The sequence below is a fragment of the Sarcophilus harrisii genome, chromosome 2 (assembly GCF_902635505.1).
Source record: "Sarcophilus harrisii chromosome 2, mSarHar1.11, whole genome shotgun sequence".
Taxonomy (NCBI): Eukaryota; Metazoa; Chordata; class Mammalia; order Dasyuromorphia; family Dasyuridae; genus Sarcophilus; species Sarcophilus harrisii.
This window is the reverse complement of record NC_045427.1, coordinates 578,470,975-578,543,063: the sequence shown is the minus strand read 5'-3', so window position 1 is coordinate 578,543,063 and position 72,089 is coordinate 578,470,975.

Below are 72,089 nucleotides of genomic sequence, written 5' to 3'. Positions count from 1 at the left end.
ATTGAAGAAACTATAGGTTCTCTGGTTTATTTGGTATGTAAGAAAAAACTTTATTTGATAATACATTCATGTCAGAAGTTTTATTAGGTTTGCAGAATTTGCATTAGGCTCATTAATTTAGAGTGGGAGTAAGTGTATGTGTTAACATGAAGTTTAGTGATTCAAAGCAGTTATAAAAATGAGACATCAACATTTTGAATAAAGATGATATTGCCCAACTCCTATCTTCCTGGGGTTTTGAGTGTTGCTGGCAAGACTATAAGAACTGCCCCTGTGCTCAGAAAAATAACAATAACTCTGCAGTATGAAAACAACAAACCCAAACCCTAATAACTTTTTGGCCATCCTCACAAATTGGTCATCATCTACTATTTTTTAATCTTCATCCAGTAATTATATAATCTGATAAATTATCTTTTTCTATGGTTCTGGCAAAGGGTCGAAAAATACTTGTCTCATGTCATAGAGGTCATACATAAGTATAGGTTAGACTAACTGGCCACTTTTCATTCTTGAAATTTTGTGAGTCTCCATAACTTTTATGTTCATGTCTGCAATTATACCATTCATGTTCTTTTTCAGTCTTTAGAAAATTTTATCTCTTGATGTCTTAAAAGATCAACCCTGAATCCTACAAAATTTTGCTACATACACAATAGTCAATGACAAGAGTAACCTAAGTGTCTGATAAATCCAAAGACTCCAGCTTTGGGGATGATAACTTAGGATTTGACAAAAACTGTTGAGAAAACTAGAAAACAATAAGGCACAAACTAGGTTTGGACCAAGTCCTCATAACCATACGCAAGAGATGGTCCAAATGGGTGCATTATTTAAACATAAAGGGGGATACCATATGCAAATTAGTGGAGCAAGGAGTGTTCTACCCATTAAACTTATAAGAAAGGGAAAAATTTTTAATCAAACGAGACAGAGGGAATCATGAAATTCAAAATAGTAATTTTCATTATATTAAATTAAAACTATTTTAATATAGTTTTTGTATAGGTTATATATTTATATAAGTGTATAACTTTTGTATAAGTTATTCAAAAACAATTCCCTTTCAATAAAGATTAGAAAAGAAGCAAAAAGCTTAGAAACATTTTTATAGCAAATGTCTCTGATAAAAGTCCAATTTTACAAATATATAGAGAACTGAGCCAAAATTATAATAATACAAGATCATTCCCCAATAGATAAATGGTCAAAGGATATGGAAAACAGTTGTCAAATGAAAAAATCAAAGCTATCTATAGGCATATGAAGATATGTTCTAAATCACTTTTGATTAGATATATGCAAATTCAAAAACTCTTAGATACAACTTCACACTTATCAGACTGGCCATATGACAAAAAAGGAAAGTGATAAATGTTGGAGAGAATGTGAGAAAGTTTGGCCACCAATAGTGAAGTTGTGAACTGATCCAGCTGTCTTGAGAACAATTTGGACTATGCACAAGGCCTATCAAACTATGCATACCCTTCGACCCAGAAATACCACCTCTAGGTCTATATCCTAAAGAGATCATAAAAACGGGGAAAGGACCTACATGTGCAAAAATATGTGTAGCAGGCCTTTTGTGGTAGAAAAATATTAGAAATTGAGGGTATGCCTATTAATTGGGGAATGACTACATAAGCTGTGGTATATGAATGTAATAAAAAACTCTTGTGCAATAAGAAATGATGAATAGGCAGATTTCAGAAAAACCTGGAAAAATTTGTACAAACTGACACAAAGTAAAATGAGAAGGACTAGAAAAATATTGTATATAGTATCAACAACTTTGTGTGATAATCAATTTTAATTGACTCAGCTCTTCTCAGAAATACAGGGATCCAAAACAAGCATAAATGACTTGCAAAGGAAAATGCTATCCATAATTAGATAAAGAAATGATGGACTCAATGCAGAGTGCATATTCTTTTTCCTGCTTCTTATTCTTTCTCATTTTTTTTCCTTTTAGATCAATTTCTTCTTTCACAATTATGACTAATTTGGAAATATGTCTTGCATGTATCAACGTGATCAAACTATCTATCTTTTTCAGAAGAGGGAGAAAAAAAAAACCTTCCCATCCCATAACTTCACATCTCTCCCTTTTCTGTGATATCCTATATTTGTTTACACCTTGAAACCTTGAAAAATGCCATGTTTCTGTATAGAATTTCTTTTTATCCAACTCATGGTGAAACATTTAATTTAGGTTACAGCAGTATAAATAAAAATACGATAATATTTATAGATTTTGACTATTAGAGCCTGAAAAACATAATTTAAGTACCTCCTTTTATAATTTTTCTTTTTTTTGGAATACAGACATTTCATGCTTATTAACTTCATGATGACTTAGCTACGTAGGGCCTTAGCTTTAGCTCAAATTTCCCTTTTCTGAACTCAGAATTACTCACTAACCAGAAATAAAGATATATTAAATTCCCAAATCAGAATTAGACTAAGATACAGTAGGCTTTTTGAGTAGTGAAGCTGGGATTTTCTAAATATCACAGTCATGATTTGCTGGTTTATATAATTCAATTACCTCTGGGACACAGAGAAATACTTGATGAGAGTTGAAGTTCCATGAGTTTTAAAGGACTCACTTGGATTGTTATCTCATGAATAATGAGGAACAGGATTCTGGGGTGAAAGCTTGGTATCTGAATATAGACCAATGCTCAGGAAATTAGAGACACCCCAAGAGGTTCTTTGAGTACATATCTAGACTGAAGTAGTGAGACCACTTAAATTCTCTTTATCAGCCTACTGCCTCTGTGTCTTCAAATATCCAAGATGAGAACGAAACTGAGATCAGTAAAAGGACTTTAGATGTTTAATCCTAATGTTAAGATTCTGCACTAATCAGGAAACAATCTTGTTTGATATTTTTTTTATTAAAAACTATTATAAACTCTTCAATAGTACAGAATGATGAAACTCTTCAATAGTACAGAATGATGCTCCAAGTTTCTAAGACCAGCCATCCCCCTTTGATACTGAGGAATGCATTAACAGATTTAGCTGGAATACTTGGGTGTTTCAGGAAAATTTCTCTCCTATTGTCCTTCAAAGTTTTCCAATAGTTCTAGGGTAAGGAAAAGTCTTGGAATAAGGAGAAATCATACTTAGGTATTCAAATGAAGGGAAGAGTTGGAAAAATAACTGATCTTCCCATATTCAGAGATAGATTATGTGTAGAGGGATGAGTGTCTTATTTTCAGTTTCCATTTTGGGACCCACCTTTCCAAACAGTATGATCTGTTAGTTACACTCTGAATATACAACTAGGCAGTCATCTCACCTGAAAGACTAGTGCCATTTCTCTCCACAATGTGCTCTACTCTTTATACTTTATACTTCTGAATTTAGAAGTAAAACCACTCACAGCCCAATCGACTGATTGGACTAATTCCAAATTAACAAAATGTAAACCAAATAGCCACAATGTAAAGCCAAATAACCAAGATCGAGGTTAGAAGAATTTGCTAATTTTCCTTTTTTAACTTAGTTATTAAGTAGTGTTCAGTGCTTGTACTACAAAATTACTAGATTATGTATGTTTATAAGTGCTGTATCTTTTTCTTATGTATTGGTGCAGAGGGGTGCAATGTGAATCAAATGAGTAAATACAACTATATCTGTAAAGGCAGAGCTTTTTTATATAAATATGACAATCTATTAGCAATAAGAGCATTAGATATATTAAATAATGTTTTTATAATAAAAAATTAAGTAGCAAAGTGACAGAATATAGTGCATCATCTCCAGAGTGAGGAGGACTTAAATGTGTGATCCTGGGCAAATCACTTAACACTAATTGCTTTCCCAGCCTCCCCACTCATCTTTCCTGGCCACTGAAATAAAAAAAAAAGAAAGAAAGAAAAAACGAAAATCTGGACTATAGAAAACATTAATTACATATAAAGCTGTTTTTTCTAAAAAGGGGGAGAAAACATAAATTATAGTAAGTCTAACTTTAAAATTCATAGGAAACAATTATAAAGAAATTGTTTAAAAAAATAGTGAATATCTAGAAAACAAGGAACAGGATTGCAAAAAAAAAAAAAAAGCAAAAATGGGTCATACAAGACTAACTTTTATTTCCTTTTGTTGGCAGGGTTATTAAGCTGATATGGGTCATATTCTAGTTATGGTTTACTTAGATTTAATCAAAGTATTTGATGAATTTTCTTATGTGATTCTTGTGAAAAAGGTAGAAAATCAAGAGAATTAAGGGCTAGACAATAGAACAATTAAATTCAGAACAAGTTGAAAAGCTTGACTCAGAGTACTTGTTACTGCTTCAAAGTCAGCTTTGAAGCAGGCCTTCAGTGGAGTGCCCCAGGGAACTAACTGTGAGTGATTCAGTGTTGCTTAACATTTTTCTCAATGACTTGGGTAAAGGTTTAAATGACAAATCATCAAATGTGCAGATGATATAAAAGTAAGAGGGTTAGCTAACCAAAAAAATATCTTCTATTTCTTTTACTTCTTCCCACACAAGCTACTCTAGAATTTTTGTACACAGTGTCTCAGAATGACTGGATCTTGAAGCTGAAAGGGGGAATTTAGGAGTCATCTAGTCTAATCTGTACCTGAACTAGAATCTGATCTATATTATTGCTGACAAATAGTTGGCCAGATACTTCTGGAAGACCATCAGTGGAGAAACCCATTCCATCTCTGAATATCTACAATTCTGAAAACATGTCAAGTGTTAATCTCTTTTTTTCTGAGCTTCTACCCTCTCTACCTACTTTTGCCTTCTGAACCCAAGTAGGACAAGTATAATCCTTTTCTATATGATAATGTTTCAGATGTTATGCTGTAGAAACTGAGGCATGATAGAGACTAGAGAGTTTTTAATGTTTTATTTAAAAGGGAGAGATTTACTGGGACCAAATGGATACAAGGTTTGGTTCCAAGGTTGAAAGAGACTATCATCTCCAAGAATCCAGCATCCAGCATCCAGCAGAAAATGTGGATTCTCAATGACATATTTATACACAGTAGTTAAACAAAGGCAGGGGAGTGGAATCCAAACTCTGGTGATTGGGAATCTCCAGCCAGGAACCATCAATCTTGTTCTGACAGGTTGGGAAGTAGGACCATAAATTCTAACAAACTGGGAGGTAAGAAAGTGTCTGGCTAGAGACAGAAAGTCTGGACTGCCCCTTTTTGAGTTTACACATTGACAATTTATAACCTCTGAGTTATATACAGTCTTAATGAACGGGGGGGGCGGGGGGGGAGGTTTGCAACTAAGGGGATTGAGGCAGAACAATTAAGGAAACTGAGGCAGACAATTAGGGGATCTGAGTCAGAACCAATTTAGGGAAACTGAGTCAGGACAATAAAAGGGAACTGTGGCACACAGACACCCAAAAAATAACTGTTGCATCCCACCTTAAATTGCTTTTTTGGGTTAAACATTTCTAATTTCTTTAGCCATTCCACAAATGATTTACATCTCTTGCATCATCCCATTCACCATCCTTTGGATTTCTTCCAGCTTGACACAGTCTATCCTAAAATGTGGAATCAAACACAATTTTCCCAGTGAGATCTCTCAATAAATATGTGTTCTTTATAAACAGAAGTGGGCTCTCAATAAATATTCTTGACTTAATGATGAACTCTAAGCAAGAAAGGTAGTTATTAGATTCACAAGCATAAGCAAATATTGAGTAGAATTTATTATAGTGATTGGTGGAGTTAGGCGCTTGGACATTTTAGATACTAAATTACAGCACTAGATAATAAGGGAAGTATCACATACTATATTGACTCATTCTTATATTATAACACCAAAAGACTGATTTCCATCTATTTAAGGCAATCAGCCATCAGTTAAAAAGTACTACAAGTTTGAATATAGCCTTTAATAGTAATTGAGCTTGGATTGGCATAGGTCATTTGGAACATGGGTATTTGGAAAGCAGAGTATATTGTAGGGGGTGACTATTTAGTTCAGATAAGCTAGAGGGGAGCCACAGCTATGCAGTGTGAGAATCTTTAATGAGGATTATTGATAAACATGTCCAAGTTCGTATGTAATACACTGAAGAGAGCAACTTTCAGTATTTATTTTGCTAAAATTCACAGTTCAAAATTTTGAAATTGAACAATATATAAATCTCTATTATTCTATATGGTATGATAGGATAGAATGCATTTTATTCCATTCATTAAAGGATTTTTGGAGTGAGGGAGGAAAACAGAGATGTTATTCTTCTAAATATCCCAAACTCACCCTCCATATTGATACCAAATTGGTATTCATAAAACAGAGATTTGACTATGTCACTTTACTATTAAAAATCTTGAAAGTTTCCCTATTACAGCAAAATAAAATACAAAATCTTTAGCTTGATATTTAAAGACTTCCATAATATAGTTCCTAGCTGCCTTTCTACTCATGTTACTCCTTTTTATGTATCTTATGTTTCAGTTAAACTGACCTGCTAGTTGTTATCCATACATGCTAATCCATCTCTTGCCTCCACTTTGGTACTCATGGCAACTCATGTGTGAAACTCTTTCCTCCATATTTCTGCCTTGATGGTTTCCATCAAAGCACAGCTTAAATGCTACCTCTTATAGAACTCCTTCCTCAATATCTCTAATTGTTAGTGCTATCTCCCTCTTGAAATCATCTTCTATTACTTTCTATTTAATTTATTTTTACTTACTTGTGTGCCTATTATATTGTCCATTCTCCCATTCCCCAACAAAATAATATCCCTAAATGTAGGACTATTGTTTTAGTCTTTGTATCTCCATGTACCTAGCATAGTACCTGAATACACTAGTTGCTAAATTAATATTTGTTGAATTGAACTTACAAATGATATAAGATAATTAAAATTTATGAATGTTTTTACTGATAAAAATTAAGAGAAAATGAGACCCATCTATAGATCAGCAATGACTTCTAGGTAATACCACTAGTGGCTATAAGATCATTTCTTTTTGGCCGAAACAATATCCTAAGCATCTTAGATTTCCCGATATCTAATTAGTTCATGGGTTAATGGCTTAGCCTATTGACATCATTTTATCTCCAAGCACTTTCTGATACTTGGCTAACAGACCACCAAGGGCAATTGGTTATAGCGGGATTCATTTGGCTAAATAGATTCAGACATTTTAATGCGTATCTTTATGGAATATCGTTCTCCTGTTATGACTAAATAAATTCCCTTTTGTTAATCTTAAGGATAAAGAAAGGCCTGCCCTCAAGGAGCTCATAGTATATAGTAGGAGGCACAACTTGCAAACAACTTTGGACAAACAACCCATATATATGTATGTATGTGTGCACACACACACCTTTCTCCACCCTACCCTCCCACTCAATATATCCAGTGATTTCCATATCTATCTCTCTATCTCTCTATCTGAATGTCTCTGTGTGTGAGACAGAGAGAGATAGAAAGATGGAGACATGGTCAGGCTTGTGCTTTTGCAACGTGGATAGAGAATAGACCGGAGCTGGGAGATACTTGTGGCTGGCAGATCAATCAGTAGGGGACTATGGTAGCCCAAGAACCAGAGCCTGCATTGAGATAATGACAGTGTTAGATATGAGAAGAGGGTCCATGTGATAGATGATATGAAGCAATAGTGGATATGGGAGATGAGAGGAAGCAAGGAGTCAAGGAGGCCCCCTAACTTGTGAGCCTGGGTAACTGGGAGGATGGCGCTTTTCCTGATGGTAATAGGAAAATTTGGAAGAGGAAAGAGTTTGTAGGGAAAGATGAGTGCCTGAGGAGTTTAAGATATCTATTGAACATCCAGTTCAAGATAATAATAGGCAGTTGGAGGTATAATCCTGCAGGTCAACAGAAGGCTAGGGGCTAGATAGCAGGGAGTTATGATTTCAAGTTTGGGGTGCATTGACGATAGTGTCCCTCACTCCTCTTTAGAAGTGGACAAAGAGGGTTATTTACTGACCTTCTGTGTCTGACAGCATTCTCTGAATGCTCTCTTGGACACAAAGGATAAAGAGTAGAATTGGGTTAAGGAGAGTTAAGCATTCTGATTCTTAGTCTCTGAGTTCTACCTCCTACTTTGCCTAAAGAGTATATAGGTTTTCCCTAAAGATATGGGGAAAGTAAGAAGTTGTTCAAACATTTATTATCTATTAATATAATAGATTAATAAATAGTTGCCTTCTAATCTTCCCTACAATAATCAACCAAAGAATTTTAAAATATATATAAAAAGGTCCAGACCTTAATCATGTAAATTTTTTTGAGCCTCAATACTGTACCATTAAAAACATGCATATGTGTATATATGATTGAATATATAGATATATACACATCTCATATATGTATACATTACCTACATATATGTCTTTTATTTTTAGATCATCCTACATCTCCTACTATATTCTTTCCCCTCATGTCTTCCTTGACAGCTATCCCTTAAAATAAAGAAGAAAAACAAAATAAATAAAAAAGTGCAACAAAATTAACCAAGACATCAAAAATTTGATATGATGCAGTGTCCTACAATCATAATACCCCTATCTCTGCAAATGTGGTATTTTCTCCTCTCCCTTCTTTAGGATTAAACTTAGTCATTATGATTTCTCCATATTCAGGTTATATTTCTGTTGTTATTTTCATTTACATAGCTGTAATCACTATTCATATTGTTTCTCTGGATTTTTCTCAATTCACTTTTTATCTCTTGTAATAAACCTTTCCTTACTCTATATTTATCATTTTTTCTTATAGGACAGTAACTATTCCATTCATAAACCACAACTTGTTTTGATCCCATGTGATGAACATTCACTCTGTTTCCAATCCTTTCACATTAGACATAGTCTTGCTATAATTATTTTGGTGTCTGTGGATCCTTTTTTGTTGTTACTGATCTCCTTGGGGGTATATTCCTCCAGTGGAATCTGTGGAACAAAAGGTATGGACTTTGTAGTTACATACTTTTTAAAATAATAAGTTTTTGTTGCTATTCTATCTCAAGTATTCTTCCCCTTTCCCTCTCAGAAGTTAAATCCCATATAACAAATAATATTTTTTGGATAGGAAAAAAAATCAGCACAATAAATTGATACAATGTAAAAGTCCAAAAACATGGGCAATGAGTAATTCCTGTGGATTTTCCACTTCCATGAAGTAGTTTTGAGACATCTTCTCATATTTCCTCATTTGAGTTCTGCTTTAACTTTAAAATTTTGTCCTTGTAGTCACTCTCAAGAAATGTTTTAAAATTACTTTCCAGGAGACCACTGAATACTAACTAGATGTAGGACCTGGAGGAAATCATTTAATCTCTCTGGGTCTCAGTTATATCATCTATAAAATGAAAGGATTAGACTAGGTAATCTCTAAAGTTCTTTATAGTTCTGATATTCTATCACCTTCTGGTTCTTAATGAACACGTACTTATTGGGAGCTGAAATTAATGTGAAAACACAGGATTTGGGGCACAAGACCTAAGTTTGAGTCAGATTTTGGCAATAAATTTGCAAATTTAATCACGTAATAATCTCTTGAAGCTTTACTTTCCTTACCTGGGGAAAGAAGAAGAAGAAGAAGAAGAAGGAGGAGGAGGAGGAGGAGGAGGAGGAGGAGGAGGAGGAGAAGGAGGAGGAGGAGGAGAAGGAAGAAGGAGGAGAAGATAAAGATGAAGAAGAGGAGGAGGAAAAGGGGAAGGAAGAAGAGGAGGAAGAAAAATTAGGAGGAGGAAGAAGAGAAAGAGAGGAGGAGGAAGAGGAAATGGAGGAGGAGGAGGAAGAAGAGAAAGGGAGAAGGGGAAGGAGCATGATGAGGAGGAAGAGAAGGGGAAGAGGGGAAAGGAGAAGAAAAGGAGCAGGAAAAGTAAGGGGAGAAGGAGGAGGAAGAAGAGGGAGGAGAAGAGAAGGAAGAAGGGGTGAAAAGTAAAAGGAACAGGAGAAAGGGGAGTTACCTAACTACATTCTTAAAGATCTACTCACTTTTTTTTCCTGACTATATTCAAATTGTGAAAATCACTTTTGTATTCTTGAAACTGATTATCCCTGTTGAGGTAACAAGGAGAAGAATACAATAGTTATCAAGAATCAGTTATCAAGTGGTTGCTTTGTGCTGTATTCTAAATTTGGGGGATAGATGAAAAAGCAAAAGAATAGAGCCTGCCTTCCAGTTTATGTTCTAAGGAATTGTGTTAATTCAGAGTGAAGGTAAATAGGTAGGGGACCTAAGGTGGGGAAAAGGGGGATCGGATGGTGGTGGGAAGGAGAAAGGGAAAGATTTTTTTGTTACTTTCTACGCCTTTTATGATCACTAGAAGCTACCATGATTTTTGAATTTATTTCCTGAGGTATCATGCTTTCCTGGGTTCAGGGATTTTTTTTGTACTTATTCCCTAATTACTCTTTCCCCTTTCTTCTGTCTCTTCCATTGGACCTAAATGTCCTGGTTTGGTATATAGTCTCTCTTTCCCTTCTACTTTCAGTCTCCACATGTCACCACCACTAAACTATAAAAATATGTAGTCTAGGGTCTATTTACTTGGGAAAGAAGACCAAAACAAATTCAGAAGTAATAAGCCAGGGCAAGGATTTGTATAAAATAAATACATTTAGTCCTGGACTAGGTACCTTCTAACTAAATTTATTAAGTCTACCATAGCATCCTGAATCCCTTGAATCCAGAGTTCTTTTGCCCTGTCCTCCAGATGGCATTTTATGTATAGAAGGCCCCTATGTCAAGTTTGGGAGTGGTGTACTTGGGCTCTCTGAATCTAACCCATTAATCCAGTTTATAATCCCATGGGCTACTCTCAGCCAATCAAGGATCAATAAAGATAGCATGGCGAAATAAACTCCATTTTGCTTTTCCATCCACATGTGCATATAAACATTTTGTTAACCAGATTGATATGTCCTTCCCATCTACCCAAATTTGGGAAAAAGAACTATGATATATGACTAAAATTTATCTCATCACCTCAAAAATAGAATGTCACACCTGCCTCAAAGTCTGCAGACACTTCCCTCACAAGTTTGTTGTGAGGAAAAGACTTTGCAAACTGTGAAGTGAAATGTAAATGTGAACTGCACTTGTTATTACTGAACACCTACCTCACGCTTAGTGATGGGCTCTAGGAATGATAATGAGTAGTATGTGATATATGTGGACCCTGCCAAAAAACCAACCAGTTGTATTCAATTTTATATATATATAGATAGATAGATAGGTACGTATTTGAAAATTTTTAAATAATTATGTATATTCAAAATATATAATTTATATATATATATATATATTTAAATTATATATAACATACATATTCCAAATATATTCAATATATAATTGTATATCTGTGAAGAGTTATATATAATTTTTTGGGAGGAAGACTACATACAATTTGCCACATCTCACTAGTCCTTTAAAGCCTGTTTGAAGGCATCACTGACTATATATTGGACGTTTTTAATTGGATGATTTGGACATTTCATACTTCATTATCTTTCTCCCTAACTCATTCCTCTTCTAAAATTTCCTATTTCTGTTAAAAGCATCATTGTTCTCAAAGCAGATGTCATCTTTGATTCCTTATTCTCCTTCCCCCCACACATCCAATCAGTGAACAATTTTTGTCTTTCTGCCTATGTAACACAACTGTTTTTCTTTTTTTTTTTTCAGAAAAGTGTAAGATAATATTGTCAGCTCTGGGGACAGAATATGGGGGTGGGAATATTGAGGAAAGATGAAAACATTTAGAGCAGTCTTTGGGGTAAAATAGAATAGCAAATTAAATGAGAAGGTAGAAGGATTTGCTTTCTGCCAGGAGTGACTAGTTGGGATTGGTGTTCAGTTGTTTTAGTCATGTTCAATGGTCCATTTGTTTGATTTTTTTGGTAAAGATACTAGAGTGGGTTTGCCATTTCTTTCTCCAGTTCACTTTATAGATGAGGAAACTGAGTTCAACAGGATTAAGTGACTAGCTCAGGGTCACATAATTAGTAAGTATCTGAAATCAGACTTGACTCAGGAAGATGAGTCTTTCTGATATCAGTCCAGGCACTCTCTACACTGCACCACCTGTTTATGTAACCCAGATTTATGGTGAACCCAATCAACATTGTTTTATGATGTTCTCAAGTTCCATTCAGCAGCACATGAATAATAAGTAACAAAGGAAACAGGTGATAGAAATAATCTAAGGTTTAAATTTGAAGTGTTATGATAGGTGGTAAAACTGGGGGAGGGGAGAATTGGAATGTAGAGAACAATTTAGAATTGATTTACCAAAGGGCTCAAGCATGGAGGGAATATAGTATAGGAAACACAGGAATACTAGCTTGGGAAATGACAAGGGTGGAGTATTTGGAGGCCACAGGAAGGATGAACAACTGGGGTAGAACTTACGAGGCACAGGTAACAATAAATGGTTATGATTAGATAAAGGAATTTCAGAGTTCATGGATATAGATCTTATGGGTGATGGCAAAGTCAAGCTTATGACGATCTTTGTGTGTAGCTGAGTAGATTAGAGAAGTAGGTCATGAGAAATGAGTAGATTGAAAAACCAGGAGGTTAAGGTATTTGAGAGAATATCAATATCTATCTTCCAATGTATGTGGGTATGTATCTATATATCAATCATGTTTTAAAGTCCCCTAGTATGAGGACAAGAGTTGGATGGAGAGAAAGCCTTTGAACCAGGCTTTGAACTCATTAAGGAAGGGAGAATGCCATGGAGGTTCATAGATAACAATCATAGAATCTGAGTTGAATGACAAATTGGAATAAATATCATAAATCTCATAAACCTTGAGGAGAGATTGCTATGTAATAGTGGCAGAGGAAATATGTGTAAGTTATAAAGACTTATTCACCAGATCAATGAGTTGAAAGATATGAATGAAAGTGCAAGAATTACTTGAAAGGTTTATCCAGATTCATTGTCATCAAGAGGAAAACATCTCCGTGACAGTCAAATGAAAGAAGAAACAAGAAAGAGAAATTTTAAAGATGAAAACAGTAAGAATTCTAGTGAGCACAATGGAAGGAATGAGTAGATTTGGGTTAAGGCATTAGAGTTGGAGGAGAGATTGAAAGGAGTGTGAATAAAGGAATGGGTTGTTGGGTTTGGGTAATGGGATACATATGAGTATGCACCATTATGTACCATTAAAGTCATTTATAAACTACAAGCTATTTAGATTTTTTTTCTGGTGATTGAACAATGACTCAAGAAGGCAGTCAGTGGAGGAAAAAGACATCACTTAAACAACTGGTGCTAAGAAAGATTTTAGCCTTATTTATCTTTATAAAATGATAAATGAAGTCAGGAGGTGCTGGGGGAAAGAGAGAACAAAACAAAGAGAGTGAGTGAGAAAGACAGAGACAGAGACAAAGTCAGAAAAACAAAGAAATGGAGATGGAGACAGAGATATTGACAGAGACAGAGACAGAGATAGACAGAGGCAAAGAGACAGAGGCAGAGGCAGAGACAATGCAACCATATGGGGTAAGGTTTGATAAATCCTTGGCTGCCATGATGCTTAACAAATTCATTTTGGCATCTAGCACAGTACCCGGGCACATAGTAAGTGCTATATATATATATGTTAATAATTAGTTAACAATTGAAAATGAGTATTAGTTGTAGTAATTTTGCCCCAAACTTAAGCATATACTTTCTTACATGGAATATACAAAGAAACTAGAATAGATATGCTTAGTTCTCCCTTAGAGGATTTTTAGGTGACCCTAATTTGAAACCTAACCTGAGTATAGAGATCAAAGCCTTCAGCAACATGCTTTAATTTTTAAAATCCCTTTTGAATTTACTTAAATGCTGAAAATAGTGTCTGCCTCCTTAACTTTGGAGACCAGATCCTAGATCTAAAACAGATTTTTAAAATTTTTCCTTTAAAGATTATCATATATCCTGGATTCCTCTCCTTTTGGTTGTCTCATTGTTCCATGTGGCACATCACCTGATGACCAGGATTTATCACTAAAGATCAGAGTGATATGGTGATATGGCTCTGGAGAGATTTATGATACAATGGAGAAAGCACCAGATCCATAATCAGAAGATGTGAGTTTAAATCCTGTGTCTGACATTTACTAGCTGTGTTACTTTAGGCAAATCACTTTTCTTCTCTGGACCTCAGTTTCCTCATCTGCCAGAAGAGAAGATTGGAATCTAACTACCTCAGAGGTCCTTTACAACTCAAAGACCCATCAGTAAACAAGCATTTATTGCCTATTATGTAAACATAAAGCAAAGTCCAAAGATAAAGATATAATCCCTGCTGGGCTGGAGTTTATAGTCTAATAGGGGAAGCACAACATACACATGTAGATGTTGACAAGAGATTGAACAAGATAATCTGTCAAATAAGAGGCATGGCCCCTTGGGGAGGCAGTATCTGGGATGACATCAGATTTATTTCAAATTCAACAAATACTTATATGGTTTAGATCCAAAGATAGAATAGTCCTGGATTTCAAAGAATTCACTCTACTAAAGGGCGACAGATGAATATGTTTTGTGTGGTATAGAAACAACTGAATTTACTTTTCCATTTTCTATTTTGCTATTGCTAGCTAGCAATAAAAATGAATTAGAGATGGTTTTAAGACTTGGGGAAATTTGTATGAAATGATACAGAGTGAAGTGAGTAGAATTAGGAGAATGATTTATGCTATAAGATCAATACTGTAAAAACAAACAATTCTGACCTAAGAACGCTGATCAATGATATGATCAACTGTGACTCTAGAGAGCTTGATAAAGAAAAATGTTGCCCATCTCAGGACAGAGAAATAGGGAGATGATGGGCAAAATTTGCAAAATAAGAATCACATATTTTGGATGTGGTCAATGCAGAAATATGTTTGCTATACTACACTTATATGATACAAGGGTCCTTCTTTTCTTACTTTCTCCCTTCTTCTCTCTCTCCTTGTTTCCCCTACCCTCCTTCCTTTGTTTATTCCTTCTTCCTTCCTTCCTCTCATTTCTTCTTCATTTCTTTCTCTTTTTTTGTAGTTGAGGAAAGATGAGATAAAAAACAATTAAATGCTTAATGACTGGAAAAAATTGAGAATCAAATTTTCAAATGAATGAAAATAGGCAGCTATCAGATGGTGTTCTTGCTATCACATTGTGGTTGTACCTGGTAGTGTTTGATCATTCTGGCGCCATCCATTTCTCCACCACCATGAGTTTGCAAGCTGGCCCTCTTCCTCAATGGAACTTCCTTGGGGCCCCAACATTGTTTCTCATAGCTCTGATCCTGACATGGCAGATGGAAAAAGTGAATTTAGCTAGCCCACTAGATGCAAAAGGTACATTCTTCCTGTTAAAAATGGAAGCACTAGGGTCCTTTTTTTCTCAAGGATTGTCTGTGTCTTCCTTGACTCAGTTTTTGGCAATACATTTGTTGTGCTGCCAAAATGATGAAATTTGGCTCAATTGCTATGTCACTTTCCTTAAGAATACACTCAGTTCCAAGATCCTTGGTTGTTTTAACACATTATTAGATGTGGGTCAGAGGCACCAAACACTTACCTGGACAAGTGCATTCATATTCATGATTGATTTATGGGGGAGGGAATGTTGCCAAAAAAAAAAAAAAAAAAAAAAAAAAGAACAAATGTAATTATGTTGCCTGGGAGAATCATTCCTTATTCTTTTCAAAAAGCCATGGAGTCTCCAATATTATGCAACACTTCATACTTTAAGCTGAAGAGCTAATCTGTGGATGGTATGCTTCCCAAGGCCCAAAGCCCGGGGTCATTGGAATGCATCTTTCTACTTCCTAAAGTAATTGTTGATTTCTTTTTTTCCATCTGCTCAACTGTATTCAAGCTTGACAGGAAAAAAATCATCATACTCCTCTAAGAGAGTTCTAAAGACAAGACATTGACTCTGAAATAACCTCTAGATGTTACACAGAATATAAATATCCTACATTTCTGGAAGCTAGAGAGGAGGAGGGAAGCCCTTTGATATTCTAGCAAGCCAGGTTATGTACTTATTTGCCAGCCTCCTACTCTTTACTCTGAATGTATTCATGAATGCATGCATGCAATCCAAGCAGCCATAAAGTAATTGTTGGCTGAACTCAGAACTGCTGGTGGTAGTTAGAGTCAGAATACTGGGGGTTAAATTCTATCTGTATTTCTTGGGAGCTCTGTAATCCAGGTCAAATTGTCTTACATTTTTAGCTCTTATTTTCTCACCCATAAAATAAGAAGATTGGACTAGATGAATCCCAAGTCCTATTCTAGGCTTAATGTTTTAAGATTCTATAGGTTCTTTGAATCTATAAGAGTCATTTACACAGAATGCTTGGGCAGGTAGAAGGCACGGAGTGATGGGCCTGGAATCAGGAAGACTCATCTTCCAGAGTTTCAAATATGGCCTCAGACATTTAATAGCTTTGTGATTCTGGGAAAGCCATTTAACACTTTTGCCTCAGTTTCCCCATCTATAAAATGAGCTCAAAAAGGAAATGGCAAACCATTCTAATATCTTTTCCTCCCCCCGCAAATGGGATCATGACCATTCAGAGTTGACTGCAAAACATTAAAAAACAAGTACTAGTGCTGGGCTTAGAGTCAGCAAAGTCTGGGCTCAGATACTCCCATGTGCTTTGTACAACTTTCTACTACTCATCTTTCTACTGTGTCTGTCACTGTAGACATGCTGCCATCTGTGTTGCTTAAGGGAGTTTCCATATATATATACATATGATTTTATGTAACAATAGTAAGTCCCCAGGCTTTCTCTAAGATAATTCTGTCAGTCAAATTGATAGGGACTGGATCTATGATTTCAACGGTAGGGGAACTCAGTCGTGAAAAATCCTTTTGAACCAGTATTGGTTGATGCTATTTCTGCAACTTAGTCTTTATTTTTTTAAATTAAAACTTTTTATTTACAAAACATATGCATGGGTAATTTTTCAACATTCACCTTTGCAAAGCTTTCTGTTCCAAATTATCCCCTCTTCCCCTCCACCCCCTGCCATAGATGGCAGGTAGTTCAGTACATGTTAAATATATTAAGATATATGTAAAATCCAATATATTTATACATATTTATACAGTTATCTTGCTGCACAAGAAAAATCAGATCAAGAAGGAAAAAAATTGAGAAAGAAAACAAAATTCAAGCAAAAAAACAGCAGAAAGAGTAAGAATGCTAGTTGTGGTCCATACTCAGCTCCCATGGTTTTCTCTTTGGGTTTAGATGACTCTCTTCATCACTGAACAATTGGAACTGGTTTGAATCATCTCATTGTTGAAGAGAGCTGCATCTATAAGAATTGATCACTGTGTAGTCTTGTGCAACTTAGTCTTTGTAAAGTTGCTTGGAAAATTAAGAAGATAAATTCGCCAAGTTCTCAAAGCCAGGCATTCATGATTCCATGGCCAAATCTCTAACTATTATGTCATATTGTTTCAGTATGAATCATAACTATTTGATAATAATAGTGCAATTGCTTTAGTCTAATAGAACTATATTGGTTCAAAAAAGGAAATGGGACAAGGAGAACAGAGGGTCAGCTGCAGGAACACAAAAACTTTGGAATCATCATGTCTCTGATCCATATTAATGTAGGGCAGAATAGATATTTCTTCCACAAACAGAAGTTGATTCCAAGAGAGTAGGTTATGGGTGAAGAGGGCTCTGAATCTAGTCCCTGAGATGCATTAGATTTGATGCACTCACCTCCACCAGTCTGGGGTGATGACATTGCTATGCCAGCCTAGTATAATACTTAGGGGCCTGGTTTTGGAGTCAAATGATCTGAATTTAAATTCTGTATTGGATTAATTCTGTGATCCTTAGCAAGTTATTTTAAATTTCTTTATGTCTCACTTTCCTTATCTGTAAAATGAGGGGAATGGATTTGCATTTCAATGTCCCTTCCAGCTGTAAAATCTTTAATACTATGATTCTATAAAGAAAAAAAAAGGTGAAAATAATGTGCATTGATGTATATTCATTCTCATGGTTCTCTCTCTGGATGCAGATGGTGTTTTCTATTCTAAGTTTATTGGTTTGCTTTGGATTACTGAACTGCTGAGAAGAACCAAGTCTATTATAGTTGATCATTGCAAAATCTTGCTGTTCCTATGTACAATGCATTACTGATTCTGCTTATTTTGCTCAGGATCAATTCATGTAAATCTTTCCAAGCCTTTATAAAATCAGCTCTTTCATCATTTTTTTATAGAACAATAATATCTCATTACTTTCATATACCATAATTTATTCATCCATTCCCAATTGATGGGCATCTACTCAGTTTCCAATTCCTTGCCACCTCAAAAAGGGCTGCTACAAACATTTTTGGAACATGTGAGTCTTTTTCCCCTTTTTATAATCTTTTTTGGGATACAGACACAATAGAGACATTGCTGGATCAAAGGGTTATGCACAATTGTATAGATCTTCGGGCATAGTTCCAAATTGTTCTCCAGAATGGTTGGAGAAATTCACAATTCCATCAACAATGTATTAGGGTGCCAGTTTTCTCACATCTCCTCCAACATTTATCATTATCTTTTCCTGTCATCTTAGCCAATCTGAGAGGTATGTAGTAGTACCTCAAAGTTGTCTTAATTCACATTATTCTAATCAATAATGATTTCTAGCATTTTTGTCATATGACTAGAAGTGTTTTTTAATTTCTTTGTCTGAAAAATTGTTTGTTCATATCCTTTGATCATTTATTTGTTGGAGAATGTTTGTATTCTTATAAATTTAAGTCCACTCTCTATGTATTTTAGAAATGAGACCTTTATCAGTACCCTTGGATGTAAAAAAATTTTTCTTTTGTTTCCCTCCTAATCTTGGCTGCATTGGTTTTGTTTGTACAAAAATTTTTAAATTTAATACAATAAAAAAAATCATTTTGCATTTTATGATGTTTTCCTGTTCTTCTTTAGTCATAAATTCCTTCCTTCTCCATAGATCTGAGTGGGAGAATATGAGACTCTCTCTTGTTCTCCTAATTTGCTTATAGTTTCACCATTTATGTCTAAAACATAAATCTAATTTTGACCTTATCTTGGTATAGGGTATTAGGTTTAACATTCATTTTTGTAAGAATTGTGTTCTATGTTTTTCTCCCTTCTTCCTAAGATAGCAAGTGATCAGATGTAAGTTTAATATGAGCATTCTTTTAAACATATTTCCATACTTGTCTTATTGTACAAGAATAATCAAACCAAAAGGGAAAAACCATGAGAAAGAAAAACAAAGAAGTGAAAAAACTATGCTTTAATCTATGTTCAGTCTCCATACTTCTTTCTCAGGAAGCAGATGACATTTTTCATCTCAAGTCTACTGGAATTTTCTTGAATCATGCCATTGCTGAGAAAAGCCAAGTCCATCACAGTTGATCATCACATAAACTTGTTGTTACTGTATACCATGTACTTTTGATTCTATTAATTTCACTTAGCATCAATCCATTAAGTCTTTTCAGGTTTTTCTAAAATCAGCCTGCTCATTATTTCTTACAGAACAATAATATTCCATTACATTCATATACCATAACGTATTCAGCCATTTCCCAACTGATGGGCATCCACTCTGTTTCCAGTTCCTTGCCACTACAAAAAGGGCTGCTACAAACACTTTTTCACATGTGGGTCCTTTTCCGTTTTTATGATCTCTTTGGGATATTAGCTCAGTAGAGACACTGCTGAATCAAAGAGTGCACAGTTTGATAGTCCTTTGGGCATTAACTCACATCTTAATGAGCGACACAACATGTAAACAACTGTTTAGAAACAAGCTATATACAGAATAATTGTAAATAATCAACAGACAGAAGACACTATGATTAAAGTGGGTTGAGAAAAGGTTCCTCTTGATGGTTAGATTTGAACTGGGACTTTAAGAAAAGAGGGAGACAAGGTGGTGGAGATGAGAGAAAACATTCTATGTATGAGGGATGGCCACAGAAAGAAAATACAAATGATGTGCATACAGAATAATCTCTCAGCATAAGGAACAAAAGAAACAAGAACACAGCATCTACACTGCCTGCAACTATGTAAAAGTGTATCTGTATAACAATAATTCATATTTACATAGTACTTAAATGTTTGCTATTATCAACACAAGCACACATGTGAGAATTTGAAAGCCTAAGAGTAATGGGGGATTGTAAAGTAAGTTTCCATTGACACATCTAAGTTTGGTAATTTTTTTTATTATTATAAAGTTAATGAAATAAAAAGGAAATTGCTGCAGGCTCTGAAGGTACTTGATGGGAATGGTGTAGAGCACTATGCAATGTGGTCTGGGGATAAAAGGTAAATAAGCATGCAGCATTCTAAGAAGAGGCTTAGAAGGGTCCAGTGTATTTGTGTATATGTATTTGTTTATATTTAGCTCTCACCTGTTCATCATTATAGAGCATCATACAATGTGTTACAAGAAAGGGATATATACTGGCATGAAATTACACTGAGTTTTTTTTTTTTTAATTATTCCTTACTGGAAAAAAAGAGTTTAACTCATTTATAATGGACCTATTATTTCAGAAATAATCTCTAATGTCATTCAACTTGTCTGTCTGGAGTTCTTATTGGTTTTATATTTTCTCTTTTTATACCACCTCATGAACATCCATTTTATGGTATTAATGGGAAACTCAAATAATTCTTTAATTTTTTCATCAGACAGTGGTGTATAGCCCATATTAAGAGCATAGCTACTAACTCAAAGGAACTGCATGAATGAAGTCAACTTTTTTTTTTCTTTTTGCTATATTCTTACATGAGGAAAAGATGTTAGAATTTTAGATCATAGAGCTTTAGATCTCAAAAGGACATTCGAGGTCATCTGGCCCAATCCCTTTATTTTATAGTTGAGGAAACAAAAGCATATAGAAGGGAAGTGACCTGCCTAAAGAGGTATTTTATCAATGTCAAACTAGATCATGCAACTTTGGATTATTCATAACAGACATGTTAAAAATTCAACCAGTTTGTTTTCACAATAAAATATATTGTTATTTGTTGTTCTTTTATTATGACTTGCTTCTTTATTTTGAATGAGATACTATAATTATTAGGACATTTCCCTTCACAGAAAGTTCACAAAGTTTTATAGCTATTTTAATCAGAAAATTTAGGATTTAATCTTTAATCTGATTCCTGATATATTGAAAAAATGAAATAGAAGAACTACTGATGAGTAATAAAAAACTTTACTTTGCATGCGGAAGTGATCAAAGCTAATTATAGACAGCTATGAATGCATGTATTCATGTGTCTTCAGAGAGACATGAAAATATAAATGGAAGGTGACTCAATTTACATGCAGGTGATGGCTATGAAAAGGACAAAACTAGCAAGGAGTAATGGAGTGGGAGTTAGCTAAATCCATCACTGGGCACTTTAGAACTCACATTTGATGTTAGGGAAAGTCATTTAATTTACTGCACTTCCAGTTTTTCACTTCAACACTTGAACAATTATATGAACATGTATAAACCAGATAAAGAGCTTTAAAAATCTTAAGTGCTTTAAAAATCCTAGATCAGGGGCATATATCAAAGTAATATCTGCTCCATCTCCCATCCCTAGGCACTTGTTCTGGCTGCCCCTCATGCCTGTAATGTACTCCCATTTCATCTCTCTGTCTTTTGATTTCCCTGGATTTCTTTTAATCCCAGCCAAAATTCCTAATTCTAGTCCCTTCCCTCTATTGATAATCTCCAATTAAACCTCTAAATATCTTATATAAACATAATTGCTTATTGTCTCCTCTAATTAGTGAGTTCCTTGAAAATAGGGGCTTCTTTTTACTTTCTTTGTATCCGTTGTTTAACAAAGTGTTTGGACTTTGTTAGGTGCTTACTATATTTTTATCGACTATTTCTATATTCTAGGAATGCATTTTGTTTGACTGTGTTTCTATCTTTGTCTCTGCTACTCTTTCAGTTTCTCTGTTTCATTCTGTACCTTATTGTGTAAATAACATTACATAGCTGAGTAATGCTGGGCTTCAGATTTCCCCATGACTCTCAGATCTTTCTGTGTGACACTTTAACATTGTGATATGTGTTCAAACACAATTTTGCTCCTTTTATCTTAGTGCATTTGCAGCAAGAAGAGTTATGGTACAGCAAATAAGTACGTGGGACAGAGGGTGATTGTGAGAATGAGAGAAAGGACAAGAAGTAAAAGAGGAGATTCTTTCTTCTGTTTTTTTTTTTCCTTCAAATTGTTCCATCCTACCACCAAATTCTGTAAGAAATGTTCAGTAGAAACCAAGACGGGAACATCTCATCTTCTTTTCTCAGGATCATGGACATAGTGACAACAGTTAGATCCTACAAATTTATAGTGTAGATCCCAAAGAAACTAGTAAGGACCACTTGAAGTCACTGAGTAAACTGATCATCAAGTGTTCTGGTCTAGCAAAGTCTGAAAAAAAGAGACTTGGTTTGAGATAATGACTCATAGACATAGTGACAGAGATGTAACCTAAAAGTCCAAATCATGAAATGAATCCCAGGGAATATGTAGTTCAACCATGAAACAGCAAATGCATACAATGGTATTTTTAAGGCATTATTGTAGATATAAGGGATATAACAAATCCCATAAGACTTATCATTACTACAATGTTACTGTGATATATAAAATATTATTTTAATGAAATGGAGGATTGAATATGGCTTCTGGTTCTGCTGGTTTTGAGTATCATCTAACAGACCTTTGTATATTTCAGATTTTCCCCTTTTTATGGAAGTATAACATTCCAGTCCATCAATGTATCATAGTTTAGCTAGGTAGAGAAGTAGACAGAGCACTGGGCCCAGAGTCAGGGAACCTGACTTAAATTCAACCTTAAGACCCTTACTAGCTGTGTGACCCTAGCAAGTCACTTAACACTTTTTGCCTCAGTTTCCCCATCTATAAAGTGAGCTGGAGAAAGAAAGGGAAACAACTCTAATACCTCTGTCAAATGAACTCCCCAAAATTGTGAAGAGTAAGATAAGATAAATGACTGAACAACTACAATGTATCATAAATTATTCAACCATTTTCCTTTCATTGACCATTAAGGTAGTATCCATTTTGGGGGGCTATTACAAATGTAACAGCTAGTTGTATTTTAATTCTTATAGTTGGGTTTTCGTTGTTGTTGTTATTGTTTTATTTTTTCATATTTTAATATGCCAGAAACCTAGCTCTGGAATTGCTGGGTTCAAAGGTATTATATTTTGTGTTTCATTGCACACTTCTCTATTGTTCTCCCAAATATTCACATCTGCTTGAAAAATACCCCATTGCAAAATTCTCTCTGTAGGTCTACCAACAATGTAACTGAGGGGCTGTTTCACCATAGCCTCATCAAAAAAATTGTATTTTTATCAGTTTTTTGCTATTTTATCAGTTGAGTGTATATAAGATAATATATTAAAGTTATTTTTCTGCACTATTTTAAAAGGGTTGCCAGATCTCAGTGTTGAGAACATAGAGTCTATTTGAGGAGGACAAAGGGATCACAAGAATGGCAAACTAGAAATGGGGGTGTGGTAGGCCATAAGTTGCATTTCATGATTTACATAAACATTGCAGTTTGCTTTCTTTTTTTTTTTTTTTGCATCTAATTTTAATTTTATTTTTTCTTAATTATATTTTTGACAGCTTACTTTCTACCTGACACATTATACTATTTAGAGATTTAGGCAAAGAAGTGAAAAATAGAAGAATTAGGTATCCAGAAAATATTTAGTTAGTCTCAAAATCATATCTTAAAGATCACATAATTTAGCTATTTTATGTTATAATTGGGTTCCAAAGAGGTTAAATGACTTGTGACTTCACATCACAGATTAGTATCAGAGTTTAGACTATAAACCAGACTTCCTAACTTCCAGCTCCTACTGCCAGGCAGAATCTTAAATGTGTAAAGAAATCTTCCCTAAAGTTATGTTATTCTGTAAATTAACCTATAATCATTGTCTCAATCTGTAAAGTTCAGATATAGCACTCTACCACTAGGTGTCTCTAATAGTGTAAAAAAAATCAAACACAAGAAACAGGCTCACAGAACCAGTCTCTAGATAGAAAGGGACCCTAGAAGTTATCTAGTCACTTTACAAAGGAGGAAATTGAGGTCCAGAGAGTTCATGTGACTTACCTATTTGAACACAGTAATAAATGGAAGCGTTAGAATGCATAACCACGTCATTTTTCCATGATACCATATTGAGTTTATTAATTACTTTATTTATTATTTATTATCCAAAAGTAGGTTTATTTAGGATAAGAGGTTATAGACAAAATGAAGAAGTAAAATAGGTAACAGGAGTACCTATGAATATGAAATATGAAATAGAATTGGGAGAGCAATAGGGTCATTGTGGAAAGGAGTTTGGAAAAATCCCTTAAAGTATTATTCCATGAGATGGGAGCACATTTCTGAGTGACAGGTTGTATCCACAGAGGACTTTAGCAGACAAAGTGGAGTTAAATATAGTAAGGAGAAAAATACCATTGTAGGGAAGACACTATGAGGAGGGAGAGAGAATATCTCATAGTAGGCTTAGTTCTGAAAATAATTTGGCAAAGATCTTTACCATGGATGCATCTTTTATAGGGGAAATGCAATCTTGGAGGTTTCTCAGGGGAGCATCCGGGAAGAACTTGGTAGCTCAGAGGGAGGGATCAACAAAGTCAGACGGAATGCACCTGGCAGATCAGGTCCCAGACCTGCCTAAAGATATGTTAATTAACCATATTGTGTTTATTGAGCTCTCCTTATATGCTAAACACTATCCTAGACACCATAACACTTCCACTCACCTGTACTCAGTTTGTAGATCTACACAAGTGGCAAGTTTATATCCATTTAATTATAGCTTAAAAAGAGCACCAATAAATTCACTCTGAATTTCAGTGTATTTCTTGCCAAAGAAGCAAAGTACAGCAGAGGAAGCTAAATGTTGATATACTGAATTTGAATCTCAGAAGATAAGTAGCTCCTAGGGTTAAGGGGAGCAAACAGAAAAGGTGGAGGATTAATCTGGTAATAAATATGGCTCTCTCAGCAAAGATATAAGTTTTTTGTTATTATACAGTTGTATCTGCCTATTTGTGATCCAATTTGAAGTTTTCATGGCAAAGATATTGGAGTGATTTTTCATTTCCTTTTCCAGCTCATTTTATAGATGAGGAACTGAGGCAAACAGGGGTAAGCAACTTGCTCAAGGTCACACAGCTGTTAAGTGTTTGAGGCTGGAATTGTATTTAGGCAATTGAATTTTCCTGCCTTCAGAGATATAAGCAGACAAAGGATAAAGCAGCAAAAAAGTAGTGATTTTTAGAACTGGAAAAGAATTGTAGAGGGCACCATGTTCTGCCTCCTCATTTTACAGATGAACAAACTGCAGCCCTGAAGGGGTAAATGATTTTGCTAGAGATGCACAGCTTTGGAACTGAGGATTCCAACTCCAAACATAATACTTTAGTATGTATCCACCATCAAAATCCTTGTACTTCATGAAGTCTTTTTGCTACAAAATATTTTTCTATCTATCATGAATTTTGTTTTCACAACCATTTTCTAAGGTAGGTTGTCTGTAGGTGGTTGGCTGGATTTCACAAATGGCACATAGTGGGGATTTCATCAATATTTGTTGTTATTGTTTGTCCTTCATGCTCGAGGAGGACCATGTCACCAGGGAGGTGATGCCCTGACATGCACATTAATTGCATTTAAGTGAGAGCTGGGCAAGATCATTTGCCTTCAGAGCCTCCAGAGCCCTCTGGGTCTTATAGAACAGGATGCCTGGAAATGGTCCTGGATGAAATGGGAGACCTTGTGCTTTTTAAGCTAAATTCTTCAACAGACTGAGTAACAAATTAGGAAAAAAGCCATGGGCTTGAAAGACAAGCTGTGGGACTATGGAAAACACATTGATGGAAAGTCAGAAGCCTGGGGTTTCACTTCTGGCTCTACCACTCTTCAATGGACCCCCTAATTGGAAGGGTTAATTGTATGGGATTTTTTTCCTGATGGAAAAAGGTGGATTAGTCAGTGCTCTAGAAGAGAATCCCTCAAAATTGCCCCTTTCCATCCTAGGATATGCTAGATGTGGCATGTCACATCTCTGAGAACATTTCCCTTTATGTGATTATCTCAAGTGTGATTATTAATAACTGGACTACATGACTTGCAGAATGATAATAAGGATAAGACGAGCTAATACATATGGAAAATCCTACCCATGATGGCTTCTGTGCTCAGGGACTGGCACCCTCACCCTTTTCCTCTCTTATTAAGGAATCCCTCTTAGCTCCATGTCCAACCATTATCTGGGAAGGAGGCTTCTGTAGAGAAGGACCAATCATGCTCACCAACTGCTACTCACAAGTAGGCAAGAAGTTCATGTTAGCTAAAGTAGCAAGATGCCCCAGGAGAGGCAGGAGGTAGTATGTGCTGCGTGAATTAAAACATCAGTTCTGTCCAGACCACCGTGTTCCTTCAGTCCATGATGGAGACAGCCCAGGATCCTGAAACCAGGAGCCTTAGCAATAGTGTTACTTCCACTCCGGTGCCCACATCATCATCCTGGGAAGCAATCCCTGTGGAGAGGCAGCCTGGCAACTATCCCTGGAGGAACTATAATCATAGCTATTGGAGATCCAGGAAAAAAAAACTCTTACTACTTTGACACAATCCCATTGTTCATCATTAGAAACATGATTTTTTTATGTGGAATTGACCTTAAAAAGAGACATCACCATCCAATTTGTAATTGTGCCCTAATAAACATGGGATTTTTTCCATCTGACTTGTGGTGGAAACCTTCCCTGTGCTGTCTTTCCTATTAGAGGGTGAGCTCCTTGAGAGGAGAGCCTTTCTTACTTTTCCTTTTGTATCCCCAACACAGTGCTCTGCACAGAGTAAGCACTTAAAAATAATGAATTAATTCTATATAAATCAGATGTGGGACACCTCTGTATTTCCTTCCTACAGAATAAATACTGACCATAAGAGATGAACAAATTCTCGTTAACAAAGACCAACAGAGTTCTGCTAACCTATTGTCACTGTTATACTCTCCAGGGAGATTATAGTATTTCCCAGAACTGTTGAATCAGCATTTCACTTCACTTTGATTCTTCAGTTTTCCCCTTCAAGATCATTCATTCCATTAATTAGAATTTATTAATCACTTACAATATGCCAGGGACTGAGTTAAGTAAGTGCTGAGAATACAAACATAAGCAAAGAGAAGGTTGCTGAACTCAAGGAGCTTACATTTTAGTGGAGAAAACAAGAATTAAGAGGAAGCTGAAAAGAGGGGAAGGAGGGAAAGGGCAGGATGAAGAAATCTTCAATCTAGCTCGATGAGAAATGAAGTGATGGATATCTAGAGGACCTCCTTATATGGACCTTCTGAGAACAGTCACCAATCAAAGTGAGGAGCTTTGTAGCTTTTGAGGAGGAGTTCCAGGGTTGAAGTAATATTCCAGGATGCAGAGATTTCTGGGAGATGATGGAGCAGTTTGTAATGTAGCCTGATGAGAACAAAAGAAAGGTCCATGCTATGTTCTGGCTGCCAGGCCAGGAGTTAGACTTATCCTCCTCCTGGTGGTTAACTTCTTCAAGAAATACTCTTCAAAATGTGACTGGCATTAACTGAGGACTCAGAAGTTTCTCAGTGTTTTGAACACACAAAACTGTTCCAAGACTGGAAATGACCATCTTTAAGATCAGTGTTCTCTTACCTATTCTCCAGAGAAAGGGAAACAAAACACCTAGAAATAGAACTTCAGCTCTCTGCACTGCACAGCTCAGTGTACTGTAAGGAAATCTTACATGTGACTTCTTTCAGAGGAAGGGAAAAGGGAAAAAAGGAAGAGAAGGATAAAAACAGAAGGAGAGAACAGAGTTAAAGAAAAAGACATAAGACACAGAGACAGTTGAAAGATGAAGAAAAGACAAAGAGGAGACAGAGAAAGAGAAAGACAGACAAAGAGAAACTTTTTCCTTTTTAAAATTTACTTAGTGGATAGATGCTCAGAAGCCAATATTAAAGCAGATACTCTTGAACAGAATTACAGCCCCAATAAAGGAATAGCTTCATTATTCTAGAATGTCCAAGTGCTTCAGAACAGAGCTGAACCTGACTGACTGAAGCAGCCATGGCAGCTAAGCACATGTTCTATGAGGTGGTCCTTGTGGACCACCTCTACACATGTTCTATGGGGGCAGTGTATTCGCCCACTCCCTGTCCTTCATATACTCATGTACAGAACTTTCTAAATTATAACCTGCTATATGAACATCACCTACTCTGAAATGACTCAACCAAGCTTACAAAGTGAATTAGCAGGATTGTCAAGAGTAGAAGCCAGATATCTCAACTCCCAGAGAAATGTTCTTCCCTCTGGTCCAGGCTGCCACTCTGATGTATTACTGAAGTAGGAAAAAGAATCCATGTCAGCAGTAACCCCACCTCTGTGTGTTTTCTTTTCACCTTAGAACTGCTTTACTTGAGAATTCATTTTTCTTCTAGACACGTAATGGTCCCCACTGGTGTAATCCCAACATGTTTACTTCTCTTTGGAACACAGTGTTCAATTATTTTAGTTGTAAGATCAAAATTCTCTGGTTTTATCTTGGTTATATCGATATTTTGTGTGTGTTGATTCCATTGCCTAGCAGATAGAACACACATTGGAGACACTTAATAAGTTTCTTTTGAATGAAATAATAGTTGAGTTTAGGGAGTATTTGTAAAGAATTTTACAAAGAATATATCATCAATGATTCTTCTGATATTACAGCCTCGATTTTCCAGATTAAATCTGAGAGATTGAACAACCTCCCTATGCTTGGATGGCTAATAAATTTAAATCTGGTATTCACAGTTCCAAATTCACCACACTTACCCACTATGCCAGAATGTCTCCATAGGTAGATAAACAGATTTTTAACTTCCATTAGACTGAGTCCCAAGTCTTCTTTAATGTTTTCTTTCTCTAGCAACTAGTATAATTCATTGCATATAATGGGTGCTTCATTGTATTGTTTGAACTAATGGAGATGTTATTTACTTATATGGTCTGGACCCATGATTTAGTGTGTACAGGGCACTCTCAGTGAGGACGTTCCCTCTATTAATACAGATTGGCAGCAACTCTAAAGTTATAATCTTAGAGATATACAAGGGGACTTAAGAGTTATAAGTAATTTTCACAGTCATCTAACAATCATGCCAGACTTAAATTAGACCTTCCTCTGCTTTCTCTCTTTCCATTCTGCAACACTTCCTCCTGTGATTTTACTATTGAATTGAATACCATACAATCTGCAAAGTAAGAATAATCCAAAATTAAAAATATAAGCTACATGCTTGGTGCCAGATCTATTCATGATCTAACTGAGGACTCAGGAGTTTCTCAGTGTTTTGAACACACAAAACTGCTTCCAAGACTGGAAATGACCATCCTTAGAATCAGTGTTCTCTTACCTATTCTCCAGGGAAGGGAAAAAAACACCTAGAAATAGAACTTGAGCTCTTTGCGCTGTGTTCATAAGAAATCTTACATGTGACTTCTTCCAGAGGAAGGGAAGATTTTTTACTACTGAATTGAATCCCATACAATCTGCAAAGTAAGAATAATCCAAAGTTAAAAATATTAGCTACATGCCTGGTGCCAGATCTGTTCACCCGATTCTTTGCAATTTTAAACTGCTTAGGGGGATAAGGTAAGATGAGTTTTTCTATTTCTTAGAGAAGAGGGGCAGGTGGTGGTAGCCAGAAAGAGGTGGCTAAGAACTACTGACAGAGAAGAAAGAGATGGATGAGCCTGGCTACTTTGGAAATTTTTAATAGAGTTTTCCTCTTGACTGTGTTCATCTTTTTCTCCCCAAAACATTTAATTCTTCTGCTACCTCAGTGAAACATACTTCCTATTATATATGGATGAAAAACCTCATAGGGCAAGGAGATGTGAGCTGCAAACCAGTCCAAATAAAAATCTTGCCCTTTTCCTAGTACAAGCAGTAAATGTAGTGTTAGACTATGTTTCTGTATCTTGAATAAAATATAGCAAGAAGGACTGTAGCCTATAAAGATTGCTAGAATATCAGAACTGGAAGAAGCTTAGATAACTAGCTGAATGTCTTCATTTCACAAATGAAGAAACTCAGAACAAGAGAGGGAAAACAACTCATTCTGGTTAGTCAATTGCTGGCCCCTACCCTAATTGACTGGCCAAGGGGATGGTGATCCAGTCATCTCTTACATTAGGGAGTAAAAATTAATGGGGGAGAAAAATGGTGGCAGCAATTAGCCTGTTGAGGAGCTATACATCTTAAACTCTTGAAATTGGCATTCTTAGTATCCAAAGGGTTTCCTGCTATACAGACGCCCAAGATTGTGACATTGGAGGGACCTCAGAAACCATTTAGTCAAACTCACATTTGATCAAGGCTCATCTCTATGATATCCCTTTGGTTGGCTTTTGCTTAAATACTTGGAGAATACTGCATCTCCCAAAGCAGACCATTCCACTTTGGGAAAGTTCTCATTATTGGGAATTATTTTAAAATGTTGAAACTCAACGTGCTCTCTGTAACTTATGTGGATTGCTTCTAGTTCTGACCCCTTAGAACCAAGAAGAATAGTTTCACTTCTTTGGTATTCTCAGTTTGATTCTTATTCCCAATCCTGGACTCTTAGATAGCTCACTTAGACATATGTTGTCTTTAGCCTTAATGGCTAAAGCATTACATGTGATTTCCATAGCTAGAAAAACAGGTAAGAAAGGAGTAGCCTCTGGAGTCAGGCCCTCAGGAACCTATGTCCTTCACAGACCATTTGCCATACTGGGGTCTTCGTTGTTCTCTTGTCCATATGAACCATATTTGCTGGAAGGTCTGTGATCTGCTGGGGTTATCCTTATAACCTTGAAGACAGCTCACCTTACCATCTCCTGGCTAGCTATCTTCTTTGCCATATATTGACTTTGACTGGGCCTCTTTCACATGTTGTTGAAGTGGGCTCTACTTCTAGAAGTGAATGATCTCTGTGATGGTCACTATCTTCATCAGATGTCTATTTTATCAACTATTTTAGCCCTTCCTTGAACAGATCCTGCATGCATGTGTCCACATAGGCTTTAGAGATAACAAAATATCACTGGGACTCTTTGTGTATATTCCTGATGTTGTTCTCAAAATAGCCAGAAGTGCATTTTGATCTTGAACATTTTGTGCCTCCAAGGGGAAGAATCCCACATCGTGGACCAGCTTCTACCATCCATCTCAACAGGCAACCTTTCGTCTTTAATCTTTACTATTTATGTTTGGCAGAGTTTGATGAATTCAAGCGAAAAAGCCTAAAAGAGCTTGTTGATACTAGGGAATCTGTCTTTGGGACTTGTAACAGCCCCAGTTCTTTTCTTTTCTTTTAAAAATAATTATTAAAGCTTTTTATTTACAAAACATATGCATAGGTTAAATTTTTCAATACTGATCCTTGCAAAACTTTCTGTTCCAAATTTTCCCCTCCTTCCCCCCACTCCCTCCCCTAGATGGCAGGTAGTCTAATACATGTTAAATATGTTAAAATAAATGTTAAATACAACATATATATATATATATATATACATATTTATAAAGTTATCTTGTTTAAAGAAAAATCACATCAAGAAGGAAAAACAATTGAGAAAGAAAACAAAATGCAAGCAAACAACAGAAAGAGTGAAAATGCTATGTTGTGGTCCACACTCAGTTCCCACAGTCCTCTCTCTGGATATAGATAGCTCTTTCATCACTGAACAACTGGAACTGGTTTGCATCATCACATCATTGAAGAGAGCCACATCCATCAGAAATGATCATTGTATAGTCTTATTATTGCAGTGTATAATGATCTCCTGGTTCGGCTCATTTCACTTAGCATCAGTCTCTCCAGGACTTTCTGAAATCATCCTATTGGTCATTTCCTACAGAACAATATTGTTACATAACATTCATATACCATAATTTGTTTAGCCATTCTCCAATTGATGGGCATCCATTCAATTTCCAGTTTCTTGCCACTACAAAAAGCATTCCCAGTTCTTGGTCTCATCCCAACATGTCTTCCTGAAGAACTTTTGCTGGGATCTGAAAATATCCTTTAATTTCTGGCTAAATCTTAGAAAAGCCCTAGTGAGATATATATAGGAATTAAGGAAGAGAAAAGGGCAACACTATTTCTGCAATAGAATGGATGGTAGTTCAAGGTTCATATTAAATGAATTTGATTTCAATCTGGCAGAAGGCATAATTCTCTGTTGAGAGTGAGACAAATGCACCCAGAAGCTCCAAATGCAAGAAGAACCTTAGCCTTTGTGTACTCATTTCCATTCATAACCACTTGGCTACAATGAAGTGGGAATGATTCTTAAAACTAAAAAGAAAAATGATTATTATTAGAATCATTTTTATTGTACTATATTTACAAAATCAAATTCAAATTATTTCTAAAGCTATGCTATTCTGCAGAGCCTGCATGAACCATTCACATTTCCCATAATCCCCGTCAAGGTTCCAATCGATTGCTACAATGACAGAGAAAATCTATTTTCCCAATATTAAGTCCCTTTATTGTAGAGTAAAAAGGCTTGGGAGGAGAAGACATGGCTCTGAGGATTTCCTTTTGTCTGATGCTACTGTTTATATGTCAGATCTTAAGGAGCTTATGGAAATGCTTCCCAAAAGAATCCTTGTGTTATTTGGCATGATGTTGAAATAATTCTCCCAAAGCAAGTTCCACACTTATTGATCTGGCAAATAGAGCAATCAAAACACTCCTTTCATTTTTTTAAGAGCCACAAGATTGGGTAAGTAAAAACATGGTAGACTCACAAAGGTGTGGATAAAGGACATTATTTACCTAGAATGTTATAATTCTTCTTGTTACATAAATATTTCCCTGTGAGGAAAAAACAAAACAAAACAATACCAAGTCAAGGTTCAGGTAAAGGAATAGTTAATTGTAGTGCAATTTTCTTTTTGGTTGTCAATCATTATGAACTTGAAGAAGTTTTGAACAAGTCTTTTAAGGGGGTATGTGTGCATGCATGCATGTCTGCATGTGTGTGTATTGAGGAAAGGGAATTCAAATCACTTCAACTAGATGTATTAATTTTGCTCTTACAACCCAGATTTCTGTGTGGGTTTTAGAAAGATGAAGTTGAAAGAAATGGAGAATTATAAGATAATAAGAAGTACCTTTTTAACAAATTGTTATTGATGTGTTTGTTTTCATATCACTTTGGTACCCTAATACATTTCTGCTCATCCAGTTTCTCCCAGAAAGCCATTCTTTACAAAAAAAAAAAAAGATTTAAAGGGAGGAAAAGAAAAGTTCAGGAAAACCAATCAAATATTTAAAAAGTTTGGCACCATGTGATGTGTTCTGTACCCATAGTTTCCTGTCTCTGAAAGGAAACAAGGGCAGGTGTTTTCTCATATCTCTTCTTTGGGTTTTTTAAATTTTTTTTTATTTTTATTGAAGCTTTTTAATTTTCAAAACATATGCATGGATAATTCCTCAACATTAATCCTTGCAAAAGCTTGTGTTCTAATTCCCTCCCTTCTCCTTACCCCTTCTTTAGATGGCAAGTAGTTTAATATTTGTTAAATATGGTTATCATATCTCTTCTTTGGACCAAGCTTGGTCATCATAGTTTCAAAGAATGAAAAAATTCAAAGAATTAAGTTTCATTTGTTTTGTGGTTTCTTTTTTCACTTTTATAATCCCTATGCATAGTGTTTTCCTTGTTCTATTCATTTTGTAGTATCTTCCCATATTTATCTGTATCATTTTAGTAATTTCTTATAGCACATGTCTATAAGCACATAGTCTTATAGCACATAATAGTTCATTATATTCTTGTATCACAATTTGTTCAGCCTACTAAAGGTTTTCTACTCTGATTTTAGTTTCTTTTTGCTACTACCAAAACTGCTATGATAAATATTTTGTATATATGAAGCCCATTTGTTATTGACTTTCTTGAGGTATATGTCTAGTAGGAGAATCTCTGGAAGTAAGGATATAGACATTTCAATTACTTTCTTTGCATAATTGCAAATGTATTTCCCAAATGTTATGTGATAAGTTTGTATTTTGATTTTTAAAGGTATGGTCTTTAAAAGATATTTATCTTAATCAGCTAACAGCCCCTTTCTTCCTTCCTTCTTTCCTAACTTTCCCCCAACTGAGAACATAAGAGAAATAAAAATCACAAAAATGTTAATCAAAATAAATTTCTATATTGGCTATGTCCAAAAATTTTTGTCTTATTGTGCCTTCTAAATCCTTCATCTTTCTATCAAAGGGTGGATAACATGTTTCATCATTAGTCCTCTGGAATCCTTGTTGGTCATTACACTGATAAGCATTTAGTACAATAACGTTTTCATCAGATTTTTATACATAACTTGTTCATCCATTTTCCAACTTATTGGCACCTTCTCAGATTCCCAATCTTTGCCAACTCAAAAAGAGTTATAAATATTTATGTATATCCTTAAGAGTTTGTTTAGCATGAAAGCAAATCTAGCCTGCTTCTAATTCTCTTCACATCTCTTTCCTCTTGTGAGTGTTATGTTATTCTACTATCCTAGGGACAGAATGAGGACCTGAAAGCTTTTAGTGCTCCCAAAGTGGTCCAGGGCAAAGTCTGATTGCCCTGGTATGAGTTTGGGTGTGTGGGAGAGTAGGCTGCTGCTAGCTTAAGCCCATCAGCCAGCTGGAAAACTGTTGGCTCAGAGTGTCAGAATTATAGGCTCTCTTTGGTCTGGGATTCCTGCCTTGTTGATTATTTCTCTGCAAAATGATTGGTATATTTTGAGACCCTGCTCTGTGCATATTGCTGCTGACTTCTAAACTTCCTTCTTTCTCAGTGTGCCACCTACTAGGGCCTCTTTATCCGGAAGTACTACTCTCTTGTTCAGTTCCTTTTTTTCAATCCACTCTGCATCTGTGACCCTTTTGGGTAGTAGGCAACAAAACTGCCGATTGGCACTTCTACCACTCTCACTGCCTTGATATTGGCTTGGTATTCATATACAAGTATAAGATTTCCTCTGGCTCAGGAGCAAAGCTTTTCCCTGGGAGTTGAAGTACTCTGTGTGTACCCCTGGAAAACTATTTCCACTATTCCCAGTCCTCCCTGTGTAAGTCCCTTTGCCAAACCTGGCTGGACAAATAACTCATTGTAACATTTCTGGAGTTCTTCATCAGGATTCAGTCAATTGCATTTTCTAGATTTGCCTGAAGTTTGTGGAGAGCTCACTGTACCTCTACCGACTATTCCACCATGTTAGCTCCCAGTATGATCCAAAATAAATTGATTTTGGTATATGGTAGAATATGGTGGTCTAAATCTAATTTATGCCATATTGTTTTGCAATTTTCTTTATTAAATAGAAAGCTAATGTATTTTTGGTATATTAAATGCTAGATTAAGTTTAGATATTTTTGATTCTTTCTTGCCTAGTCATTATCATTCTATTTTTCTATTTTTTAAATCAGTGCCAAATGACTCTGGTAATACTGCTTTATAATAGTTTGAAGTCTGGAAGTATTATTTCCCTTTCATTCTTACTTTTTCCCCATTATTTCCCTTGACATTCTAGACTTTTGTTTTGAATTGAACTTAATTGAATTTTGTTATCATTTTGTCTAGTTCTATAAAGTGTCCCTTTGGTAGTTATTATGACACTAAATATGTAAAATTAATTTCAGTAGTATAGTGGTTTTTATTATGTTACTACAGCATCACCAGAAGGATTGAGTAACCCTTCCAGTTATTTGTTACTTTTTTTTAAGGAGAATTTTGTAATTATATTTGTACAGGTATTGAATGTACTATAGTAGATTGAATTTTATTAGAACTTCCCTTTTATTATTCTTACTTTAGTTTCTTATTTATTATTTTTATTTATTTATTTATTATTCTTATTTAGAAATGTTATTTATTTGTGAAGATTTTTTTGGAGTCTGTGACTTTAACTGAAACTATTATCTTAATGTCTTGACTGATTTCCTCAGAGGAAAATTTTTAAATATCTTTTGTTTGTCATGAATCCCCTTTGGCAGAGTGGTGAAGTCTATAGACCCCTTCTCAGAATAGGTTTAAAATGAATAAAGTAAAATTTTATAGAAAATACCCTGTCATTATCTTTATGATTGTAATTTCTTTCTCTTGCCAGTTTTGAAAGTATTGTTGGTGGCTGTGATTTTTTTTTTACAATATGCCACAGACATTTCTAAATTTTTTGCTCAATCTCCTTTCCTCCCTTTTCCCTTTCCTCAAGACAGAAGGATCTCTTGTCACAAATAAATATAAGATGAAGCAAGTAATACAACAACCATATTTGACAGTATATGCAACATTCAACACCCAGAGTACATCATCGCTCTGAGAAAGAAAGTCTTTCACTATCTGTCCTCCTGAATTTTTATTGGTTATTACCCTTAATTTGAATATGGCTTCCTTCTAAAATCATTTTTCCTTTTATTATAGTAGTGATTGTGTATGTAATTCTCCAGGTCCTACTTTTTCCCCTTTGTATTCATTCATATAAACTTTATGATGATTTTCTGATTTCTTATTTTTTATGATACAATAATATTGCTCATAATATATTTTGTTCAAACATCATTCAGTATACTTCTTCTCTCCCCTCCTTCCTTTTCCCTTCTCCTCCACTCATTTCCTCTTCTCTACACTTCCCTTCCCTTTACTTTTCCCTTTTCCTCTCTTTTTTCTTTCTTTTCTCTCCTTTTTGGTCCTCTCCTCTCTCTTCTCTTCTCTCCCTTCATTTCCTTTCTTTCTCTTTTCTTTTCACTACTTTAAAAATATGGACTACCTTTTTTCTCTGTTCATATGACACCATTCCACACGTTAATTTGTGGCAAGTATAATAGTCTATTTTATAGATTAGTGGTAGCACTAAGGTACCAAATAATATCTAACCAGTAGGGTTTTATAGTTGTGGGATCCAAAGAAGTATATGGTATTTTAACTGAGTCCCATATTTCAAGCATCCTGCTTTATTGTTTGTTCATAAAGGGTGTTCAAGATTGTAATGATGCTCTCTCTGGACACTGATGAGAATTCACCTTTTCTGCATTTGGTCCTTTTTCCCCAGATATATTAAAGTTGCACCATCTGTTTCTGCTTGACAAGTGATTATTGGAGAATTATTTGATTTTGCAATATTAAAAATTTCTGTGAAATTCTTTCATTTCTAATTAGTAGCTGCCACCTGCTGTTGGAGGCCAACCTGATGGATCTGGCCTTCTTTATAAAAAATATGTCATTGTGTCCCGCAGAGAAGCTTTCATCCCTGCTAACAAAATATTCTAAGGGTTTTTTATTAAGCAGAGTTTATACTAGTTTTTTCTACGAAATCTTTTATCTTGCCTTGTCTCTTCTCCATGGAAAGACTTTCTCAGAGGAAGCTTCAAGGAAGTTGAGCTATGAAGACTTCAAAATACTAGTTACTGAGATCAAGTGGTTCAGCTCAGAAGCCTCTGGGTTTCCTATTTGCTTTAGGCAAAGTGGATGGTTTAGGCATTTTGCATTTTAAAATTTGGCTTCTCTAGTCATTACCATTCATTAATTTAAAGGATAGGAGGGAGAAGGAAAGAGGGGAAAAATAGCAAAGAAAGGACTGAGGAATTAAGTTAGAAAACAACAATCCTGTCTGTTCTACTTTCTCTGCAGCAGTGCAAATAAAATACTTGAAATTTAAAAATAATTTTTCTTGGTAGTGTCTCAATTTTAAATACAACCCAGGAAGATAAGTACACAAATATTTTTAAATTTAGCACATTATTTTAATGTTTCCATGGAACAAGGCATCACAATTAATTAGTGCATTGCTAAGTAAGCCCCAAACTGCCTCTGAGTGAAAACTTGTCAGTCTTGGCCTCTGGGTTGTCTGCATTTCAACTCTTATAATAGCTATGAGTTTCCAGAAATCTACCCTGGAACAAGGAATATGAAGCAATGTCTTAATTAATGCATTTTATTTGTTGTATCTTTTGTACCAACATCTGGTGTAAGGGATGCAGAGGTAGAGAAATTCTCTGAAGAACTGATAAAAACCCTTTAGATTAAATCAATTTATGCTTTAATGCTCAACAATCTCCATACAAAAGGGGAATGGGTAAGAATGGTTAAAAAAAAAATCCATTGGGTAACATGTTAGGAACCAGAGAATGAGGGTTGTCAAAGATTAAATGGAAAGTTTTTAATTCACCACATTACAAATTTTTTTTTTACTGGAATTCTAATGATTTCATTATAAAATAAGCCCTCTAGTATTTTAGGTGGAACTCAATCCCACCTTGCTCTTGTCAAACTTGGGAGAACATTTGGAAAAAAGTCAAAAATTATGGACAGGCTTGAATTAATTTCCATGTGCATGACTTTAGGCCATATCCACATTGATGGAATTATTGGAGTATTTAAGTAAATTTGTATAAAGTATATGTCTATATATATTTATTAAATATATTTTATATATAGCATTTGACTTTTGGCCTATTTCAGTAAATACTAAATAAGTGCTTGATATATACAAGTTCTCTGGAAAATGGCAAGAAGAATAGGAAGATTACAGAGTAAGACTTAGTACCTGCCCCTATGGAGTTTCCAATGTAGTAGCAAAATCTAATGTATACACAAATAACATTTTTAGTATTTCAAGAAAGGACCTATGATTTTGAAGGGGGAAGGGAACTGTTCCCTTTAAGATTTTCACTCTGAGATTGTGTCCGCTTTTCTGATGTCAGAGATCAGGATCCCCCAGACTCCAAGAAATCTAGAGACAGAGCCCAAACCTTTCAGAATTTAAGCAATACTATTCAGGGGCAAATCAACTCCCACAGAAATTCTGAATTCTCATTCAATCCAGGAATCCTGATCTGATCAGCTCAGGCTGTCCCAGCCCCCATCAGGATACCTAATATAACAGCTTCCCTCAACTAAGGTCTTTGTAGATGGTCCTTGCACTTTGCTAGGACCCTGCCCACTGAGTATTCTCAGGGCCAAAACTCCATTTCCTTAATAGATCTTTGTCACTCTAAAGTCAGTCCCTTAGCAAGCTGATTTCTATCCAACAATAAACTTTCATTTTGCAACTAATAATTTGAGAATGAGTGAATTCTTTCACTCTAAACCTGCAGCTGATTTAAAGGGGATATTTCTTTTTTTTCTTTTCTTTTTTATTGACAGAACCCATGCCAGGGTAATTTTTTACAACATTATCCCTTGCACTCACTTTTGTTCCGAATTTTCCCCTCCCTCCCTCCACCCTCTCCCCCAGATGGCAAGCCATCCTATACATGTTAAATAAGCTACAGTAGATCTTGGATACAATATATGTGTGCAGAACCGAACAGTTTTCTTGTTGCTCAGGGAGAATTGGATTTAGAAGGTATAAATAAACTGGGAAGAAGAACAAAAATGCAAGCAGTTTACATTAATTTCCTAGTGTTCTTCTTTGGGTGTAGCTGCTTCTCTCCATCCTTGATCACCTGAAACTAAGTTAGATCTTCTCTTTGTTGAAGAAATCCACTTCCATCAGAATACATCCTCATACAGTATAGTTGTTGAGGTATATAATGATCTCCTGGTTCTGCTCATTTCGCTCAGCATCAGTTCATGTAAGTCTCGCCAATCCTCTCTGTATTCATCCTGTTGGTCATTTCTTACAGAACAATAATATTCCATAACATTCATATATCACAATTTACTCAACCATTCTCCAATTGATGGGCATCCATTCATTTTCCAGCTTTTGGCCACTACAAACAGGGCTACCACAAACATTTTGGCACATACGGGTCCCTTAAAGGGGATATTTAACAACTCTCTTATTGCCACTAACCTCTTGACCATCAGGAATGGAGAGCATTCAAACTGCATTATTTCAACAATAGTTATTTCCACAACTAATATTAATTACAAAACTCTGGTGATTTAAACAAGAGCTCTCAAAGTGGGTTCTATGAAATTATTTAAAAATATTTAATATTTAAATTTCAATATAACTGGTTTCCTTTGCAATTATATGTTTTTGATTTCATGCATTTAAACATTATTCTGAAAAAGATCCATAGATGTAATGAGCCAGAACTCTGGAGAAAGATGTTAACTCAGTGGAATTGATAAGACAATGGTTATTTAGTTTAGCATGGTGATTAATAGTTCTTTAGTTTGGGATATGTACTTAGTACTTAATACATTTCTACAAGATTAACACCTATTCTACAAGATTCACACCTACGATAATGTAATTATATTAGCTATATAAGTTGGGACAAACTCAGCCAGAGACATTCATTCCACCTCCACCTCTGTGGTGGCTGGAGGCTGGAGCACAAGCCCTCGGACTCAGAGAGACATACCATCTTTGATCAGGCTCCTGGTAGCTCTCCTTCATTTCTCCACTGAAACTAAGTCCTGTCTAAAGGACCTCCAGAAAGCTAGCCCAGGCTCCAAGGGAAGGAGACAAACTTTGAAGGAGATAATAAAGAATTTGGACTTTATCTCTGGCTATTCTCCTGGTGATTACTCTGCTGAAAGGAAGACTGGTCCAGAAACCTCCAGAAAATCAACCAGAACATTACACAAAGAACCTTTACTAGATTGTCAAAAGGTCCTATAACACAAAAAGGGTTAAGAATCATTAACCTTAGAAATCAATAAAACAAGTTATATATATTCCTTGATTTGGGGGCTGGGAATATAGAATTAATGAGGTAGTACATGGCCTGGGGGAAATTGGTTGTGGTCTAAAATCCTAATGACTCTCATCCTAATAATTATCCTACTATTAATTATTAGCATGTTCTCTAAAACCTCTAAAAACTTCTGTATTAGAATAGGTCCATATGCAGATATTGCATTTAAACAAAAACCCAAAACAGCCTATGGAAAAAACATAAAAAAGAAAATGGATGTTTACATCACATAACAAAATGTAATTACAGCCAGAAAAGGAGGAATATTGACATTTTGCACAATTAGAGTTAATGCAGTTTGAGTTGTATAATATGAAAACTCTTAGTTTAGGTTGTTTATTCTTGGTTCTCAAAGGAAGCCATTATTTGACTTTATCTCAGCCTGGGAAGGTTCTGTAGAGATTTTAGGGGAATGTTAAACAAACCTCATAGAGGGGGAAGATCAATACAATTCTCAAGTCAATTATATTTTCTATCTTCTCTTTTTCTTTCTAATATCTCCATTTCCACACTACTGGCTTCTCCTGGAAGCTCCCTAACTTATGTCCTCTTTATTCCCTCTAGCGACATTCATTTTCACTAGATTGGACCCTATTAGTTCTCACCCTTCTATAGATTCACAGGGACAATTTGAAAATGATGGCAAAATATGTAGTCATTTCTCCTTCAGTGTCTCCTATTAGTAATCACTTTAGAAATACCCAGGAAAGTTACTAAATATGTTGATAGTTGATATTAAGGACTTCCCAGTTAATTTCATTTTTGTTATGAGGAAAAATGAACCATTTTCTTTTTTATGTTTTCTCCATAGGCTGTTTTGGGTTTTTGTTTAAATGCAATATCTGCATATGGACCTTTCTAATATAGAAGTTTTTAGAGGTTTTAGAGAACATGCTAATAATTAATAGTAGGATAATTATTAGGATGAGAGTCATTAGGATTTTAGACCACAAGAGAAGATTATATGCTTCTCTTTCAAAAATTCAGATATCTATGATCTTTTTCCTTCTTATGAGCCTTCTCAATTTTAATCTTACTTTTAAAAATGGCAGCTTTTTCTGCATGTGTATGTTAATTCTTAATACCAGAAATTAAATTCAATCCTTTAATCAAAGTGATTCTACATGGATCTGAGCTTGTTTTCCTCAAATAGTCTGTTTTTCTATCACTATTATTTTAATTAGACAACAAAGATTTCTTTTTGGTCATGTCAAGTTTCTGTCCATTAAAAAGTGCAAAAGTTATTTCAGAGCAAAAAGACATAGAGAAAAATATCTACAATTCCCAAATTGTGACCCGTTCCTCTTCTCTTGATTTATTTAATTTAATTGAAATATTGTTTTGCAACAAGATTATATAATGATCAATTCTTATGGATGTGACTCTTTCCACAAGGAGATGATTCAGGCCAATTTCAATGATCTTGTGTTGAAGAGAGTCATCTACACCCAGAGAGAGGACTGTGGGAACTGAGTGTGGATCATAACATAGCATTTTCTCTCTTTTTTGTCGTTTACTTGCATTTTATTTTCTTTCTCATTTTTTTATTTTTAAATCTAATTTTTATTGTGCAGCAAGATAATTGTATAAATATGTATGCATATATTGGATTTAATATATATATATATATATATTTTTTTTTTTACCATGTTTAATACATACTGGATTACTTACCATCTAGAGGAGGGGGTAAGGGGAAGTGAGGGTAAATTGGCTTTGCAAAGATCAATGTTGAAAAATTGCCCATGTATGTCTTGAAAATAAAAAAGCTTTAAAAAAAAGAATAAAAGAGACAGAAGCAATCAACCACAGAAATATTGTTTTGATGGTTTGCTGCAGATGATCTTAATTTTTATTATTTCTAATCTTGTTTCAAATAAATAAACATTCATCCATTTCTTATCAAAAAAGATATTATTGTCACTAATGAAGAAAGTGCCGGGTACAATGCTGTTATATAATTTGGGGATATCATTGGGAACATTTGATTTACATTATTGTCTTAAGTTTGAAAATGATAAAAATTTGAATTGAATTAACTAGGATTTGCTTTTTAAGGTTTATTAATACAAATGCAATTATCAGAGAAATTATTTCTTCTAGAAATATGAGGAACTAATATGCCATAGCAGCATTTTTGCTCTATATGAATATTTCATTTAATGATACCTTACATTTTTTAGTGATTTATACTTTCCAAACTGCTTTGAAACACACTATTTGAGTTTATCATGAAAGTACAATAGAATTAATTTCAATGTATTTCAAATGATGGTAGACACCAAAGTCAATAGGTTATTATATATTTTCTGCTGTTTTGTGACATCAATAGTTTTAAAAAAGTATTTCTCAATTCTTTGTCATTTTGAGATTAGAGTAGGGAGAGGTAGATGGGATGGGAAGCAAAAATATATACTCATTAAAAAACGAATTTATTAATATCACTGTTGAATCAATTAGCTTTGAAAATATTTATATGACTAAGTTTTTGATTCCGCCAAACAATAAAATCATTATTATTCCACAGTGTAGCTACTTATTGATTTGCTTATCTTCAATAGAAATCAGTATGAAAAGAGTTTCTTAGAGAGAAAGAGAGAAACAAACAAAAACCCCAGTTAATTCAAATATTACCTCTGGGAATGTACAATTAAAATACATTCTTTACTAGCAGTTTTATCACCAAAGTCATTAAAAGTTACAGTGGAATTGATCTTAACTATAGACATCCCTGTTATTCTTTCAACATTTTCTTTATAGTTATCAGAGCAGAAAAATTATTGGACAAACTAGATATAATATCTGAGGTAAGAAATCCCATAATTTCTTTTTCCTACAATCTCTGTTCTTGCCTATGCACACCTGTTTTTGCCCAAGATTGGAAAAAAAAATGTTGGCTCTATGACTTCATTTCCAAGCAAGTGATTCATATCATGCCAGAAGAAAATTTTATAAAAATGAGGGAATTGAAATAAAATCATAGCTTGAATAACCATTATTCCCAAAGATGTTAATTAATTTTTGCCCTGAATCATAGTCTCAAGTAAAGGACCATCATTTTTGTCCCAAAGTACTATTTTTTAATTTAATCTTTTCTGGTTATACATGTACATTTATTTTTTAAAAATACATTTCCTTATGAATCATGTTGGGAGAGAAAAAAAATCAGAACAAAAGGGAAAACCATTAGAGAGGGGAAAAAGGCAAGAAAAAAAAAAAAAAAACTAAACATAGCATATGTTGATTTACAATCAGTCTCCACAGTTCTCTCTGGACGCAAATCATATTTTCCATCCAAAGATTATTGGGATTGCCTTGGATCACTGAACTGCTGAGAAGAATCAAGTCTGTCATGGTTGTCATTGCACAATCTTACTGTTACTATGTACAATGTATTCCTGGTTCTGCTTGTTTCACTCAGCATCAGTTCATATAAATATTTCCAGGCCTTTCTAAAATTAGCCTGTTTATCATTTTTTTATAGAACAGTGATATTCCATTATTTTCAGCCATTCTTCAATTACTGGGCATCTATGCATTTTCCAATTTCCAAACTTAACAAAAAACTGCTATAAACTTTTTTGCACATATGGGTCTTTTCCCCTCTTTTATGATTTCCTGGCATATCCCAATACTGGCAATCAAAGGATATGCACAGTTTTATAGCATTTTGGGCATAATTCCAAAACTGATCTCCAGAATGGTTGGATCATTTTGCAACTCCACCAGAAGTGTATTAATGTCTCAATTTTTTCATGTCTCCTCCAATATTTATCATTATCTTTTTCTGTCTTCTTAGCTAATCTGAAAGGTATAAGTTGGTGACTCAAAGTTGTTTTAATTTGCATTTCTCTAATAAATAATGATTTACAGCATTTTTCATATGACTATGCAAATGGATTTCATTTCTTCATCTGAAAATTGTTCATATATTTTGACTATCAACTGGGAAATGACTTGTAATCTTATAAATTTGACACAGTTCTTTATATATTTTAGAAACAAGGCTTTTATCAGAAACATTGTAAAGATTTTTTTCTCAACTTTGTGCTTCCCTTTTTATCTTGTTTGTGTCAGTTTTGCTTGTGCAAAATCTTTTATTATATTTAATTTAAAGTTGTTCCTTTTGCATTTCATAATGTTTTCTCATTCTTCTTTGGTCACAAATTCCTCCCTTGGTCATAAATTATCCCTTGCTCTTCTAATTTGTTTATATCACTTTACACCCAAATCATGTACCCATTTTGACCTTATTTTGGTAAGGGGTCCCACGTTCTATTTTGATGGTAAAATCTCTTCCAATTTTTCTCACTGCTTCTCAAAAGGGTAGGAGTTGTCATAGATTTTTCCTTCTTCTTGCCACTATTTATGGGTCCATTCACCCTCTTGCTCTTCCCCTTTGTTCTCTTCCTCTTCCATTTTTAGTGTGCTACCAGATTCATCCACTTGGGATGGACTTTTTAATAGCTTTAGTTGTTCAACTGGGAAGGGGTAGCTGTCCAGCATTCCTACCTCGGAGCTGTGCACATAATTGGTGATTAATAAATGTTGATTTATGCCCTCATAAAATTTCTTGCATCTCTTCCTTCTCAATTTACATAACTAGCTGTATCAGGCCCTCATCACTTCTCACCTAGATTTCCTAATTCCTAATCCTTGCCTTTTCTCCTTCTGCTCTAGCCGTTCTATCCCATATACTGCAATCAAAGTAATTTTCCTTAAACACAGATCTATTTATATGACTCCCCTACTCAACTAATCTCAAAAGTTTCCTATTGTCTGTAAAACCAAACATAAACTCATGTATTTTTTTCATCTCTGGTTTTTGCATCAGAGGCCCTAGCTTTCTGGGATTCGTACCCTCATCTTGTTCTTTTAGAGTCCTTCTTAAACTCTTCCTTCCAGCTCAAGTACCATTTTTACAAGACAGTTCTTGATTTCTTCCACTGATAGTACCCTCTCTCCCAAACTAAAGTATATTTATTTGTGTTATACATACACAAATATGCATATGTCTATAGTCATATATTTATAGCTGTCTATTTCTGTCTTTCTCTAACTACTTTCTATCTATTTATATGTCTATCTCTATCTTTTTCCCACTATACTATATGGGCTCTTTTAGTAAAGGAATGCATATGCATAAAAAGCAAAATAATTGTTTAAGAGAAAATATAAAGGAGGCGATGTTATGGGTACATGAGGAAAAGAAATAAACATTTATATAACATCTATTATGTGTGTTACTATGTTGTGATTTTTTTTTTTACAAATATCTCATTTCATCGTCATAACAACTTCTTAGTATCTATATTTTACAATTGGGGAAACTGAGACAAACAAATTAAATGACTTGAGTCATACATTCAGTAAATATCTGAGCTGTTTTCTTGACTCCAGGTCCGATATTCTTCCCACTGCACCACCTAAGCTGCATACAAATAAGTGACAACTATATATTGTTTTAGAAATATTATCTCATTTGAGTCTTACAACCACTTTGAGAATTATATGCTCTTTTCTACAGAGAAGAAATGAGAGTCAGAAGCAACATTCTCTCTTAAGTCTTCCCAATTCCAAGTCCAGTACCTCGTTGATTGTAGACTCATATCCACTGACTGCCTCCATAGGCTTAGAAAACATTTTAGCATCTGCCTTCTCTTAAAAAACAGTAATAGCTTCTCTACTCTTTGAAAAAGAGATTTTTATAAAAGGCTCTATATAACCAAATGTGGTCCCTCAGCAGCTAATAAGGAAAATGGCCTGTTGGCTGGGGAGAGGTAGCAGGTACTTCCACATGGTAACTTCCAATTTTAATGAACAATTTCTGCTCTACTCTCTTTACTGACCCCAGGGCAAAACTCTGATTCTCTGCCTGAATTATGATTCTGGTGGGAACCCAAAACTTTGGAGTACCCTTCTGGCCTTATTAGATTGATAGTTGGCAATAAAATGGGTTTGGGAAAAACTGAACTGCCAAGAGTATTTTCAGAGAGTTGCAGACTTTATATTAATTCTTGGCTCTTATTCAAAGAAATATTTTATTTTAATAAAATAGTACAGAATATTCTCAGTTCATTTGTCCTATTTTGTACCCTTGGTTTTTAAAAATATATTTTGGAATGGGAAAAAAGAAAGAGAAAGGGTAAGATTTTGAGAGGCAAAAACAGGACAGGATACAGAATTTTCATATTTATTTTGCAAGAGCACTGTATGTGCATTGTTCACTTGACGTCTTTGTATATGGTATGCCAAAATCCTTAGTGAAGTTTTAAGTTATTAAATTTTGAAGCAGTACTAAATTTTTTGGGATTTTGGGCGCTGTTGTGTCAGAAGTCATCAAAGAGACTGGAAAATTCAACTGTGGATATCAGATTCATCAATCTATAGAAAATCAGAGGTGATTTTTACACACTTCATTTCATTCTTCTTCTTAATCTCAGGTTCATCTAGCCTAGGTCACCAGAATGCTCAGGTCCATTCCAGTTGGGATGCTATTTAGCGTGCCGCAAAAGTCAACCAGACGCAACAGCTTTCTGTCTTGATCAATTTTTCACATTGCTCCAAGCCTCTATGTCCCTAGAAAACCCATATATTAGATAAGGCTGGGTACATTTACATTTTTAATTTTCTTTCTCGATAACAGCTCTTATTCATGCAGTAGAGTGGTGGCAACTGGCACCAATAAATGCTGAAAACGATTAGTAGAATGACATGAGGTAGGACCCAAAAATGTGGATTTAATTGCAGAAAGTTTCAATATGAAATCATACTGCCAGGCTTTAAAATTGTTAATTAATTCTAGAAGGGAGAATAGGCTCATCAAATTACTGTAAGTGGTTTCTCTACAGTGTGTTTGCACAACGGCCTTTTTCTCATTTAATTCCCACCTCCCCAAAGATACCTGTTGACACTTTTCTATTGCCAGTCTCTTATATCTGAGTGATGCTTTTATGACTGAGAGGCAACAGGATTCTAAATTCCAAGTTCCATTTGAAAATATTTGCTCCATGTGGACATGTCCAACAAGCATATTTGCCATACCTTTGTTCCAAATGGCATTTTGTGCTGGGTTCCTTTTTTAACATTCTCTGCTTGAAAAAAAATGTTCTGCTATAAAAGCTTTAGGGAAAAAATGAAACATCCACCAAAATAAAATCTGACTGAGGTTTTCAACTTTCATTTCTGCCTCAGGTAAGTTACTGGAGCCCCAATGTTAAGGACAAAAGAATAAAAATATCCTACAAAAAGATGAATGAAGCCAGCCTAGGCTTATTGGCAATATGAGGCCTGAAAAGTAGGCGAAGTAAGCAGCTGCCCATGTCGTATGGTTTGAGGTTTGCCCCCAAAGTTTGAGCTATGAATTCCCTGCCAGGTTCCATAGTTCCTGAAAACTGAACCATTATAGAGATTCATTCCTTTACTTTGTCTACTCAGAAATTTTCTTTTAAAAGGCAAACACCCTGGGGAAACATCGAGAAGCAACATCTTCAGTGAAAGACCACAAGAGACAGTCAGAAGGCCTTGGCTTTAATCCTGGCTACCTCATTTATTAGTTGAATGACACTGAGAAAGTCAATTCACTCTCTGTTTCCTCATTTGTAAAATGAAGAGTTATACATAAATTTCTCATCTCGCATTTCCCATCTCACAGGGTTATTATAAGGAATAAATGAGGTAACAACTAAAGTGCTTTATAAATTGTAGAGCACTCTATCACCTATTATTATTATCATATGCATGAGCTGTTGCTGCTGTTGGCAATAAATTTAATTTATCATTGCTCTATGGAACTTCAACCTACTGGAAAGTACTATAGAAATATAACATTATTATTACTAGCTTGTGTTTGGGAAATGCATGCAAAAGGTCAGATACATAATTTTTGAACTTAGATTTTAGTTTTGCCTTCTTATCTATAACAATTTATAATAATTCACTTCTGGAAGTATTTTAATATTAACCATGAACTTTCCTTGAAATCACACTGATGTTATAACATGAATATTGTTGCACTGATTTTACAATTGAAGCTCAAAAAGGTCTTTTCCAATGTAACCCAGATGGTGGGTAGAGAAGATATAAGATATTTCATATATGAGAGTACAGAACTTTTGCTAATTAGATTTAAACAAAAGTTCAATATGAAAGACAGGAATAACCAATGCATGTAAATTGATTTTTTGTAAATAGAATCTCATATTTACACAGACCTATGTTTTCATTTCACAAACACATTTTAGTTTTGGTTCAGATCCCAGTACCATTTTTCCCAATTTGGATTGATCTTTAATGGATGGAAGCTAAGATGATTTAAAATTTCTGGAATGTATTATTATAGAAAGGGCTAATAAACATTTAGAAAAGGAAGCAGTTATTACAAGGAGTCAGAATGATTTTAACAAGGATAGTCTCTTTACTTCCTATCTTGACAGTAAATCAATGAATAAGCATTAATTAAGTGCCTACTATATGCCAAGCATTTCACTAAGTTCCAGTTCATACAAACACAAAAATGTAGCACTGTGTATGTTCATGGAGTCATAATATATTTGGGGAGAGAATATGTAGACATATAAGTAGATATAAACTAAATAAAATTAAGTACAAAATAATTTTTGGGAAGCATTAACAATAATGAGAATCAGAAAAGGACTCACTTATGAGGTGATGCTCGAACTGATTTTTTGGGAAAAAAAAACTAGGATTCTTAGAGAAGGTAATAAGGAGGGAGTGCATTCTTATTATGGCAGTAACCTGTAACAAAGGTAGAGATGAAAGATGGAGAAGAAAGAATATTATAAAGGCTAGTCTAACCGGATTGAAGGATATGTAAAAAGAGTATCACAAAAAAGCTTGAAAAGTATTTTAGAGTAAGATCACACAACAGAGGAATCAGCATCAAGATTGCCAGCCAGAACCTAGAGGAAACTGGATGTCCCTGGATCTTGTTGGTCAGAACTGTGCTTTAGAAACATAGGCTTTGCAGCAGTTCTTGTGGTGGCAAAGCATTGGAAATGAGTGGATGCCCATCAATTGTGCAATGGCTTAATAAGTTATAGTATGTGAATGCAATGGAAAATTATTGTTCTAGAAGAAATGATGAGCAGGCTGATTTTAGAAAAGCCTGGAAAGACTTACATGAACTGATGCTGAGTGAAGCAAGCAGAAAAAGGAAAAAAAAAATTGTACACAGTATCAGCTAGATTATGTGATGATTGACTGTGATGGACTTGGCTCTTATTAGCAATTCAGTGATCCAAGACAAATCCAATAAACTTTGGATAGAAAATGCTGTTTGCATCCAGAAAGAGAATTATGGTGACTGAATGTAGATCAATGCCTATTATTTTCACCTTTTGTTCTTTTTTTCTCATTGTTTTTCCCTTTTGTTCTGATTTTTTCTCCCAATATGATTTATATGAAAATATATAAAAATGAGTGCATATGTGTAACTTTATTTTTTTTAAACTGAGGGAGAGTGTGACAAAAAAAACCCCAAAGAAATAAACATAGCTTTGTATCAGGATCCTTAACAGTATTGGGACCATTCATTATGGGGGTACACCAAGTCTTAGGGCTTCTTCTCTTGCTACACCCTTTATCAGTTTATAAGAGTTTAACTATAATCTCTATTCAGATAATACAAATCTACACATCTAGACCCATTCTTTCTCTTGAGCTCCAATTCTATCATCATCACTCATCACTCAGGTCAGTCAAAAAAAAGAAGCACATAAATTTCTCAAATTCAATACATCCAAAAGAACACTCATTATCCTTCCCTCCCCCAAAAACTAACTCTTCCATATTTTCCTGTTTCTATTTCTTCTTCCAGTCACCCAGGTTCTTCTCATTTCCTACCTCTCCCACTATATTCTTTCAGTCACCATTTTTTTCATTTCTCAACATCTCTTGCATTTTTCCCCTTCTTTCCATTTACCTGACCATAATCTTAGTTTAAGAGCTCATTGTTTAATGCTTAGACAATTGTAATTAACTACTAAGTGGTCTTTCTACCTAATTTTCTTCCCATTGCAATCCATCCTCCAGTCACATATCAAAGTGATTTTTGTAAAGAACATCTGACCATCTTATTTCCTTACTCATTAAAATTCATTGCCTAATTGCTTCTAGGATCAAACACAAACTTCTCCATTTAGGACTAAAAGCCCTTTACAATCTGGCTCCAATCCACCTTTCTGGCCTTATAACACATCATAGCCTTTCACATAACCTACATTATTGGCTTTTCTTGCTGTTCTCATACATGAGATTCCAGCTCTCACCACAATGACTTTGTCTATCATCCTCCATACCTGGAATGCATATCCTTTCCCACCTGGGTCTCTTAGAATCCCTTGTTTTCTTCAACTACACTTAAGAGCCCCCTCTCTGAAGTCTTTCCTGATCTTGAGAGTAGCCAGTATCTTTTCCCTCTCTAAAAATAACTTTTCTTTATTTTCTATGGGTTTTTGGTACACACATACATACACACACAATACATATATATGCATATGTATATATAATGTGTCTATGTATATATATGTATATATAAACACATGTAGAACATATTTCTATGTATATACCCATAAATGTATGTGGTTGTCTACAATAAAATTTATGTTTCTTGAAAACAGAAAGTATTTCTTTACTGTCTTTGTACTCTAGCACTCAGAATACTGCCTATCACAGACCAGGTATGATAATATGCTTGGTGATTACTGGAAGGAGGAATTGGAGACTATTTTAGGATTGTTATGGAAGTGACTCTTTTTTAAGTCTTCCTTCTAAGGTCCTTTCCAAGTGATGTGCAATTTAATTTCTTAATTAATAATCTTAAATATAGTGCTATAACTAAAATAGGGCAAAAAAGTGTTGCTTTAGGAAACCAAAATTTAGAAGGTGATGATAGTATTTACTTGTCTTCAGCAGCATAGAAATTTTCAAAATTAGTACCCATTTTTATTTTAGACTAATATAGTAAAAAATAATGTTAACAAGAACAATAAAAATGAAGCTATAAGATATTTTTATATGTCCGAGGGTCTTTTTCTCTGTCCCTTGGAGATAGAGCAGTGGACAATATTCTGATTTTTAACCTCTCTAGAGGTGATTTTGTCCTAAAAATATGATTTGAAGTGTTGCTTCTTGCCCTTGAAACATTTTGTGAAGTTATTAATTATGGCTCTGCATAGATGTTTTATTTTCAGAAGAATTCTTTTAAAATGTAGAAAAGCAATCTTCTCATATTTATATATGAACAAATATAAGTATTTATTACACACAATTATATTTGTTGTTTTCACTATATAGGTAGTTTTGCAAAGTGGAACACAATACCGTGCTCAGCTGGGAGACTAGAGAAAGATTGGCAATTTGATATCCTTTCAAAACAATTAATTTTCTTCCTGTCTCTGGAGCATTTTGCTGCCAAGAAAAATCTGAGCTTGAATGAGGAATATGCTCTTGTTTGAATCTGAGCTGCATCTTTTGCACAGATTCATTCCCAGTCTTCCTGTTCCCCAGACTTGTTACTAGGACCCTTGCTTCCTAATCTCATCCTATCTTCTAGATCGTCCAAAAATATTGATTTATATGTGTGACAAATGAATAAATACATGCAGATGGAAAGAAATAGAAAAAAGAAGAGGCACTTAGGTGGCTTAGTGGATACAGACTTGGGTCTGATGTCTACAAGACCTGAGTTCAAGTCTGGCCCTACATATGTGGTAACTGTGTGAGTATAGGCAATCCATTTAACTTCTGTTTGCCTTAATCCACTGGGGAGGGAAATGGCAAACCACTCCAGTATCTTTGCCAAGAAAATCCTATGAATAGAACTAACAGGCTATGGTCCATTCACAAAGAGTTGGATGTAGTTGAATGACTGAACAACAAGTAGAGGAAAAATTAAAGAAGGAAAAGAGAAAAGAAAAGAAATAAAAGGGGAAAAAATAAAGTATGATCTAGTGAAAAAAATTTCTTGGGAAGTCAGAAAATCTAGGATCTGATATTAACAACTAGCTGTATAATTTTAGGCAACTATTTCCTTTCCATGAGCCTGTTTTTTCTCTGGAAAATGAAGGGATTGTACTAGATGATTTTTAATATGTCCTGCACTCTTAAGAATCTAGAATTCTATGATTATAACCTATAAAAATGAATTAGTCTTTAAGAAGGTCCCATAGACCAAGACATGCTATACATGGTTCTGGGTTCCTTTAGCTATGACCCATAGCTACTGTGAAAGGTGCCTGATTCTTTATTTTATTTTAATACAAAGGACCAGGATATGTATTGTCAATAAAATACTGGAATCCCCCTCCTTTCCACTTCCTGTTCAATTCTCAATAGCAGAAATCCTTCTTTACCAGGACCCTTCTCAGGATCTGAAGAGTCTCATGGGACTTGCTTCCCTACTTCTAGCCCCCATGAGTGGTACACCAAATTATTTCTCATAGTTTTACGTCACTATGAGATTCTTGACTAGCAATGACTATAAAATTAATTTACCCTAGTCCTCATCCCTTATGTATTTCAACTAAGGTTATTTACAAAGGCATAAATGCATGTAGCTCTTTAATTATAACATTAGAAGTGAATACATACAAATATAGTATCAGTTTCCCCTGCATAATTTTTTCCTCTCAACCCATGTATCTCTCAAAGCAAAAACAGTTTCCTTTCAGAAAAAAAGAAAAAAAAAATTCAGAAGCTCAGTTCCTTCTTTCAGACATTATTACTGTCAAGCATTAGGAGATGTTCTTTTTTCCAGAGCCAAGACCCAGCAAGCAGGCTGTGCCCCGAGGTTGGAATAACAACAGTCCCTTGTGTCACCCTCAGGATGATCTCACCCTCTGGCAAAATTGTACAATTACTGTAGGTCTCCAACCAGCTCCAGGTACTTTCTGAGCTTGAACAAGCACTGGTCAAGTACCCATGTTACGGTCATGAAGTTCTGCTGTGAATCAAACTTGCTGTTACCCCTCATTGTCAGGACAACAGCTCACTGACTAGCTAAGTATTGAGATCTCCCCACTGGGTGGGGAGTCAATACATATATCCTTGCTTGCAAGCCATTTCCCTGACTTTGAGAATGAACTTTTGTTTGATTATTGACCCTCTTGTTTCTAGCCTGCTCTGTTTGGTTCTGGTCACCCACAGGTTAGAGATCCAGTAAACAATGCCAAGATTTAGCAAAACATTCATGTCAGGGTTTTTACACTGTAACAAACCTCCCAGAGGGTTCAGTACCCATTCAAGATCTTTCATCTTGGAAACTAAAGGCTTTTCTCCTTGTCTGTCTACCCCTCTGTCTTTCTGTCTGCCTCTGTCTCTTGCCTCTCTGTGTCTGTCTCTCTTTTTCTTTGTCTCTATTTGTCTGTTTCTGTTTCTTTCTCTTTCCTCCTTCCTTCTTCCCTCCCTCTCTCCCTTTGTTTCTGTCTGTCTCTGTCTCTGTCTCTGTCTGTTTCTCTCTTTCTTTCTCTTTCCTCCTTCCTTCTTCCCCCCCCCTCTCTCTCTCTCTCTCTCTCTCTCTCTCTCTCTCTCTCTCTCTCTCTCTCTCTCTCTCTCTCATTGTTTATTGCATTGTGGACAATCCCCATGTATTTGGTCCTCTTATCTGGGCTGGTTACATGAAGAAAGAAAAGCTCCTTCGTGATATTAACAATTCACAACCTAGAGCTAAATATTAACTTTGGGGGCTTGAGCCTTGTGATAAATTAAAAACATAATTTCCTCATAATTTGTCACTTACTCAACTCAGAATGATTCTTTTGGAAGCCATTTCTTAAACATAAGACAAATAATATTGTCAAGGATGATTTAGGATTGAAGTGTAACATTGAACAATAACAGCCGAATATGAATGAAATATGACTACAAGATTTCTCTGCTAACTTCTTCTCTGAACATTATTTTTCTCTAGTCTCTCCAAGAGCTTGGAAATGGCAGTTTGGGAGCAATCATTGAAATATTTATGAAGTGAATTGAAGTATAATAACAGAAAAAGTTAGGAAGTTCAATACTACACAGTAGATATCTTGACATTAAACTCTGTGGTTTTGCAGAGGCCTAGTAGATATATCCCTATCTGTTCCTATCCACCAATACTTTGTCTTAGAGATAAAATATCAGGCTCTTCTTTTAGGCAAGTCATTCCACTACTTTTGACTTTTATTTTCTCATCTGTCAAATGGGGATACTAATATTTGTACTATTTACCTCTCAGAATTCTTTTTTTTTTTTTTTTGGTTTTGTTTTTTTGCTGAGGCAATTGGGATTAAGTGATTTGCCCAGGGTCACACACCTAGGAAGTGCTGAGTGTCTGAGATCAGATTTTAATTTAGGCCTTCTGACTTCAGGGCTGGTTCTCAGCTGCCCTTCTCTCTCAGAGTTCTTAAAAGGAACATGATTTGTATATTATGATATGTAAATGTTACCTGAAATGTTATGATATGTAAATTGGGCAAGAGAAGAAATATATATATATATATATATGTCTCTTATTCACATAATATAAGATCACAAATATATTATTAATTATGTTATATGTAGTAATAGAATACATTGTTACCTATTATATATATAATATAGATATTTATTTTAAAATTATATATATATATTATATATGCACATTAAAAGATTGAACTTGAAGAGACATAAACATAGATAATCTATCTCCAGGCCTTCCTTTAAACACCTATCAGCTCATAGGAACTTGTATGTTCCATGGTCTTAGCTTTTGAGAACTCAGAGAATCACTTCTATCTTTTGATGAGGCAAAAAGTTGGGCCTTCAAGAACATTTGTAAACACAAAAAACAAACAAAACAATGAAGAGTAAATAGATTTCCTCTATTTAATATGTTACATTTATATTGGTACTAGCAGAATCAATAACAACATACATTTGTCCATTTAATTTAGTTAAAGGGTTATCTTACTAGAGAGCCAAGACATTATCCATCAGACAAACTTTCCAATTTCGTGTTTGCTTCTTCGTTACACTCATTCCTAAGTTTATCCTAAATGGAAACTTATTTCTAGATAATGTGTTTTTTTTTCTCATACTTATCATAGATTTATTGTTTTATTTACCACTTGTCCCTGAGAGATATTCTCAAATCCATGTTGTAGTTACACCAGAGCATTCTAATCAATCTACCACAACTCTTTGGGGAGAAGGAAAAGAGGTGGGAAGGGATATGAAATATAATAGAATATGATTTCAATTAGAAAGAAGTTTATTTGGGGGAATGGAGGGAAGATTATTAAGTGACAAATGATTAACTTGTTTTTCTCACCCAAAAGGGTAACTTTGATCATGAGATTTACAATTTTAATCATGGCCTCTTACCATGAGCTGGACCTTATTTCCCAGATATCTTTGCTTGGATATCCCACTATAAACTCAAAGTTGATGCAGCAAAATTGAACTTCTTGTCCCCTGTCAACCTCATTTCCTTTCTTAAGTATCTCATTTCTGTTTTCATATCATCATTCTAGCTCTGCCCAAGCTAAAACCTTGGAATTATTAACTTTTCCCTCTCCTTTATGTTCTTTGTTCAAACTGTCACAAGCTACAGATTTTCTTTAAAATATCTTTTAAAATTTCCCTTTCCTCCTTTACTCTTATTATCTTGACTTTGATACTTATCTTCAGTATCTGTGATATGGTAACAACCTCCCAACCTATCCTTTGTTCACTCAATTACCCTTACACACTAATGCAGAACAATCTTCTGAAAATATTTCTTTTACCTTGTTAGCCCCCTCACTTCAAGGATCTAGAATAGTTCCCAACTGCTTATTAAAATTCAGACTCTACCTAGCTTTCAAAGACTTTTCTTAATCTCACCACAGCCCAATCAACAATACCCTAATTTTGATTACTGTTGCGCAACCTAGTTGTATGACCCACAAAATCATGTTCAAGATTAAATTAATAAAAAATCCTGAGTACTTGCTTTGTCAAACACTGTAGCAATACAAATATAAAAACAAGGCTCATTCCTGTCCTCAGTGTGCTTATTTTTTCATTATTTTGTAATTTATTCATGTCATTTTCTTAGCCTGAATGTCATCTTTTTTGTTTGGTGTTTATTTAAAACCTCTTCATATTTAAAGGTCCAGTTTCAAATCCTATATCTTTTTTGACTACTCCGATCCATTTTTGTTTTTATCCATTTGGAATTTCCATTGGAAATATGATCAATACTCTGCAATTTACTATTTAGTTATTTATTTAGTTCTTCCTGTATGCTATTTTTATTTCTTTAGCTAGTCTTAAGATCATATCTTATATTTGTTTTGTATTCTCCATAGTACTTCCCTATTTTATTGAAGGCTTATTATATGCTCTATTGAATTTCTTTTGTTTCTTCAAGGTCAAACCCAAGTCCTACTTCCCTCCTGGACCATCCCCATCCTAAATTTGGAAATTCACTCTCCTTTCTTACATTTCTTATAACATTTTCTATGTATTTATTTAAACCACTTTTAATGATCTTTTTAGAAATTTTTATACATACCATACCTCCTGTTAGACTCAAAGGTCCTTAAGAATAGGATTATGTCCTGTTTTTATCTTTGTATGTCTTAATATTATGTTTAATAAATAGTTCTGAAGTAGAATTGGATAAATGTACATGTTTTTAATTTGTTCCTCATTCTCAAAGAGAACCATGGCATCAGGGAGAGGATGCCAGAACATGCAAGTAAATTGGATTTAAATGAAGGAGGGCTGGGCAAGATCATCTTCCTCAGATTCTCCTCCAGAGCCATCTGGGTCTGGTGGCCAGATATAAATCAAGATGACTGGAGATGGCCCTGGATGAAATGGGAGACTGGCCTTTTTAAACTAAGGTCTTCAGCCTGAGACTGCATCATTTCAGTGATTATGGTTCGGTAGCAATTGAGGCAAAGAATCTCCTCTTTCATCTAGTCCAAAAAATCTAAATAAATGAATGAATCTGGGAGAAAAAGACCCTCAGATTTCTGACCAAAGCAGAAATGACTGCCATTTACATTCGATCTGAGTCCATCAGGACCCCAAAAAAATGATCAAATGGGCCTTCACCTAGGACCTGTTGGTGGCCAATGAGAATTAGATTGATTTTAGTTTAAGGCCTGGTCTTTAAGAAAGAAATCTAGCCTTGTTATATCACAAGAATGATGATGATTAAGAAGGTTCAGTGTGCATTGATAGCATATCTCTACTCAGAGCTTAAGGTTTTCAGTTGTGGTACATTGCTTTGAATACTGGATTTAAAGGCAGAAGATCCGTGCTCAATTCCTAGCTCTGTTAAGTCTTACCTTGGTCAAATCACACTGTCTTATTAAGTCTCAGTTTCCGTATCTATAAAAAAAAAATAGACTAGATGACTTCTATGAGTTCAAAATCCACAGTCCTAGGATCTGATAGGGACTAAAACCAAAAAAGTACCATTCAAAACAAGTAAAAATGTCATAGATGAGAGACCGAGGCTGAAGTGATTTTCTAATGGTTACCTTGCCTGTAGTATCAGAAACAGGCTTTGAACCCAGTTCTTCCTTAAAAACAACTTTAGCCCTTTACCTGATATTTATGAGGTAGGATGACATTTCCCCTCCCCAATAATATCTCAGCAGGACTTGACATTATCTTGGAGTGAAACTGCATTGCCACCATTACTTCTGAATGTGTAGATAGTCTTCTCTCAATACTGAGATCATTAATTGAATAAACCTTAGGAAAAGTCTTTTGGTGTTTCTCCCACCAGACTAAAGCCCGGCTCTTTCTCCACTATGTACCAACCTTATACCACAGTTTGTAATTATGTCATCTGAATTTTTCATTTCTCTCTGACTTCTATAGAGAAATATATATTGTTTTCCAACTAAGTAGTAACGTCTCTTTGCACAGGCATAGAGGGGAAAAAGGAAGCAGATGAGAGACAGAGAAGTTCTTATTCTTCCTTTTTGTCTCACATCAAAAATTGCTTTGACATCTTTTACTGCTTTCTTTTCCTTATCCAGTCAACCAGGCTGAGATAGACTTGGAAGATTCCCTTGGAACTAACTCAGAGGGAGGGAGGGAGCCCCTTTTCTTCCTCTAGAGAATGTACACAAAAGAAAGTAAGTTATTTCTCAGGCTCTCCAACAAATGGTCACTTGCTCTCTGGGATATCTTGAACCTGTGTTCAATCTCAATGAGATTTAAAGTTGTGCTGGGAAGCTATTGCCCAGACACAAAGCCAAGAGTTTTTAGCATCATAGCTGGGATTGACAGCTAAGCTGGTTGTGGAACTTTTAAAGATTTTTTGTTATCATAGTGTTTGCTATAAAGTGAAGCAAAAGTTACTAACAACCTCATTGCATGTTCAGTTCCTTTCTCTTGTTAATGTGAAATAGCAATGTAATGTTTTATGAAATATTCTTCTTACATTATAAAAGTATGCAACTTAGCTTGCCCCCAATTTTCCTATCAATTTCCTTAATTAGTGCAATGGAAAGTTCATTGTACGCCATCCATGTACAACTCCAGAAAAATCACCCAAATAGATTGCATTAATTTCCTACTAATTGGGCACCTATGTTCAGACAGGAATTTATTTTAAATTGGAGAAATGCTACTAATAGTCAAAAGAAAAAATGCTGATCATATCACACACAGGAAAAAGTAATGTTTTACTTTCTGTCTCCTTCTTGTTTAGATGAGTCTTCAGGTGGACATATGCCTGGTTAAAATTTAAAATAAGTTTATCCTTAGGATTTCCTGCTTGAATTCATCTTTTAGTGTGTTTTTTTTTTAATTTGCAAAAATTCTCTTTTCACACATGTCAAGATTGCTCTCAGGATTAAAAAATATTATTAACCCTAAGCAAAAAATGTGAAATCATTTGTTCTCCTGCTTTACAAAATTTGACAACCTTATTAATAGGTAAATATATATTGTTTTAAAAATAGTTCTTATTTCCAAAACTCATCATATGGGGCCAACCATGAAGTGAGTAGCAAGTCTTTGTTATCATGGGGCATACAGATAAAGCTAGATGAGAACATCTTCTTAGCAGGGAGGATACCTCTCTGCTATAGATCTGAGAAAATGGTAAAAAGGAATCCTACTGAGCCTTTCATTCATTACATGGCAGAGTTCAATTAACTTGTTTAAAATATAAAAATCTTGGGTTCTTCCAAAGTCCTTTAACATTTTATCTAAACCCAAAGTAAAAGAAGATGACTCCTTAATTGTAATGGACTAAAAGATAGTTATGGAGGATTTGAAGGAAAACATAAACATATGCAACCTGAAAATAGGTTCTATATGAAACAGGATAGATAAAATTAGATTACAGAATCAAGGAGAATTAGAGGTGGAAGGGGTCTTAGAATCATTTAGAATGCAAGCTTCTAAAGAACAAAGACTGTTGTCTTTTATAGATGGTTTTATATTTAATCTTATTTTTCTGTTCTTTATATTTTGAAATGTTTATGATCATAAAGTCCATAATAAACTCCTTGAAAACAGTTTGTTTTGCATTTGCTTCTGTATCTTTATTACCTAGCAAATCCCTTGTACACAGAAGATGCTTAATATATGCTTTTGATGAATTATCTGATGGAGATGTCACCTTACTTGAGAAATGAAAAAAAAAAGAGAACTAGATGAATGAAATCATTTGCACAAGGTCATATAGTGAATTTGTTATTGAAAGCAGTTACTGCATATACTACAATGGGCATATACTACAATGGGATATATGATTAGGTATAAAAGGTCATATCATTAACAAAGTAGAGGAAAGATAAGAAGATAACTTTCATAAATATGAATAAGTAGAAAGTGCTTGACCAAATAAGAGATAGAGAAGAACATAAGAATAAAGATAAAGACAATTTCTATGATCTAAAATTGAAATTTTTTTTGCTCAGTCAAAATCAATACATTTAGAAGAGAAACAACAAAGTGGGAAAATAATTTTTGTAGTGAATTTCTCTGACAAGGATCTGGAATGCTAAATATGTGGACAATTCATAAGCACATATAAAAACAAGAGCCATTACCCGACAGATAATCAAAGGATATGAATTGACAGTTTTCAAAAAAAAAAAAAAAGAAATGAAAGCTATCACAGCCATATTAAAAACGTTCCAAATTACTACACATAAGAGAAATGCAAATTAAAGCATCACTGAGGTTTCATTTCACTCCCATCCAACTGGCATTGACAAAAAAAAAAAAAGAAGAAAAAAAAAAAAAGAAAATGACTATAGTAATAGGGAATCTGGGAAGACAGGGCCAACTAATGAACTGTTTGTGGAACTGTGAATTTGGCTAACCATTTTGGAAAGCAGTTTTGAGCTAGAATTCCAAAGTCACTACATTTGTTGTATCTGGTGTTATAACTTCTGGGCAATTACCCTAAAGGACCAAAGACAAAGGGGGAAAATAAATTAATTAAAATCTATTGATAGTAGCACTTTTTGTGTTGCAAAGAGCTAGAAACAAAGTAGGTGCTCATCAACTGGAGAATGGGTGAACAAATCATTGAATATGATGTAATTGAATATTACTGAACTATAAAAAAAGAATGAAATGATGAGTTAGAGAGAAATGTGAGAAGTTTGTATGATCTAACTCAGAGGGAATTAAATGGAACTAGAACAATTTGCATAATTATCAAAATAATATAAAGAAAACTAACTTTGAAAGACTTGAGGATTGTGATCGATACAATCATTAATCACAATTTTTGAATAATGATGAAGCATCTCTTAGCAGAGATGTTATGGACTTGAGAGGTACTGAATAAGATATTCAAGTTTAGATATGGCCCATGAGTGAATTTGTCTTGCTTCACTAAACTTATTACAAAGGAGGGCTTTCAGTGAAGCAGGGAGCTGAGGAAATGGGTAGTTATTAATAGTATTGCTTAAGAAAAGAAGACAAGAAAGAAAAGTTTACAAATATTATAGAAAATACTATATACACAAGAAAGCAAAAGTTTACAGGGACTCAAGGTAGTGTTGATACTATCTTGGTAAATATATGCTTCAAAATCATGCTCTATATAATAGAATTGTGGTTTTGTTTCTAATCTTTTTCTGTTCTTTATATTTTAAAATTCTTATCATTGTAAAGTTATAATAAAACATTCTTTTCTTTAAAAATAGAAAGATCTGAAGAACATCTAACGTGAAATTGATCAACTAATTTGAAAATAAAACCTGAGAAATTGAAATAGAAGAGCCCTTATTATTAGTTTTCAAATATGTCATGATTAGGGATCAAATGCTTTCTATTTCTATCAAGAACAGAATAAGACAAATTTAAATTCCTTTAATTAGGTTAGGATTTCCTGCTTGGACTATATTCAATGATTTAAGATGAGAGAGAATGAAGTGTCATTTCCTATAAGTCTCTTTTTGTATTATTTATGCCAAGTGTGGATGTTTGCTTGAGTAACTGAAAGTTTTTTATAGTTTTTTAAATCACTTTCATTTATTTGGTAAATGACCTATGCCTTAGAGGTAGTGTGATTTAGTCATAAGAAGGCTCCACTAGTGGGCAGTAGGCATGGATTCTGTTTTCATACTTTATCTCAGTATCCCACATCTCATCCTGCAGGATTTCACCTAAAAGATTTAATCTCATTGAGCATCATTTTTTTCATCTTTTTATTTATTTATTTTTATTAAATCTAGTTTTAAAAGTTATAATAATACTGCTCTAGTGGTGAGATTAATGATTCTATAAAATTTTATGAAAATGGCAAGGCTACTTTAATTGATGGCACAGTCCATACATGGCATATGGTAAATGATTTCATTTTCAAGCCAGTTCAACTTGGTTAAAATTGTTCTTGGCATATTTTATCTGAAGTATACGCTGGAGGGTTCAGCTACATCAATATTTTTAGCATAAACAAAATTATCATTTCTAAGTGCTACAAAGCAGTGAAAATGATCTTTAAATATGAATAATTTGTTTAACACAGGCACTAATATGTGCAGCCAATATTTCACTAATGGATGGGTTAGAAAATGAATTTCTAGCTAGTCTTGCATAATGAAATATGTATATTCTTTGTAATTATCAACAAATTGAAGTCAATCCTTTCACGGTTTCACAAATAGAATGTTCAGATTCTTCATATGGAAACAAAATGAAATGAATGCCATTTTCATTGCCCCTCTTAAAAAAAAAGAATATGTTCTGACTTAACACACACGGCATGTTAGAACCAAAAGGGAAGACAGCAATATTTTAGCAAAAATCTTTCATTTTTCAGATGAGGAAATGGAGACCCTGTCATATGACTTTCCTAAGGTCACACAGCTACTAATGTTAGATACCAGTCAATTCAGTTCAATTAGCATTTGTTAGGTGGAAGGCTTCTGATGATAAGCAGTGTGGTTAAAAGCATACTCAATATGTATTCAGAAGTTCTGGGTTTAAATCTAATCTGCTGTATCTTGTGTAAGATACACTGACTTACAAATCACCTCTTCAGGTGATCTCTTCAGGTCTCCCCATCTTGGAAATGAAAAGGTTAGATGAATCATTCCTATCAGTGGTTCTTGAACTCTTTGGGGATTTGTAACAATAGTCCAACCAGGAAATAATTGTAAGGAATATTATGAGTGGTCTATTAAATTATCCAGAGGATTCACAATGCATTTCTATTGTTGATGAAAGGGGCTCAAGAAGCCGAACTCCTTGGGGACCACTGGACTACATTTTCCCTTAAGCTCCTTCCAGTTCTAAACGCTGTTTAGAGCTGTGCTCTTGATACTCTGTGACAGTTCCTCAGTCTTCACAGTGCATTCTATGAATGTCACAGAACTGGGAGTTCTATAATAAGTTACAGGCATGTGGTCTTCCAATGGATCAGAAATAGAAGTTCCTTGTCAGATTTGTGATTTACTAAGATTCCATCTCACAGACTCCTTGAAGGATTTTTTTTTTTAAATAGACAGCTGCATTCTCAATATATCTGATTTTCTTGTGCCTTTCCTTAGAGGAAGTACTAGAATGAAAATTAAAATCACTTTTATATTCAGTTAGTATTAATCATAGAGCATGTTTTACTCACTCAAAATCACAAATGAGTTTTACATAGACTTACCCTAATGAGAGAAGTTTTAAATAGCTGCTATTCTGGAGATTTCCCTTTGTGATTCAACTAGGTTCCAAGTTTTGTTTGTATGTTTTGAGATTTAGATAATGCAATAGAAGCATCTGAGTTTCTAGAATTTAAAGATTCTGAGAGGATGCATGAAGGAGAGATACTCTCTTATTTTATTCTTTACATTTTTATCCTTAATATCTAGCACAATCTTGCCACATGGTAGACACCTAATAAATCTTTGATAATTGATTGTTTGATTGATATTGTCTTGGAGTTGGTATAAACCTGTGTAAAGGGCTGCAACTCTTGAGTTAATGCACGAGGGTGGTTCTAGAACTTAAGGCTAACTACCGATTGGACAATACTCTATTAGCATATGTTTGGAAAATGACCCTTCCCACTATCCTGTGCTGGCTTGATATTTGGTGTACACAGAGAATTCTAGGAAGAATTAAGGGGTGGAGTAAGATTAGCCACTTCTGGGTCACTTCTGGGCGAGAGACAAAGAAGGAAGATCATAGAGATCCTGCATCCATCCAATTCACTCCTACCCTTAAAGATCGAGAATAATGACCAAGGACTTTTGCTTATCCTGACTCCGGCTAATTCTAAGGTATCTAGGGTGCTAATTCAGTCTTCACAGACCTGGGCTCTAGTCAAAGCTCTGACACCTTCTCTGGGACCACGAAAAAGTCAAATAACTTTTCTGAGCCTTGTGGGCTCACCAGGAAGTTTTTCCTCACACCATGGAAAGAACACTGAATTTGAAATCAGAAGCTGCTGTTGAGTAATTTCACTCATGTTTAATTCTTCATGACCCTATTTGAGGTTTTTTTGGCAAAGATACTGGAGCACTTTGCAACTTCTTTCTCTGGCTCATTTTTACAGATGATAAAACTGAGACAAACAGGGTTAAATGACCTGCCTAGAATCACATAGAAAGAAAGCATCTGAGTCTAAATTTGAACTCAGGTCTTCTTGATTCCAAGCCCTACACTCTTTCTACTGTGTGCTGCCTCTGACTTGGAACAAGTCTTCATTTTTCTACTTTCTAGCGGGATGATCTTGGACATACTGCTTCACATCTCTGAGACTTTTTTCATTTATTATTAGGCAATAAGCATAATGTGGTCCTAGATTGATGCACATGAATGTATATGTGTATGTGATTATAGATATCTATGTATCTATGTGTATATATATGTGTGTCTACACATATTTATACATATATTTATATCCATGTTTAATTGTAATCTTCTTGGGGGTAGAAGGGAAGGAAGGGGAAAAATAAAGTAAAAAGTGCACAATGGAAAAACAAAAGGAAACCTACAGGGAAGTAAAGAAAAGAGGGACAGCTCTGAAAACTGTACATATAGGCTTTCTTGAAATGGAAATTTATTGTTTTATATTTTTGAATACTTTCCTATGTTCTGCTGTGTACATGGAAATGTCTTTTTTTTATTTTTCTATTTCACATTTATGTTTAAAATAAATTTAATAAGAAAACTCAATTATAATTAAGAAAAGAAAATGAACAAAACAATTGGATTAAACAAGATGATATATAATGCTACTGACATTTCTAAAATATATAAAACACTGTCTGGGCCCCAGTTTCTATATACATTAAATAAATGGTATAAGGGCTCAATAATAGCTATAGTTCCTTCCAGGTCTAATATTCTATATGCAATAAATAATCCTATGACCTTGATTCATGTTCCACTTATATTCCCAGATATTGATATTTTTACCTTATTGAAATTACTTGAATTAACTTTACATTTACTTAACTACATCTATTAGGTCATTCCATTAAAAAGTAAGTTTCAAGCTTTTTAAAATACATATTTCTTTATGAATCATGTTGGTAGAGAGAAAACAAACAAAATGGAAAAATATGGCAGAAGGAAAAAAAAGTGAACAAATATGTGTTGATGTGCTGATTTACATTCAATCTCCATAGTTTACTCTCTGGATGAATATGGCATTTTCTATCCAAAGTTTATTAGGATTGCCTTGGATCACTGAACCACTGAAAAGAATCAAGTCTTTCATAATTGGTCATTGCACAATCTTGCTGTTACTATGTACAATGTTTTCCTATTTCATTCAGTTCATATAAATCTTTCTAGGTCTTTCTAAAATCAGCTTGTTCATCATTTTTCATAGAACAATATATTCCATTATTTTCATATAACAAAAGCTATTCAGCCATTCCCCAATCAATGGGCATCAACTCATTATCCAATTCTTTGCCACCACAAAAAGAGCTGCTACAAACATTTTTGTACATGTGGGTCAACATTAAAGATTCTTAATAAATATTTTCTTTCTTTCTCCTTATCCCTATACAAATAGTACTTATCTCAGGGGGTTGCCATGAGCAAAGCACTTTGTAAGTTCTAAAATATAGGAATGTGAAGTTTTAAAAATATAATTAAAGTCTTTATTTTTTTATTTTTTATTTTTATTTTTTGGTGAGGTGATTGGGGTTAAGTGACTTGTCCAAGGTCACACAGCTAGGAAGTGTTGCGTGTCTGAGGCCAGATTTAAACTCAGGTCCTCTTGACTTCAGGGCTAGTGTTCTATTCACTGTGCCACCTCACTGCCCCTAATATCTTTCTTTTACTAAAAAAAAGTAGGCAGTATAGATTTTTATTCTTATTTCAGATTTCCCCTTTTTTTCTTTTTTTGATTTAATTTTTTTTAATAATAGCTTTTAATTTTCAAAATACATGCAAAGATAGTTTTCAACATTTCCCTTGCAAAACCCTGTGCTCCAAGTTTTTCTCCCTTCCTTCCTTTAGCCCCCTACCCCTAGACTGCAAGCAATCCAATATATGTTAAACATATGCAAATTTTCTATGTATATTTCCACATTTATCATGCTACACAAGAAAAATCAGATCAAAAAGGAAAAATATGAGAAATAAAAAAGCAAGCAAATAACAACAAAAAGGTGTAAATATTAAGTTGTGATCCACATTCACTTTCCACAGTCATATTTCTGAATGCAGATGACTTTTTCCATCATAAGTCCTTTGAAATTGGCCTGAATCACCTCATTTTTGAAAATATCCGAGTCCATCACAATTGATCATCACATAATCTTGTTGTTGCTGTGTACAGTGTTCTCTTGATTCCATCCAATAGCATCAGTTCATATAAGTCTCCTCAGGCCTCTCTGAAATCATCCTGTTGATCATTTCTTATAGAACAATAATATTCCATAATATTATTCAGCCATTCTCCAACTGATGGGCATCCACTCAGTTTCCAGTTCCTTGCCACTACAAAAAGGGCTGCCACAAACAGTTTTGCACAGGTGGGTATTTTTCCCTTTTTAATGATCTCTTAGAAACTCTCACTAGAGTCTCACTAGAGAATGATCTCACTAGAAACACTGCTGGATCAAAGGGTATACACAGTTTGATAGCCCTTTGCAGATGTTCCCTTTTCAGGAAAACCTCTGTCTTTATTAGTAGGTTTACAATCTATATAATATTTTATGTCCTGTGATTTATAATTAGTAATGAGGATTGGCATCAGTAAGAATGTTTTGGTCAATATGATTAATTCACAGTTATATGTGATTGATAGTTGAATAATAATTTTGAGCAAATAGATCTTTCAAGTAATGTGTGATGGTGAGGAATCATTTTTAAAGGATAACAAAATAATTATTCTTTTCATTTATTTCATACATATCATGGTATCCTGCAACATCCTACCAAGAAATTCATTAAAATTTGATTTAGTAATCTAAATAGCAATGCTGTGGTTTTCTTCCACAAATGTAAATTCTGTCATTCACCTCTATCCCCATGCTTTCATCTTCTAACACTGAACTAATACTTACCAAATTACAATATTTTATGAAAGCTAAATTGACATATTTTGAGTGTGGATCTTAGGGTTCCTCAAAGAATGACACATGTTTTAGTTTTATATGTTATTGTAGTTATATCATCTATAAATATATGGAGGTCACAGGACAGTAAAAGTTATTGCAACCATTCAACAATCAAAATGACTCTTGGGACTGTTCAAAACAAGTTTCTGAATCATTTTGTTCTATTACCTCTACAGGTTTTTAGACAAACTTGGGATAATGAATGATGGAAGCTGGCAACATTAAACTGAGTCTCAGTCTCTCTGAGGTGTCAGAGATTAGAGTTATAGGAACAAGATTGTTATTAAAGATAAGACATGAAGGGAGTGGGTATCCTGTCAGTCAGAACTGATCAAGCAAAGATTAAAGCTCACTTGAAAATCTAAAAAGGAAATTTTCCATCCATTGGTGGTAGGGAAATCAGGCAAAATTGGCACAGAAAATGAACAGGTGTGGTCAACAGATGATGGCAAAGGCTGAAAATATTAAGATATAAGATAAAAGGATTGTCACACATGTGGAGAAAATAAGAGCCAAGGCAGGTGGGCTTAATCAAACCCACTGGATTTACTACAGAGCAAGATTGACTGAGAGAAATTTCAAAATTGTTCGACGGCAAGGAGTACTAAATTAAACAAGAAATATGATGATGATGATGATAATGATGATAAGACCTACAACAATAACTAGTGTGTGTATAGCTCTTTAAGGCTTGCAAAGCACTCTTTATTTGTTATCCTCATGTGATTCTCACAACAACCCTGAAAGGTAAGTGTCATTATTAGCTCCATCTTACCAATGAAAACTCTGAGGCTGAGAGAAGTTCAATAATCTGTCCAGAGTCTTATGGTTAGTAAGTGTCTAAGGCAGGATTCAAACTCCGGTCTTCCTGACTTCTATTCTAGTGCTATCTGCCATGTATGCTGTAGAATATATTCCTGATTTACAGTTTAAACATCTCATTATACTTGCTGACACATTGCCCACTTATGCAAGATAGTATTTTTGCTCACCAACCTCCTTTAAAAACCTAATATTAGCAGGCACCTGCACACTAAAATTCCTATTAGTATTATTGTTTTAGTTTATATTTTTATTTTACATATGTATGATTTTGTATTATTGTTTCTATTGTTATTATTGTTAGTTCATACCAACCCTCTGTATGTAGTTTTTGAGTTTTTTGTATATGTTCAGTTATAAAGGTCAGCTAATAGGACAAAAAAGGTGGAAAACTTAACATCTTTCAGACAGAGCTTTATAATTGAGTTCATATGGGAAATTAGACTACATTTCTTCAAAACAGCAACATTCATTATCAAACAAAATCACTCTAGATGCTGTGTTCTTTCACCTTTTTCTAAGCTTCATAAATAATGAAGGGCACTTGTATCCTATACTATGAATAACAACAACAAAAATCTTAAGAATACTTAGGTAGTTTATAGGGCTTTTAAAAAACAGTTTATTACGTTAATCATATTACTATTTTGTTTCAAAATAGGTTAGATAGGATGGACACACAAATGACAAGAAAGCTGGTACTGTAAAACACTAAGGATACATTTCATACTTTTCTTTATAGTCATTTATTTTACTTCATTCCCAAGGAACAATAAAAATTAATGATACTAGTGTTGAATAATTTGGATTCTTGGTGATAGTGACAAAAAGGATAAGTTAATCAGTTATATAATACTTATGCATATAATATGATATGTTTTGTTACAATTTAAATCATTTTAACTTTTCAAATTATCCCATTTTGATCTTTATTTCATTGAATGGGCTTGAAAATGTCTATTTTTAGTCAACTGTAGTGAATACATTAGCAGCTAGGTAGTATAATGGATAGAGTGCTGAGTCTGAAGTCAAGAAGATGAGTCTTCCTGAGTTCAAAGCCTGACTCATATTTATTAGCAGTGTGACCTGACCAAGTCATTTAAAGCTGTTAGCTTCAGTCTCTTTGTATGTAAAATGAACTAGAGAAGGAAATGGCAAATTACTCCAATATCTTCACTAAGAAAAGCACAAATGTGTTATAAAGAGTTAGACAATCCAAAGAACAACAAATCAAACAAAAGACAAATTTGTACTATAAATAAGTATTAATGTAGGAGGCACTTTAAAGAATCTGTAGTCAATCAATAAAGGGAGATTGTTAACAGGCTCATTAATGCTCATTAATATTGAAGGGTATCTAATTGCAGGTGGGAAAATATAAGCACTACTTCCCATGGAGGCACTACTTTCATTTTATTATTATTATTATTTCTTTTTTTTTTTCTTCTTTTTTTCCTGCTTCTTTTCTTCTTTTCTGCTGCTGCTTTTCTCTTTTCTTCTTTTCTTCTCCTCCCCTTCCTGCTTCTTCCTCTCTTCCTCCTCCTCCATCTCCTCCTCCTCCTCCTTCCCTTCCTCTTCCTCCTCTTTCTCCTCTTCTTCTCCTTCCTCCAGTCAGTACTGGAGGCATAGACTCCATGACCTCAAATTCTATTTTCTTTTCTAGAACACTGGAATGCTGTGAGAAGGGTCCGATAAGATCTAAAGGACTCATATCCACTTCACTTAATAAAACATTCCAGGCCTTTCCCTAACATAAAATTTAAAAAGTCTCAGGAACTTCAGAGATGGTAAAGCATATTTCATTACTCAGAGTGAGGTAACCTGAGGTAACCCTAAGGCCGATAGGAAATGTCTCCTGATCCTGTGTATTCTTGCCATAAACATTATCTAATACTAACAGTGAGTACCTTCCATGGTTACTGACAGTGCCTCAAGACCAAATTTGAATTTGTAACCTGATCAGACACATATTTGTGAGCACATTTGATGTAGATTGTAAATTCATTGAAAGGAAAAATTATGTTTTATATATTCTGTACACTCCATGGTATCTTGTATTCATAGGCACTCAATACTGTTTTGTAGAATGAATCATGGTGTTTAAAAAGTTTGAGAGACATAATTTCTGGGTAATTAGTCATTTTATTTAAAATGTTAGAACATTAATCAAAGGTCAGTGGCACCCTCCAAAATCAAATACCTACACAGCAGCTCATAGCGAATATGGGCTTGGAAAAGGGGTATTCCTGACAGTAGTAATCGACTCTGATTGGTTAATAATTAAAGAAATAATAAATATTAAAATGAAGGATTAAATATATTCAAATGAATCTCGATTAATTTATTTACTTCTAAATTACTCCCAGCCTTGGGCAACCTATTCAAAGACTTTATCATCATCTAAATCTGAGTAGAACATAATGGGTGGGTCTGAACAAGATTGTTAAGAAAATTCATCCAATTTCATTATCAGGGATGTCCAATTTTGACATGAGGACTACAGAAAAAGAAAAACTGTAGATCTCCCCAAATCATTGGTTATTAATAATTATTTCCTTGAGAATCAATAAATGCTTACCTTCAAAATCAAATCGCAGTTTAAATTTTTTTTCTTTAAGTTAAAAGAAAAGTCAAATGAATTTCTCTCTCTGAATGTGATCTAACAACAAGCAGAGCTCCAGATACTTAGAAAGAGAGTGATTTAAAGATACATGTGCCAAAAGCTTTCCTGGGAAATATTTGGCTTTTTGGGTTATAGATGCTAGCTATGCTAATTGCAGGTTGTTTCTGCAGGCACATAGGCCAGGGAATTCAGTTGATTATAGTATTTAGAGAAACTCAACTAAGGGAACATAGCTGACATGTGCCATTGATCAAACTGACCTCCAGGTGTTGATGAGTTGGTAACACATCTAGGACTGTGGTTAAGATGCCAGTCAAGCTTGTGAGCCTGACCAGGCTGAATGAATCCAGTGCTAGAATCCCAGGAGTGTCTTTCTTTTGTAGCTTGCTCTGTGCTCTCCTGGTTTTCTTCTTCCTTGGAAAAAGAAGCATCTATTTTGTTTTGTCTTTTTATTCCCAACTGTCTAGCTCAGTGCCAGATAAAATTTATTTATTTATTTTTTTGCCTGCATCCAAACCTAGGATCTCATTTGTGTAGGGAGTTCCCAGTGAGGAAAATCTCTCTACTAGCACCAATCAGAAACTGTTTTGTGATTTATAGCCTTCAAAGAATTGTCTGATCCATTTCCTTTAGCTCAAACAGTCCCTTTCTTCCCCTGAAAAGTGCTTATACATTGCCTTCAGGCATGAAGCTTTCTTGATCTCCCTTTTTTATTGTCCAAACTACCATGCATATTATGAGAACTTTGCATAGAGAACTATATATGAATTATTAATTTTTTATTTATGCTGTATATTTTTTATAT